This window comes from Mastigoproctus giganteus, chromosome 10 (genome assembly GCF_048544385.1).
Source record: "Mastigoproctus giganteus isolate SK-2022 chromosome 10, ASM4854438v1, whole genome shotgun sequence".
In the NCBI taxonomy this organism is placed as follows: Eukaryota; Metazoa; Arthropoda; class Arachnida; order Uropygi; family Thelyphonidae; genus Mastigoproctus; species Mastigoproctus giganteus.
Window position 1 is genome coordinate 196,061,572 of NC_143584.1, and position 72,089 is coordinate 196,133,660.

At 38.4% G+C, this 72,089-nt stretch overlaps 1 protein-coding gene across 1 annotated transcript; it reads right to left on the reverse strand.

The window, feature by feature from the left end:
• Window positions 1-7,886: 7,886 nt before the first annotated feature.
• On the reverse strand, window positions 7,887-16,219 carry LOC150079719 (uncharacterized). Its single transcript, XM_090383185.1, has 4 exons — window positions 16,118-16,219; window positions 9,409-9,919; window positions 8,490-9,324; window positions 7,887-8,454 (listed from the first exon to the last, which is right to left on the reverse strand). The coding sequence occupies exons 1-4, from the start codon at window positions 16,217-16,219 to the stop codon at window positions 7,887-7,889; spliced, it is 2,016 nt and encodes a 671-aa protein (XP_090239311.1).
• Between the last annotated feature and the right edge of the window lie 55,870 nt (window positions 16,220-72,089).

Sequence of the window (72,089 nt, forward strand, 5' to 3'; positions counted from 1 at the left end):
TTTGCTAGTGATTTCTCATAAACTGCCTTTGCCTGTCGAACCTTTTCTGTGGCTCTATTACACATCACCTTGTAGCTGTTATAGGCTTCAGTACTTTTTATTGCTCTGTAACCTTTCCATGCCACCTTTTTCTGCTCAAATAATGTGTCTACTTCACTATTCATCCAACTTGGAACCTTTCTCGTGGAGTATTTGTTTAATGGTATATACGCATTCAAGGCATCTATGATTAATGTTTTAAAAGCGTACCACAGTTCAATTGTATTCATTCTCTCTGCGATATCTACACAGTTAATAGAGGCCATGTAGTACCTTAAGGCATCGTAATTTCCTTTTCTGAAATTAAAATCCATTCTTTTGCCTTTTACTGCTGCTACCTCTCATCATCATCCACCGTATAACTCCGTGTTCACTTTCTGCTACTGGTTCCTGTATCTTCAGCCCAGTTGTCGTCTGATTCATGGGATGATGAGGTGTAGGATAATCTTTTCTGTAGTACTTTCCCTGACATGTTGACACAAATTTCAGTCATCTATTTGATTTAAAAATTTTGTTTCTCATGTCTAGTTTCCTTCCCATTTACTCCAATCAATTAGATGCAAATTGAAATCACCCATAATAAGACATTGACGCTTACTTGCCCATTCCATTTGCATGTAGAGGCTTTCGTCTTAATCTTCACAATCACCTGGTCTGTAGATTACTCCTACCCGCATTATACCTTTGTTTCCAACTCTCACACCATACAAATTCTATACTAGCACGTGAAACATCTGTATCCAGGAAAGCTATTGTCGCACTCAGGCTGCTTCTGATAAGAAGCATTATCCCACCACCCCTTCTATCTACCCTATCCTTCCTAAATACACTTTACAAGCCGTACTGAAAGTCATCATCCCCAATTTCTGGGTGGCACCACGTCTCCGTAAGCCCTATTATGTCCGCGTTACTGGTTTTAACCAGCAGTTCGAATTCGCTCATTTTATTGACGACACTTCTAACATTACTATATAAAAAATAATTAAGATTTACTGTTCTTGTATATTTAACGACCCTAACACAACCCTTGATGTTTTTTAGGCTCTCTTCCCTGGCATTAGCTGCCCGCTCACTTGAAACGATTCTGCCCCCAGAACATCTAGGTAATATGTCCAGTTGGGGTAACAGATAAGAACTCTTGAGGTACGTGCAAGAGATACTTTGACCAATATTATCAGATAAACGCGTGTCAGTATTACCCACATCCCCCCCTAACTAGCAGTTTCCCTCAACCTTTAAGGTATCCTCAATAATACTGGCAAAAACTTTTGCACCACCTTTGTTTAAGTGTATCCCGTCTCTACAAAATAAATTCCTTCTACCTACAAGTGTGGGCCATGCTGATAGAAATTTCCTCCCTGAAGCCTTGCAGAGTCCTAGCAGCAATAGACAACAATGAGATGGACCGATGAGATTCACGAGTTCATGGGTAGTAAATGGAAGCCTATTGCACAAAACAGAAGGAATTGGAAAGTTGCTGGAGCGGTCTTGATCCCACACTGGACTGAAAATTGTTGATGAAGATGGAAGCTTATTTAAAAGAACTTTATCCTAAACAAAATCAAAAGCCTTTGAAATGTCATGGGGAACTGCGTGCGCTTCGCCATACTTTTGATTGAATTTTTCAATAGATGGATAACACTGGACGAAGTTGCAAATATTCTAAGCTTCTTAATCATTCGAGGGACTAATTTACGGGATCACAATGGCCCGTTGATGGTCACTCTGACTTTACCGTTTCATCTGAAACAGACTAGACTGGAAATTCGTAGTGACCACAGTAAAAACATAATTACTGTAATCATGCGAATTTAGGGAATTGGATACTAAATTCGCATCGGCTCTCATTTTCAGTTACTTTTCCAATGAGCTGGGTAAGCATTCGAGTCCATTCCTGTTTATCAATGCTAGATTAATCAAAATCTCTACGCTATACTGAATATATGGTCAGTGATCCCATTACGATGACAATAAATTGATAAAACACAGAATCCCTACTAGAGCAACTAATGACGAAGCGTATTCCATGGGAGAAGTAAATGATTTTAGTAAATATCGATTCATGATTCGGTTTCTTATATTGTTCACAGCAGCTTGAAGTTTTCAAGACAACTTTCATCTACTTGATGCTCTGAGCGGTGTTTTATTTGGGACTAATAAAGAAAGTCTGTTTTAGAAGAAGACATATTTGTACTATTTAATTTATTCCATTATTTAACTAATCTGTTAAGAGACACTCCGCGCAGTGCCCAATTGAACCATATACTCTTGATTTCCTTTAACTTTATTATTAGCAACACCTATCGCAAGAATATGGGCATTGACCTAAAACTGATTCATATTTGTTATTTTATTTTTTAAGACATCCCCATGTACAAAAGGGATTATAATATATAGTACTTTGTACCGTGCGTGGGTTGAATTTTGCTACATGAAAGAAGACACGTGTGTATATTAGGCTTGAATTCTGCAAATTGCAAATTTCAGGAAATACGTAAGGGTGGGGCGGGGTTTGCGGAAAACGGAAGTTGACGGAATAAGTGAAAAATTAGAAAATTTGTTTCTGAAAGTTTGAAGCAGGACAGTAAAAGGCTGCTGGCTATTTGCTGCATTACTTCAGGCTATTTTGGAACAGAGAGGTAGAATTATAAAGTCAAAGCTCGAGAGAGGTTTGGGGGCCACCATTAGAGAGGTACTTATGCTGGTAGACATTAGAAATCAGGTTAATCTGTAATAGTAATACTAGTAATAGTAATCTTGTCTGGAAATACGAGGGTCGTCGAATATAAGCATATGACTAGAAGAATCCGTTTTGCGAGATATAAGAGAGGACGCAATTTTAGAAGGATTGAAATCAACTGAGTTAAATTCGTTCCACCATCTTCGTCCACTTTACGTCTTCCAAAGAGTCCAAACTTCGTAAAGATGGACGATTTCTTTTTCCTGAAAGTGTAGAGACGATATGAAGAGCAAACACTATGACTTCCAAAATGTGCAAAGTTCATAAGCGAGGCTCTACACAAAGGCATCAAATCTATAGTAAAACTTTACAAGAATTCCAGAAAAAATTAGGATTGGTTGAATTGCCTCAGTTCTAATCTTCTCTTGAACACTCGGGTGGTAAAAGTACTGAACACTGAAGATATTCTTCGACGGAATAAATTCCATTTTATTGCATGGATCAATGTTATTCAGCACCAATTCCAATTCAAGACGAAGATCACTATAGAGATGACATCTAAATATGATGTGGTCAACCGTTTCCTCTGAACCAGAGACATGCTGTAGTTGTAGAGAGACCAAGCTTATATAATTTACTATTTATACTACCACGTCCAGTTAATAAAAACATGAAATGCAAATTTGGAAAGAACCACAATAAATTCATTTTTACAAATTCCTTAATTATAGGAAAAAAACTCTCGAATTATACCTTCCAGATTAATTGCTGACCAGTCTCGCTGCCACTTTGTGACAAAGACCGAACGCAATCTTCTTTTTTCCACCGACATAGAATTATATAAGTCCAACTGAACATCATCGAGCTCTACAGGAATATTTTTCTTGAAATGATATTTGAAGTATTTCATATTGCACTGGTAGTTTACTTGGAACCTGGAGGGTCATGGCAGAAGTTGTTCTGCATGCTCTCAACCTAATTAAGAAGGCAATACGTTGAGTCTGCTAGAGATATTTAACTATTGCCACCTTGTTTGCCCGATAACCCCATGCTCCAACACTGTAAGTTACAATAACTAAAAAATAAGCAGTTAAAATATATCCTGGGCATATGGGTCTTAAGACCCTACTCCTGCCATGTAACATGACGAAACCTTTTTTTTTTTAAGAGTACGTTACACTTATCCTTAATATACTTCACGTGTGGCGTTAAGCTGAAACGATCGTCTAGTAAAACTCCAAGATATTTGACACGAGTGATATTCCAGCTTCCAGCACAGGGAGCCATGAATTTACTCCTGTGGAGAATCTCTCTTAACTGTCTGGAAACAATTTTGTTCTGCTCTTGACCATTATCGAACGGTCTGGAAAATAGGTGTTAAGAAGCTTAAACAGAGGTGTGGATATCTGGGCCTCCCAGAACCTCTGCAGGGCACTTTGCCACCAAAGGGTGCGACAAAAGCCCCTTAGAAGTCCACCAAAAGATACCCGATGTTTGTATCCTGTCTAAGCGCTAGGAGTTGTAAAATAGTATCCTCCATGATACGCCGTTTTGTAAATCCAAATTGGCATGTTGAAGATAGACCTCTGGTGTTATAAGTTGTTAAGAGTAAAGCGGCGATCACTTTCTCATGGGCTTTCCCAATCAAGGGAAGAAGGGCGATGGGACTATAGGACAGTGGGTCAACAGCCAACTTCTTAGGATTTTTGAACAAAATTTTCAAAATTGCTCTTTTCCATGCGTTCGGAAAAGGTACATTTCTAAAACAAAAATTGAATAATAACTCAATGGCTTCTCTGACAACTTTCCATGACCTCTTGAGAACTTCAACTTCAATACGATCAAAGTCAGGCGATTACGTTGAGCGCATAGATCTGATGGCAATATCTATTTCTTCACGAGAAAGGCCGACCGGGCTAGCCGTGTAGGTAAAGTGCCTGCCTGGCAACCCAAAGGTCGCGGGTTCGATTCCCGCCTCAGGCTTGTATAAATCTACTGCAAAAACCTTGGGAGGTGCATGATGACCACACAAGCCTATGCGCCAAAAACTTCAAAAAAAAAAAAAAAAAAAAAATCACCAGAAAAGGCGGTTCAGAAGAATGATCGCTATAACTGTGATTGTCATTTTTAATTCTTGTCTGTTCCAGGGTATCATACTTTCATTAACCTGCTGTAGGATCACAACAAGAATTCTGTTTATAGTTTGACGTCCAGGATAGCGTATTTCCTGGTTATGGGACAATTTCACCGAAGTGAAGACTTCTTAAGGTTAAATCTTATTGTTTGTTAATTTGTAAGGAAGTCCCCAGGGTTCTATTCCCCTGGGAACCAACCAAACTCTTGTGTCTATAAATTTCTTGATGATATCGACATCTGGCATCTTTAAGTTTATCACAGAGAAAAGCATCTTTCTCTTTAAAAAAAAAACTCTATAAGTGTCAAAAATGTTATTAAAGCATCTTGTGCAGTTGCCTTTTGAGAGGCAACGAATCCAGCATGAAGCAACAAATGTTGAAAATATTCATCATTCTCAACATCGTTCTCCCGGAATAGTGGATCATTGAGAGCATGGGCTTTGATTTTATTAACATCAATAATGAATGGTGAAGGCGAACACTGAGTTTTTTGCAACCAGATGTTGTCGATGAATGACATAGTGATTGGTAAAGACCATTGGTACAACTTTTTTTAAGTCCACAACACAACTACGGTAACGACCAGATATTGATGGAGCTCCATCCGTCGCAATTTTCTTGTCTTTAGAGAACTGCTCAACAAAACAACAGCCATCCCAAAAGCCAATCCAAAGATTTCGATTGGCTTTTGGGATGATCAGTGCAGTAGAAATGCAGAGTTTTCTTAATCCAAAATTACAGTATACATTTGGATTAGAGTAGATAAGTAGGATGCTGATGAATTAAAAATGGAAATGCAAGATATCCGTTTTGATATTAGGACACAGGCAGACAGTGCAGTTTTCTAGACATTACAGAAGAGTTACATCAAGGACATACGGGATCATGTCAATAACTCATTGGACAATTTGTTTAAGCACTAGGGAGGGTTATAATTCCATTATGATTGCGACGAAGAAATTCTGTTGTTTGAAATCGAATCAATTTGATTGTTTTTCCAAGAAAGTAAATTTGATTGAAAAAATATTTAAATAAATTATCCAAATGAAGAAATCACTAATATATATGTGTAAAGGAATTTTAATTTAAAAGAGAAATTCTCCAAAAATATGGTGAGGTTTTAGCCCGTTCACAGAAAACAGATACGAAAAAAATGATATATAAACATGGCTTATTTTGTCTTTAATCAGCACTTTTATTTCCCAAAGAAATTAATTGCCATACAGCTGTTACCCGCATAAGAATTTTAAACATACAATTTCAACTGGTAGAAAATTCAGAAGTGTTCGGTTTTTTTGAGGACTTCTTACCTGTTCCAACAGCTAAAATGTTTTTACTTTCTAACGCATAATGTGCTGTTTCTATGAGAATCGTTTCTGTTTAGGAGCTTCTTAGTAACGAATACCAGGTGGACGATTTCTCTTTTGTATGCACACTGCGATCATTTGATATATATTTTCTGAGCAATGTCCACTGGTCGTAACGATAAATGGCACTCTTCAGTATAAACTCAAAGATTTCTTATGAGAGGCCCATTTCTTAAAACATGTTCCATGAAGAACAGGACAGCAGAAAGAGTTATTTTCGTTACGGATCCAGACATTGGTTGTTGGTTCTATTTATCATGCAATTTTTTCGTGGTTTCAGAACTGCAAGATCTGAAAGTTAAGAATTGCCACAGAAATTGTGTGTTTGTTTTAATTAACGCTTCACATTTGATGAAAGTTTTTTTTTTTATCGATTAGTACAATGACTTGAACTTGGGAATCATTTTTTAAACTTCTTCAACCCGTGTGATAGCTACACAGCTATTGATTACTGTGTGCTCTTTCGAGCGATTTCTGATCTTTTCAAGGGAACTGATTTTTACAGATGGGAGAGCTGAAAAGGGCTTCGCCGTTGTGAAGCCTTAAATATTTATTGAGAGGATTTCTTCCCGAAAACTTCCGTTCACTGATAGTTCAACAGAAGAGTTTTTATGTAGTGCGAACTCAGATGGTTTTTTTTATTTTTCCTCTACCTGAAATCATCTTCTGATAGATTGGATAGCTAAAAGGGTTGGTTCAGAATGAACTTGGAAATGTCTTATCAAACTTTGTTTTCAACGAAACGTTTTACTACTTGTTAAATATTTCTCTTAAATATGTACCATCAGATTATTTTTTTATGTACCCATTAGTTGACAACTTTTCACGCAGATTTGATAATTGAAAGGCTTTTCTCCATTATGACCTCTCCGGTGGAATTTGAGGATTTTAATCAATGAGAATTTCTCACTTGTTGGAGAGCAGAAACGTTTTTCTTCAATAGGAATTCTTGGTCTTTTCAGTCCTCCTGTTCTGGATACCTTATTGTCATAGGTAGGAGAGCTCAAAGATTACATCACTACGAATTGACAGGTGTGTTTCTAGGTGTCCTCAACGTGAGAAATTTTCATATGTTGGATAGTTCAAAGGGTTTTCTAAAGTCTGGTCTCTGAAATAGATTCTAATGCGTTTTCTCTCTCAGAATTTCTTCTCACAGGTTTAACAGCAGAAAGGTTTAACTCTGATATAAATTCTGAATTTTGTTGTGAGGATTCCTCTCATTGAGCATTTTTGACAAGTTGGAGAGCTGAAAAGATTTTCTCCAGCATGAATACTGAGAGACTTTGGAATTCTGCTCTCCACGCAAACTTCTAACAGGCTTTAGAGCTGAAATATTTGTGTTTACTGTAAATACTGAGGATGCTGCGAGGTGTTTCACTGTGAAAACTTCTTCTCACAGGTTGGAAGGTTTATCTCCAATATGAACTGAGAAATGGGTTTGGACGTTTTCTCTCGTCGAGAACTTTTTCTCACAGGTTAGAGAACTGAAAGGTTTTTCTCCACAATGAATTCTGAGGTGTGCTCTCTCTGAGAAATTCTTCCCCCAGGTTGAACAGCTGAAAGATTTTTCTCCTGTATGACCTCTGAGATGGATTTGAAGCTTCTTTCTTGTTGAGAACTCCTTCTCACAGGTGGAACAGTTGAAAGATTTTTCTCCACTGTGAATTATGAGGTGTCTTGTGTGTGAGAAATTCTTCCCACAAGTTGGACAGCTGAAAGGTTTTCTCCACTATGAATTCTGAGGTGATCTGTGAGGTGTCTTGTCTGTGAAAAATTCTTTCCACAGATTGTACAGCTGAAAGGTTTTTCTCCATTATGAATTCTGAGGTGATTTGTGAGGTGTCCTGTCTGTGAGAAATTCTTCCCACAGGTTAGACAGCTGAAAGGTTTTTCTCCACTATATGAATTCTGAGGTGATTTTTGAGGTTTCGCCTCTGAGAAATTCTTCCCACAGGTTGGACAGCTGAAAGGTTTTTCTCCGCTATGAATTCTGATGTGGTTTGTAAGTGCTCCGCTCTGTGAGAACGTCTTATCACAGGTTGGACATCTGAAAGGTTTTTCCCCAGTATGAATTCTGAGGTGTCTTATGAGGTGACCTGTCTGTGAGAAATTCTTTCCACAGGTTGGACAGCTGAAAGGTTTTTCTCCATTATGAATTCTGAGGTGATTTGTGAGGTGTCCTGTCTGTGAGAAATTCTTCCCACAGGTTAGACAGCTGAAAGGTTTTTCTCCACTATATGAATTCTGAGGTGATTTTTGAGGTTTCGCCTCTCTGAGAAATTCTTCCCACAGGTTGGACAGCTGAAAGGTTTTTCTCCGCTATGAATTCTGATGTGGTTTGTAAGTGCTCCGCTCTGTGAGAACGTCTTATCACAGGTTGGACATCTGAAAGGTTTTTCCCCAGTATGAATTCTGAGGTGTCTTATGAGGTGACCTATCTGTGAGAAATTCTTTCCACAGGTTGGACAGCTGAAAGGTTTTTCTCCATTATGAATTCTGAGGTGATTTGTGAGGTGTCCTGTCTGTGAGAAATTCTTCCCACAGGTTAGACAGCTGAAAGGTTTTTCTCCACTATGAATTCTGAGGTGATTTTTGAGGTTTCCTCTCTCTGAGAAATTCTTCCCACAGGTTGGACAGCTGAAAGGTTTTTCTCCGCTATGAATTCTGATGTGGTTCGTAAGTGCTCCGCTCTGTGAGAACGTCTTATCGCAGGTTGTACACCTGAAAGGTTTTTCTCCACTATGAATTCTGAGGTGTCCTATGAGGTGTCCTGTCTGTGAGAAATTCTTTCCACAGGTTGGACAGCTGAAAGGTTTTTCTCCATTATGAATTCTGAGGTGATTTGTGAGGTGTCCTGTCTGTGAGAAATTCTTCCCACAGGTTAGACAGCTGAAAGGTTTTTCTTCGCTATGAATTCTGATGTGGTTTGTAAGTGCTCGGCTCTGTGAGAAGGTCTTATCACAGGTTGGACAGCTGAACGGTTTTTCTCTACTATGAATTCTGAGGTGACTTTTGAGGTATCCCCTCTCTGAGAAATTCTTCCCACAGGTTGAACAACTGAAAGGTTTTTCTCCCGTATGACATCTGAGATGGATTTGGAGGTTCTTTTTCGTTGATAACTCCTTCTCACAGGTTGGACAGCTGAAAAGTTTTTCTTCACTATGAATTCTGAGGTGTATTATGAGCTGTCTTTTCTGTGAGAAATTCTTCCCACAGCTTGGACAGCTGAAAGGTTTTTCTCCACTATGAATTCTGAGGTGATTTGTGAGGTTAACTCTCTCTGAGAAATTCTTCCCACAGGTTGGACAGGTGAAAGGTTTTTCTCCACTATGAATTCTGAGGTGATTTGTGAGGTTTCCTCTGTCTGAGAAATTCTTCCCACAGGTTGGACAGGTGAAAGGTTTTTCTCCGCTGTGAATTCTGAGGTGTTTTGTAAGTGTTCCACTCTGTGAGAACGTCTTGTCACAGGTTGGACAGCTGAAAGGTTTTTCTCCACTATGAATTCTGATGTGTTTTGTAAGTGTTCCACTCTGCGTGAACGTCTTCCCACAGGTTGGACAGCTGAAAGATCTTTCTCCACTATGAATTCTGAGGTGTCTTGTGAGGTTTCCTCTCTTTGAAAAATTCTTCCCACAGGTTGGACAGCTTAAAGGGTTTTCTCCACCCTGAATTCTGAGGTGATTTGTGAAGTTTCCTCTCTGAGAAATTCTTCCCACAGGTTGGACAGCTGAACGGTTTTTCTCCACTATGAATTCTGAGGTGTCTTGTGAGGATTCTTGTTTCTGAGAAATTCTTCCCACAGGTTGGACTGCTGAAAGGTTTTCTTCCAGAATGACTTCTGAGATGGATTTGGAGTCTCTCTCTCGATGAGAACTCATTGTCATCGGTTGCACAGCTCAAAGGTTTTTCTCCTCTATGAATTTTGAGATGTCCTCTATCTGCGAACCTCTTCCCAGAGGTTGGTTACATGAAAGGATTTTCCCCACTATGTATTATGAGAAGTTTGTAGGTGCTGTCTCCTTGAGAACTTGTCACCAGTTGGACAGCTGAATGGTTTTTCTCCCTTATGAACTCTGAGGTCTGCTGTAAGCTTTCCTTTCTGTGAGAACTTCCGGTCACAGGTGCAACAACTGAAAAGTTTGTGGTTAATATAATCTTTGAGATGGTTTGTAAGCATTGCTCTCTTTCTCCCTCTCTCTCTGAAGAATTCTCACAGCTTGGATGGCTGAAATCTTTTTCCTTATTGTGAACTCAGATGTCTTATGAAATATCCCTTTCATGAGAAACTCATATCACAAGTTAGCTCGAACATTCTGAATTAAGTAAACTGGGAGATTACATTTAAGACTTCGAATTGCTGAAAATTTTTTATCAGTGACTGAACAGCTGAAAGCATTCTCCCAATAATATTCTCTGATGTGTGTTTCAAGTTTTATTCTCCTTGACAACTTTTTCCGACAGGTTTTCGAAATTAATTCTCTCTTCTTCTCTTCAAGCGGCAAATGCGATTCTAGTTAAAGAATGAAAGGAACAAGAGATTTCTTTGATCTTCTTACCACATGTATCAGAGCAAGTGTATTTGAGTGTATTACGAATTAGCAATTGACCTGAATGACAAATGTCCATTTCGCAGAAAACAGAACTTTCAGCTGCTCCTTAAAAAGGCTTTATCACCTTTTTTTCTACTGATTTTCGTTTAAACCTGTTCGCCGATGAGAGTTCCCTTGACTCCTTTGTGTAAGTTCAGCCCAGAATAAATACACTGAATAGTTAAAAGCTTTCACTCTTTTATCAAAATATTTGAGGAAATTTTAGTTCTTGAAAAACTCTTTTCACTTTTCAATTTTTTACGATTTTGACGGAAGCTGTGTTTAGTTTAAATTAAAATTACATAGCAGGTAACGTTGTAAAAAGTTTTTGATATTGCTGTTCTAGATATGTTTTGTAGGTATGTTCCTTCAGTTAACTTCATATTTTAGTTCAATACCTTCTGAATATTTCATGAGGATTTCTTGTATGGAATAAAATATTCATAAGGTCTTTTACCGCCCACATTATTTTAGAAGTGATTTAATTATAACCAGTTTGACTCATAAAGTATTATTGTATTGCATAATATACATTTGAATTGTGCCATTTATCGAATTGTGTCCACAAAAAAATCTTCACAGAAAACTTATTAGAATAGGCAATGCTGAAACTAAGTTTCGAATCTCTCATTTAGAATTATATTGAGTTTTACCATTATCAGAAATCTTCTATGTGCGTTGAACAGTTTCTTATTGAATTCTTTGAATGTGTTTCTTCACTAGTAATTTTTGTTCTTTCCACTTGCAGCGTTAGCTTGGTTTGGTTCTTTTAGTATAATATATGCTTCCTACAATAAAAGAAAAAAAAAGGAAAATAAGTCATATGAATGCCATGTTCAATAAAGAGATACACACTCACTGCGAAAAACTTTGAAACCTTTATTCAGTATCTAGGAAGCACCTTATTCCCCAATAGCAGGCTGTAAACTTCGTGTCAACGATTTCATTGTGTTTCAAGGAGTTTAGCCTCCCCGACTTTGACTACTCATTCATTAGGATATTAGCCAGCTGTTGTATTGTGATTGGCAGAGACCTGCGAGGCCGAATTTCCCTATCCAGCATGTCCCACACATTCTCAATTTGAATCAGATCTACAGTATGAATGATCAGAGTAGTTCTTGAAAATATTTGGAATGTCTCTCGGACCATTCAGTTTCAATTTTTTTATGTTGGATAGTTGGACTGTTTTATGGAAAGCCTTTGTAGCAGGGATGTCAAACTCATTTGGGCCACGGGCCATTTCCCGTATTAAGTGTACCCCACGTGGGCTGCACACGATCTAGTCGCCTTGTCATTTCCAAGCCTAAAGACGCTTTTTAATTTCTCAGTTGTTGCTTGTTGCTGATTGATGCTCGTGGCTGAGAATGCACTAATAACTAATAGAAAGGAAATAAAAGTCTGAATAAACAACAGAACGAATAATGAAAAGCATGTTTATCCCAGATAATACAATATTTCAATGAGGGAAAATACATGAAATTAGATAATCTAGGCCTGTTTGCCAGATACTTGACTCAGTCTGCTGGCAAACGGAGTCAAGTTTGATTACTTGCAACCAGATTCACGAGGTTTGGAGTCAAAGATTGAGAAGACACATGCTTCATTACGGAAGAAAAATTGGATCTTTCATGAACAAGTTACTTGACGATATCCCAGCAAATGTGAGACGCAACATTTGGTTTCAAGATGACGGGGCGCCTGCCCATTATGGAAGGTGTGTTCGTGACCATTTGAACAGGCGTTTTGGGCGTCGATTGATTGGTCGTGGTGGATCCGTTGGTTGGCCCCCGCGCTCACCTGATTTATCGAGCCTTGATTTCTTTCTGTGTGGGGCCCTCAAATCTATCGTGTATGAATCGCCTGTGGAGACGGAAATGGATCTCGTGGCGAGACTCTTCTGCGCTACTGCTACTGTCAAAGAAACTCCAGGTGTGTTCGACAGTGTCCGCCAATCCATGTTGCGTCGGTGTCTCATGGTGGAACCTTCGAGCATCTGTTGTAACATCATGAAATGCATCCATTTCGTACACCATTGTTAATATTATGTCAAATGTTTGCCACTAATTACTACCTTGTGTTATTTCTGCTCTTGTGCCTCTGCTACTACTTCTCCGTGACGTTTACAGTTATGGGTTCCTATGCAATTCACATTCCTTTAGATGTCACCTACCTCCCCTAAACGTTTGTACCAATATTTTTGAGTCACTTCTAAATTATTATTAATTTATTAACCACAAGAAGTTGTGGATCACCGCAGACGGTAATGTGCCAGAAGGGTGTACAAAATTCAGACTAAAGTGCGAGGAACACGTGTAAAATATATATCAGTACATAAGTGCTCGACCCGGGAAAATTACAAGAATCGACTTACAAATGCAAGATAAGTAAAACAAAGTTTGAGATAAAATACAGAAAGTCAAAATGTGGAAGATGAATGCAGCATTCACAAATATCCAGGAGCAGGTGGCCTTCATAGAACCATGAGTTGGTAAGAGTTCATAAGGATGTCCTTTCTGTAGAGCTTTTCTTCAAAGAACTTATCTGGGTTGATGTCTAAAGTGGCGTACGTCTTCTGCCCCATCCTGCAAGTGCAGCTGGAAGATCAACCCAACATCACGGTGAGTCCAGGTCATCCTTTGCACCTTCCCACCAACAAAGGTTTGGATATCTTTTTTTAACTCACTTTCTGGTTATCAGTAGCTGAGATGATTTGGACATGTTCAAATTTAGCCCAAGAGTGGCTAGATAATTTTTGTTTCTCGTTATCCGAATAGAAGCATTTGGTTAATATCGTCAGTTTGGTCAGGACGTTCTGGATTCCCATAGAAATTCAGAACGTCAACATAAGAAACAAAGTTAGAATTGTGGAAGAGCAAAGGCTCCGAACTGCTGCGAAGAGGATAGCTGAAAGCACACTCTGCAATGAGATGCCTCTTGTGACGTTTTAGGTTATCTGGTTGTTGTTGTGGTGGGTAACAGACAGATGCCTAGGAATTAAAATTGACTTCAAAATATTAAGTAAGTTATCCACTAAATCGAACTAGCGGTTAAGTGAAGTGATTTTTTTTTTTTTTTTTTTTGATTTGGTAGTTATTGGCGCATCGGCTTCTGTGGCCATATTGCACCTCCCAAGGTTTTTGCAGTACTTTGATCCAAGCCCGAGGCGAGAATCGAACCCGCGACCTTTGGGTTGCCGGGTAGGTACTTTACCCACTCGGCTAGCCCGGTCGGCTAAGTGAAGTGAAAAGAACTGTAAGGTATATTATGCCATATGCCGATTTAAAGCCCAGAAATATGATGTCAATTCTTGGATTTGCTCTTGAGAATCTGCTGAATTCTGAAGAGGGTTTCAAGAAGATTGGTAGTTTTCGAGATCTTGTGCAAAACGGTAAACAGGTACTCTGGTCTCTGTCCAATGCAGTGCCGGGTGAATCACTTTTTCAAAAATTTGAGTCAGGAACAACTGATTGAGATTGATAGCAGGTCTTCTGGACATTTAGATTTCTTGACCTTTGGAATGGTAATAGTCTTGTAACGATAAGATCTCCAAATTGATGGAACTATTCCCGATTGCAGGATTCGTCTGAAGATAGGAAGGAGAAGGTCAACTATGTATGTGTTGCATACTTTAATTATACTTTTTCAGTATAAAATATATATAGAATTTAACCTCCAAAGATTTTTTTTTTCAGAAGTTACGCAAAAATTTCTTAGGTTTGAATTTTTACGCCGTACTTTTTTTATAATTTCCTTATATGTTGGTCATTTAGAGCAGTACAGGAAATGAACATTGAACTGTTGGTACAAAAACAACTATAATCTGTTACTCTCCAGCATTGGGCTTCAGAAATTTTTTGTAATATTTTTGTTTCCCTATTTAATTTTCTGTTAAGTTTTCAAATCTGTCTACTAAAACTTTGATTAGTATATTTAGAACATAGTTCAGTTACAAAAAAATTAAAGCAAAAACTTTCAATTAATTTTTAGAATATGGTACACCTTCCGAGAGATCGTTGGAGAAGCATGGCATGATGCAGGGAGGCACGGGCTTAGTTCCAACCAAACGTTACTGTGATAGGCTGCTAATTAAAAGCGGGAAAAAAACTTCTATTCCAATTGTGCAGAAAATGGGGAATAAACACACTAACGAACTGAAACGAGTAGCGTATACTGAAGAGGTCGGAACTTCCAATCACTGTCGGTGGAAGGGACAAAAGGTCCATCAATCACTGCCCTTCCAAAATTTCCCTGGGATAACGTATCATGTTCTAAAACCAATGGTTCAAACTTTATTTTCTGTTTGCTGGACGAAAACCCCGAGTTTCCGAGAGAAAAAAACAAGCTCTCACCTGAGATGTGTTAGTTAACTCAGTCAAGTTTGGGAAAAAGGCCCGTTAAAATTAATGACGTCATTCATGTGATTGAAATTGAGCTCTTTTCCATCCAGTTTAAGGAAGATGGCAAATCTAATAACTGTGCTACCTATGAGGGCAATTTTTGTGGTCAAGAAAGAATTCGTTCCTGATAGCATAAATTCGTTCAAGAGGCATAATGATTCTGCACCACTCAAACTGGATGATTCTGTAGAAGATTATGGGAATTTTTGAGCAATATCACATTTTGGGACTAAATGTAGAGATGACCCACTGAAAAACCATCTAAAAAATCATCAAAAAATGCAACATATGTTAAGTTCAAGAATCGAGAACGAAGTTATCGCTGTATTCAACAACAGCTATAACAATGCTACAACAATGACGAATGAGTAACGTGCCACAGTTTGCTTGTAATGTATTTAAAAATTCTGTCAGTTGAGAAAGGGACACGAGTTCCGAAAGCTTCTGGAAATATTTTATTTTATTTTATTTTACTGGGTATACTTTAAATAAATATCTGTTAAGCTATAACTTCGTTATTCGTAATCGCTGTATTCAACAATTGAATCCTACAAAAGATTAATATATTTATAAATTCAGCAGTTATTTTCTATTTTGGCCAATGAGACTAACGACATAACTGACATTGAACAATTTCCATTGTCTGTCCGCTACGTGAATAATGACAGGTAGAATAAGAGACGATTTTTCAGTTTGTTCCTCTTACTTATCTTACAAGCGGAGTTCTTTTGCAAATGGACGCTCTTGTTAATTTCGGAATATATTGCAAATTTATGGTAGGCCAAGGATATGATAGAACCTATCATATCCTTGGCCTACCATAAATTTGCCTTCAATTAGTTATAATTTTATGGTACATGACAATATACGACAGTGAAATCTGATTTAGCTGTGTATGTGCATCTCTCACTTTAAAGCTGGCCATTTCTGATGCCTGTGAAGTAGTTGGTATAAGGAATTCTTCGAGATCTCCTGGTAGCGTGTACAACTTTTTAACATACCGAAACGACATTCCATGCTCCTACTTTCAATCGAAAAATTAACACTTGCAGCATAGTTTACTTGAGCCCCAAAAGTTAACAATTAATTCTTAAAAATATATTTCTTCTGGAATGACAAAACAATTTCCTCGGCATCGGTGGAGCTATTATATGCAATTAGAAATACAGAATTTCCGGAGTATCTTTGAGTCATCTGAAACGTTTCGCAATAACACTTCCTCTAAGTAAAATGCATGAAATTGTAAGTTCAGGTCTAGGTGCTGCTCTGGAATTGATCGTGGATGCGTATAAAGTTCTGATAGATATTTGAGATAATGCAATGGCAGTGTTTGTCTATTTTTAACAACATCACTAAAATATACGAAGATTTCGGTATACATATGGGCATTCCTCGTAGAACCAGAAGGCAAATTGAACGATACATCGTTATGGCCAGCGCTTCAGAAGAATAGTATCGAAATCCAACATTGACACCAGTTCTTCATTCGTCAGTTGAGAAATTCAGGACCGCCTATCGAAGCATAGAACTATACAAAAAACCATCTTCCTAAATATGGGCATACTGTGCATTGTGATATTGGAAAAGGCAATAGAGAAAAATTTAAATTGTGGTGGTGATGGATTTGTAGCATTAAAAATGTACAAAAAAAAAGACCCACAAAGCGTTTCTACTACACTGATCGACAAAATTAACAGAATACATAGAAAACGTGGTGTAGTTCTTTCCCTTATTGTAGTTCCCAACCACAGAGTGAAAAAAGCCCATAAAAGTTCCTCTCGTCGTCGATGAGATTCAAAATCTGCGGGGCAGACTATGACAGCTGCCTGAGAGAGGATGATCAGTTCTCCTGAATCTAGTTTACTCCTAATGGACCTGAAAATTTGGAAGTACACCCTAATGACAGTTGTTCGACGAACTTCCGTTCTGGCTGAAGGTGTCTTGAGTTGGAGTTTCGCGACCGAATGGCAAAACTTCCTAACGTAAGATGGATCAGAATTTGATGAGGATCATCACACAGGGGACTCAGAATACTCTTATCATGGCAGAGTGGAGCTTAACTGTGGCAATTAGCAATGCTGTGGAATGAAAGGTTCCTGTTCCTGTGTACACTAATAACTTTAGGAACCTTCATTATTTGTATTTCGGCTTTACATGTGCTGAAAATAAAGATGCTGCTGATGCACAGTGCATCACATGTAATAAAATATTAGTAAACAGTTCTTTGGATCTCGCTAAACTTGTGTTTCGTAAGAGTTCCGTGAAAATGTGGTAAATGAAAAGTGTGACATGACTAAAAAGGTTTGAGAAACGCTGGTCAAAATAACCTATAAACTGGAAAACTGACGAGCACAATACAAGCACATGTTCACTACTAGCGCACATGTTGTCGTCGTGAACAAATTCGATGGAAAAGTTCGGTGAAACAAGCAGTTGCTCTCAATTTCAAACATTTTGATAGTGTTTGGCCTAAATTGTTCTATCTTATGGTTTGCCATTTGTGTTTTGTAATTGGTTATCCAGTTTTCTCTTTGACCGTTCACTGTGGGTGATGGTAGATGGCTGTCTTCTAACTTCTCCACTAATGTTGGTGTCCCCCAAGGTTCCGTTCTTATCCCAACTCTTTTCCTCTTGTATATTAATGATTTCCTTCCTCTGAACGGAAATCCTATCTATAATTTTGCCGATGATAGCACATTACATTCCACTTTCAAGTTTGAGAAACCTTGCTCTGCTCAATCAGCTTCAACTTCTCGAATATCCACTATCAAATCCTTAAATTTCGATCTCCAGGTAATTCGCCAGTGGGGCCTTGTAAAACTCAGTTCTCTCTTATACGAGAGGACTATCTCGTATCTTGCAAAAATGATTCTTCTGCTCCAATCCTTATCTTCGGTGACACTCCGATTTCTAAGCAAGATGATGTACCTCTATTGGGGATTTCCCTGACTTCTAATCTCTCTTGGCATAAGCCTATTATAAAGATTGTTTCCTCTGCATCTAAACTTTCGCTTTCGGCATTAGTTTTCTTCTAAACAGCTTTTCTCTCTGTACAAATCGAAAATTCGCCCTACCATGGAATATTGTTCCGACATCTGGGGCAGTGGCCCCAAAACCTCTCTCAGGCTTCTTGATTCCATTCAGAAGAGGGCAGTTAGGTTAATTAATGACTCCTCTCTAACAGTCTCACCACTCGCTGTTTCATAGACGCACTGTTTCTGCTGCATGCCTTTTCTACAGATACCTCCATGGGCATTGTTCGTCTCGTTTGGCTTCCATAATTCCCGCTCTCTCTTTCGATGCAATCCTTTTACTGTCCAGATTCAAACTTAAGCGAACCAACTTTTCTTCTTCCTCATTTATTCATTCAATTGGCGTTTTCTGGAAAAACCTGCCTTCATACGAATTTGCTGAAAATTACAATCTATAAAAGTTCCAAGTCTAATGTCAACAAATATCTTCTTTCATCTTTCATTCTTTCAACCTCCAACCGCTGCACAGTACTAAGTACTATAGGTTCTGAACCTCTCGTGCTTGGGGTTTTCATAAAAACAAAAAAGAACTGCATTATAAAAACAGAATAAAACAAACAAACAAAAAATTGCCCGTGTGTGTCAGGCACGTGCAGTAGATGATTTTATCTGAAACATCCTTGGCTTGAAATAGATTAGCGAAATCCAAGCCAAAAGCTTAATTACCCATTTGACTGTAGTCATTTTGAATGGCTACAATCAAATGGGAGCATCGAAAATCAAATAGCACCTGCAAGAAGTACGATTGCGATGTCACTTCGTAATTCCTGCAGTTATTACTGCACGAAATATGATTGGAACAATACAAGTACTTTATTAAAAATACACTAGTTCTATTGTTGCAAAGTTTGATTAGAATCCTTCTATTTATGTAATCATACAAGTATACTGCAAGAGTACATGGTACAATAAATCACCTTTTTGAGAAGCGGCAGTGACGTCACTTCCGCATCCCATTTTTCTTGACCAAAGCTTTACAGTCCTGTATATGGGGGAAAGCGGGGATATGTATTTCTCCACATAAATTTACAAATTGTTATTTAATTATAAATTGCGATGTTTTTTATTTTGAATTTTAATTGTGGGTTTTCATTTAAAATTTTATATAATCTATATACATTTAAACATATACAAGAAGCTTTTTTGTTGTTAATATGCATTTGCGTGTAAGGCACTCTACTTTTTCAAAAATATAAATTAAAAATTGTTGTTAGTTACGCTTTTTACAAATATCAGATACCATAATTCCTTAATAATTGTTTCTGATCTTTCCATCAATTTTTCAAGCAATATTTAGATTGGTCAGCAATTAAGTTACCGCGTTCCAAGCCATGCTGACAATTGGTTGAAAATTTACGAATACTATACCTGGTTTAGCTTAGAAAATCGAAATTTTAAGTGGTTAACAAAGCCAGAAAATAAGCTAGTCTTCATGTCCGAATTGATGTGTCACTTTGAAGCATTTTTGAATGAATATTTCGTTCAAAAATTTGATTATAAGAATTAAAATATGTTGAAAAGAAGCCCGAAAACATCTAAAATACAATTTTTGATTTAATACTTCAATTATCAGTGGACAATGAATTTGTGCATTATGGATAATACATAAATTGGTATATCGACATATAATGTCTAATAAAGTTTCGAGACTTTAGGACCTCCATAATTTTTTTTTTTCACTCTGTCATGTCCATGTTTCAATGAAATCGTCGACAAGCAGCCAGCTTAAAATTCATTAAAACCAAAATTTAAGCAAGTAGGTGGATTAACAGAACCAGCATTAACCAATTCCGAAAGGTTTGTTAAGGGCAACACGATTGCAACTCGTGACTTGGTCGAGGGGAGAGGTGAATCTCTTTATCCGTTAATGGATTAATTATGGATGTATTTGGTGATTTTTAAGTTTAGCTTAGTAATAGAAATCATACACTATGATTTCTATTACTAAGCTAATACAACAGCCACAGAGTAGTAACATATCTTACTTATTATCACATTGTATGAACAACAGCAGTTCTAATAATTGCCCAAAGTAGGAGCTGCCAGCAATGCTTATCCAGTTGAGTGATATCTGTACTTCCCCTGGGGATCAGCAAGCTTAATTTGTTGAGGTCAGCTGGTGCATTAACACAAGAAGCGATTGGCAGTGACCACACACTGTTATTGTATAAACTCCCATTAACTTACACGGTTCATTTATACTACCTGTAGCTGCTCTAGTGTAAAACGCAGGTGACCGCTTACTTGGAACCAGCAGAGACATGCAGCTGAAGCTTCTCACTGGGTATGAACACATAGAAAGCAGTGACCGGTGTAACTTCTTAATATGTGATGGGTTTTACTGGCACCACAGTATTACGGAAAGTTAATCCCTTTAGATCTCGGGCAAAGTGGTACCGTAAAATTGCTGATCAACTCCCCTGCAATTCAGTGGGTGTCCCGTAATTTTCAAGTGATAACAAAAGATAAATAATTATGGGGAAAAGAGAGGGAGCTGGTGGTTTGCTAATTACCATCTAAGTTCGGTTGGAGATGAATTCATCTAAAGTACTGGTTTTAGCAATTTGAAAAAAGAAAAAGCACCTGGGTTTTTCGTTTATTACAAAATTCAGTTTTCTTGATAAAAATCTAGATCTCTTAGGCTCTCATCAAAACAGTTCCATGATATAGGTTTGAATTTCACAATTAATTTGTTTGGTTTAATAGATCTGGTCCAACGGGTTATTTTTCACATTAAATTCATAAATAGCTTTGAAACGATCGTCTGAATTAAGATTTTTCATGATTTGGGTTTGGATTTTATAATTCATTTGTTTGGTTTAATAGATCTGATGGTTTTTTTCACATTAAATTCACAATAGCTTCGAAACGATCGTCTGGGTGCTGGTATCCTCTGAAAATTAAATAACAGTAGTCTTCTCTACTAGAGAAGCGTTATTTATTTGAAGTAATGCAATAGCAGCTATCTCGTTGTGAAGGCAACCACAATATGAGATACAATTAAAACGATGCCTTTTACACTACATACGTAGTTCAAATTTATGGGTTAACTATGGTGTATTTACACCGATATTATATAACAAATATTAATAAAAACAGTGTGATATAAATATCAACTCCGTTATGTACTTCTATGTAGCTCATATCATATATAAAGACTTCACTACATTAACTTTTTTTTTTTTTAACACAGTTTTGAAAGCAGGTTGTCTCAATAAATGTTTGTATCCGTTGCTTTTTCATTAGGAATGTGAATATCATAATGAATTAATCAAAATTATAGGCTGAATTGAATAGCCAATTAGAGAGAAGTGATTTAATTAATACACGGAGTAATAGCCAGCATCAAATATGGGTGGGCAATTTTTGTCCGAGGAATGAGTAGAGAAATTATAAAATTCAAATGTGATAGCTAACAGCAGATTATTTTTAGCTAACATTCAGTTTTAATTTTATAATTTCTCTACCCCTTTCTCGGACCAAAATTGCCCACCCATATTTCATGCTGGCTATTTAATTATTTTTGCTTTACAGCTCCCTTCTTTCTCAATTCCGCCTATACTTTTGCTTAATTCATTATTTCATTACGATATTCACATTCTTTCTCACTTCTTCAACATCTCCAATTTCTGCTATCCTTCTCCTTATTAGTTTTGGCGTTTTGTGTAATTTATACGCATCCAGCTTCACACTTCTCAACAGATTTATTAATTCTACCACACACACAAAATAGATTATGTATATAACGCACTGCGTACATGAATCAATAAATTGTTATAGAATTAAACATCGTAATGTTTTTTTGTTTTTTTTTATTATTATTATTATTTTGAATTGTAATTGTGAGTTTCTGTTGTAAATTTTTAACATTCTGTTCGAACATGGAAAATAAATGTTTCCGAAATGGGATGAACTATGGAATGATCAGAAAGCTCAGTTCTGAACTTTATATTTATTGTAAATATTTCTATATTTTATTATATTAATATTACAATAAATATCTATTTTAGTACTGTTTCATTAGTTAACGAAAGAAAAGTTTGTTCACTTGCAGAGACAATTTATTGGTAGATTCGATCTTTGGTTATCTGTGTACGTACTTTTTCACGAATGTACATAATTTTAATTTTAAGTTAATAAAGAACCTTATTAATATTAAATAAGATGAAAACAGTAATCTGAAAACTGCTGAAGAAAACGACTGCAACAGTACAACTAATGTTACTAAATGAGAAGAACGCGTGCTCTCTGTCTCCTTCCTAAACGAGTTTTGAAAACCTTTTTCGTTTCAAACATAATTTCGATGTCTTTCTGGGTAGAGATTCAGAAACGGGTACCCCTTTCAAAATGGCAGCGAGGAGAGGAGGGGGAAAGCAATGATTGCCGGGTTGTGACTCAGCTCACTCACTGCGTTCCCACTCCTCTCCTCGCCCGGTGGATTTGAAATGACACGCGGACGGCACTTGGCACAGCAACAAATATGGCGGCTGAAAACAAATGAAGAAAAAGCAATTTTTAAAAAACCAAGAAACAAAAATTTACACGAAATGCAATCACTGATTCTTCTCGCCCGTACATAACTGGACTATTTCGCGAGCATTAACAACGATAATTTTTGTTGCCAGTGAACACATAAATGCTTCTTTTTTTCGCTGATTACGATTGCGTAATCAGCCAATCACAGAGTTAAGTTACTTTATTTTTTAAAAAAAAAATAATTTTTATTATTTTTTTACTTTTTTTTCTGGGGGCTACCGCCCCCGGACCCCCGTCTATGTGGGGACTCCAGCCCCCACACCCCCGGAATTATTCAGCTGAGAACAATACCAATAAACAATACTTCATTTTTTTTAATTTTTCGGTTTAGTATTGAGTTTCGTAACCCAGAAATTTTACAAAACAGAAATGCACGTTTTTCTATTCTATTTTACGTGCATTAACAATGAGAAAGGCTGAAAAGGTAATTTTAGGGTAAATAGAATGAAGAAAAGCAACGCCAAATCAACATTTGAAAAAAAACATAAATGCACGTTTTTCTAGGCTACTTTACGAGCATTAAAAATGAGAAAGACTGAAAACACGAAAAATAAAACATAATTTGAGGGGAAATTTTACAAAAGAGAAATGCACGTTTTTCTATGCTATTTTACGAGCATTAACAATGAGAAAGGCTGAAAAATAAAAGGTACTTTTAGGGGTAATTTTACGAAGCAAACAAAAATGCACGTTTTTCTATGCTATTTCTATGAAAAACAATCAGATTGAACTGAGACAAAGAAAAACCACTCAACCCATAGGTCGGGTGTCCTCGTTCAATCCTCGGTTTGAACGAGGATTGAATACACTAAGCTCACAGCTTTTGAAAATTCCATAGTTAAATTGCTGCTGCCGGAATGTTTCCTTCGCCACATATACTCTTCGAGGTAGGAGTTGAACTAATCATTTACTTTGCTGTGACAAAGAAGGTTTCACGGCAGCAAGCAACAGGCACCCGCACAAATCAAGAACTGACCAAAATGTGATTACGCAATCGTAATCAGCCAATCACAGAGTTAAGTTACTCTTTTTTTTTTTTTTTAAAATTAATTTTTATTATTTTTTTTACTTTTTTTTCTGGGGGCTACCGCCCACAGACCCCCGAAGTGCGGCACAAGGTGCCTCGTGTTTCCAGTGCCGTTAGGTACGTGGCACGCAGTGCGTGTTCTCCCGTGCCGGCTGCATCCGTCTCTTAAGGAGATCACGTGACGATAGGCGGAGTCAACACCCGTCAATCACGGCTGTATCGCTAGCAGTCTGAAAGGGGTACCCGTTTCTGAATCTCTGCCTCTTTCTGTATTGAAAAGTATTGTGAAAGCACGCAGTGAGCTGAAAAGTACAGAGTCGTTGCAAGCGTGATACACGAAACAAATTTAAAAATGCACGCAAGTGTGTCTTGGCATAAAAAACATGACCGAAAGAATTGCAACGGAATTTTTGAAAAACGAAAAGATCTTCCTTCGTGTCTTCAATGTGTATTGCATCTACTAACTAGAAATCGAGGAAATTCACCTATTGGAAGCCACACTGGAAACGAGAAAACTGGAGTAAAACTGATAAAGAGTGCAATGTGGATTTGATTGAAAGAAAAAGAAAAAAAAAAAAAAAACATGCAATTGTTTTTAGGGACTATCGGTACAGTTTCATTCCATGTTGTGCCTACTAGGGATCGCCTCGTGCTGCTGTGAGTTGTCTTCATATAATTGTATGTTGTTTTGGTTTTTTTTTGCCGTTCAACCCCAATGGAGAAAGTGACAGCGAGAATGTTGTACGTTTTAGAAAGGAACGGATGCAAGGCTGCGATTGATTGGTGTATGAATGTTAAATTAATTGCATCAGAGTACAAGTTTCCAGTGTGATATGATGAGCTTCTTCGAGCGCAATGTTTGCACGAATGGATTTGTATGGGTCTGCAGAAAGAAAGGGCCCAATCCTCATCATATTAAAAGGTCTGTGCGCAAAGGGTCGTGGTTCTCAGAGAGTCATTTAACAATAATCCAGGTGCTCCTTCTCGCTTATTTTTGGGTCGGGAAGGTGCCCGTGGAATTTGTTATCAATGAGATGGGTGTGAGTTCCGCCACCGTGTGACTGGAGACATTTTTGTCGCGAGGTGTGTGTTGATGTACGTGTGAAAGAAAGTTGAATGATTGGTGGTGTGTGTGTGTGTGATTGTAGAAATACATGAAAGCATGTTTGGAAAGGGTGCACCATAAATTAAATCTTTACGGTTTTAGGTAAAGATTTAGTTTATCACCCGTCAATCACTACCGTGCCGTCGAGTGTAGAGAGGGTGCACCAGCTACTAAATCTTAAGCCAAAACTCTACACATAAATGCGCAATACATCCAACTTGAACAACATCCATCTTCGAACTGAGAATAGAAAAAGCTGATGAAATCCAATGAAATGTTAAAAGCGCCCAATATAGTTTGAACCGATCTGACGTTAGAAGCGCTATTAATTTTTGAGGAATCCTCCTCAACGATTCATGTTGAGGGAAATCGACCATAATCTGCCACGCTGGTCCAGTGTCGGTTAGCAGATTGACCGTATTTAGCACTCAGGTGGTTTGAGTAGACCCTCAAACAGCTTCTGCTACTGCACTCCCTCGCTTACCACACGGCCGTCCATAAAAATTTCTAAATACTGTATATAATATATATATAATAATGAATTTGAACACGAATAGAACGTGATAATATGGATTTTCAGTTCCTCGAAGGTTTGAAACTTCCAAAATGACACATCTGTCAGAGAAAATAATTATAAAAAAATACGGTTCGACTTCTTCATAACACTTCACATGAACACGTGTGAAATTCAATATTTTATTCCATTAAATTATAAATTTCTTACCGTTTATATCCATGGACAGCAATGTGACATCATTTTATCCGGCAAATCGCAAAACTATTCCAGAAAAATATTCACTGATTAATTTCCAGAAAGGCCATTACTCAGGCAGCAGAATTGATTAACACCACTTGTGAACTGCATGCTTTCTGGAGAAACTGAACCGCTTTGTCTACTGTGGCTCTCTCCCCAACTTCGTTCTTTTCTGGTATTGGTGGATGTCACGTGACTTTGTACAATTAAGAAAGCCCGAAGGCAAACTGCCCTACTTTGCAGACTGAGTGGTGAAGTCCAGCGGTAATATCAGAAAGTGGGAAAGGGAGAATTTGGAGTTTCGTCCGATTAAGAGATTTCTAGAAATTAGAGCATGTATTTTGTGTTGGTCAATTGGCAGGTGACATTTCAATATAAAGTGTCAGTCAATGGGCAGGTGATATTTCAATATAAAGTATCGGTCGGCCTTTGTGGCTCTGGAAAGAACGGGGAGGTTAATCCCCTTAAGGTAAACACCTCGAAAGGAAAGGGGGAACTGCCTATCGTTCTGAAATTGACGACAAAATTTCGGACCCACCTTCCCGGAATTTAGGAGGTATTCACTGATTTTCAGGTAAAACATTATCAAGAGCACGGCCGTATAAAGGGCGATTGCCCAAGGCCCGAATATTAAAATATCAGAAAGGATGTATTCTAGGGTTACGAATTAGTAATCAGATTATTATAATAAATAATCAGAATTATCGGTTGGCGCCCGGATTGGAGCTTTCCCTCAAGACTCCAGATAGTTTTGCATGGCAGTGATCAAGCGAGTTGGATTTATAGGGGGAGAGGGAGAGGGTAATGAAGTTGCTATTTAACGTCTCTTTTCAAATACAACTATCACAGGACTCGAAATTAACCTTTCATTGAAATGAATACAATAACCTGGCTAAGATTTAGTACTCGGTGCACCCTCTCTATACTCGCCGACACGGCAGTGATTGACGGGTGCTGACTCCGCCCAGTGTCACGTGTTCTCCTGAACATACGGAAACATCTGGCACGCGTGCCACGCCGTGCGTGTCACCCGTGTTATGAATTTCGCTGTTAGAAGTGTCACGTGGTGTTAATACTTGATTAGCATATTATTTAATTTTATCGATGCGTAATTATAAAGCAAAAAAAGAAAAGTTGTTTGATTTTGGAAAAGGCTGAATAATACGTATATTATTCGTCCTGAATAATACATCCCCACAGAAACGGGGGGGTCTGGGGGGCAGAGCCCCCAGAAAAAAAAAAAAAAAAAACCCTCAATTTGCGTATTCGATTGTTAGTGACTTACTCTTTGGTTTCCCATGGTTGAGATGGGTGTCTGTTGTATTGGGTGATTTTTTTTTTTCCTGCGAAATATTAGTTCGAAAATGTTGGGTTGTTTTGAAAATATAATTCAATTGATGAGGTGAGTGGTTTTCTGTCGTTTTAGCATTTCTGTTGGGCATCAGCAATTTTCAGTGTTGCCCATGGTGTTAATTTTTTTTCCAGTGTTGCACGTGGTGTTAATTTTTTTTTTTTAGATTTTAGATCAGTGATTATTAGAGTGCTTGTGATTAATTTTTTGATTTTATCATTTCTGTTGACGGGCATCAGCAATTTTCAGTGTTGCACGTGGTGTTAATTTTTGTTACAAATAATACTAATTACTTGTTTTTTACAATACTAATTACTTGTTTTTTCCGGCCAGAAAGGCAGGGGATTGGGATCCCCGTCTAGTAATGTACGGGCGAGAAGAATCAAGGGTTGCACGTGGTGCGAATTTTTTTTAAACAAACAAAAAAAAGAAAACTTGTTTGGTGTTGGAAAAGGCTGAATAATACGTATATCGGGGGTGTGGGGGCAGAAGCCCCCACAGAAACGGGGGTCTGGGGGCAGAGCCCCCAGAAAAAAAAAAATAATAATGATCCCCCTATTTGCGCTAAAAATAATTGCCCTAAAATTATAGCTTAGATTGTAAGCTATAGCTTGGAAAAACGTGCATTTTTGTTTGTTTTATTTTTAATAATTGTTCATTTGTCGTTCCTTTTCTTTCGCGAAAATTACCTTTCCCCCTTTTTTTTTTTTCTTTTCGGTTGTATCCGACTTATTCAAATGTCACGTGATATTTTGTGATCCACGAAAACCGTATTTTTGTAACTTGAACTTTTGAAATTATTGGATTTATCCTGTTTTCAGCGGCCGTATTTGTTGCTGTGCCACCCGCGTGTCACCTAGTACCGTTTGCCGAGGAGAATAGCGGGAACGCAGTGAGTGGGCGGAGTCACAATCCGTCAATCACTGCTTTCCCCCCTCTTCTCCTCGCCGCCATTTTGAAGGGTGCACCGAGTATTAAATCTTTACCCAATAACCTAATTAAAAGGGAATCAGGCAACCCTTGACTGCTGGTGAACGCTTTTAATTTTAGCAATAAAACCAGGTTGAACAGTGCGCCGTAAGATTTCCTCAGTAAGTCGGCATCAGAATATCAAGAATGAAATGAAAACTATAGTCACAATAGTAATAATGATAATAATAATTAATAAACAAATTAATAGAGAAATTGTAAATTTAACCACAAGAAAATCCAAAGCGAATATGAGCATTAGTAGTCGCAAATTCTGCAAAAAAAACAAACATTCAGCATCGGCCAAGAAAAAAAAAATTAAAAAAAAATTCACTTATCCATTTAAAGCAAACGTTTGTCCAGTTCTTCCATGAATTTATTTCAGCTGTCAAATTTCCCAACGACAATGGAAGTTTGTTCCAGGAATCACCACTCGCTAGCTAAGGGAAAATTTCAGCACATCTATTCTACAACTGACTTTCCTGAATTTGAATTTATGACTGTCAATTGCGTAATCAAAACAAGAAGAACAATCCCGTCAGCATCGAGCTTTGTGAAACTACTCAAGATCTCATACACATCAATAAGATCAACTGGCAGGTGCCTAGTCTTCAGACTCTGTAGTTTACAGAACAGAAGCCTTTCTTGCTAAGAGAATCCCTTTGTTCTCCTCACCAATCTCCTTGCTCTTCTCTGTTCTCGTTCCAGCAGCTTTACTTCTTTCCTAAAATGAAGCCTCCAGACCGGTATGCCGTACTCAAAGAGAGGCCTGACCATTGTCTTATACAAAGGGATGATTACCTACTTTTCCCTGCTAGCAAAATTCCTGTTTATCATTCAGAAGGTCTCATGGGTTGCTCTGGCAACCAGTGTGCACTGCACAGAAAACATCATAACTGACTGAACAATTACCTCCAATTCTTTTTCATTATCCACTAGTGCTGGTGGAGAACGAAACATCCTCTACAAAGTAGTTTACTGTCATTAACCCCCTGCCAACCTTTGTATCATCTGCACTCTTTGACGTTAAGCATGGTATACCTTCATCAGTATCATTACTAAATATAGGAAACAAGAATGGACCCAACGCCGAAACCTGCAGGTGTACGGTAATAACTTTAGTTCACGAAGAGCAGTGTCCATTGATTACCACTCTCTGCCTTCTCCCATTCAAACATTCCTTTTGTCCAGTGCAGCACCTTGCCCGTAATACCACACTATACCAATTTGAACAGCAGTCTTTAATGTGCAAAAGTATCAAACCCTTTCCTGAATTCCAAGTGTAACAGTAAACTCTCCCTAATTCGGGTTAATTGGGGAGTTATCATCCGATTAAGCGATAATCTGAATCAGTGAAGCAAAAGATGCCCTAAAAGACAAAGCAACTTGGAACACAAATAAATGATGAAAATTTAATAATATATAGGAAGTGCTGATGAAAATAAATAAAACAAATATCACTGTAAAGCCATTATTTAAAAATTGTAAAAAGACAATCCATCGATAGATTAATAAATGTCTTGTGTTTTTATACATTTGCCTCTAAAGCTGAGTCAAGGAAAAGGAAAGTGCACAAATGGGAAACGTTTTGAACTTTTGCCATCTGATTTTTTTCCCTATCATATTAACAAAGGAATAGACTCATTCTCAGTAAATAATTTTAATTTTTATATTTTTGTAATTAATTTTATGAAAATTACAATTTTAAGGGAAGAAGAGTTATTTTTAAGGAGAGATTTTTTTGCTTTTGTAAAAGTGTACGTTGTCCCAGAATACCCGTTTTCTATACTACCACAAACTCTTTTATTACTCAAAAAATATTGGTTTCTGTTACCATTTCATTACAATTTTCAAGCACTTGCACCTCGAATCAGATTCCACTATTGTTCTGAAGGAATCTAGCTTTAAACTTCACCATTCTTAAATCAGAATAATTGTAGGCTTCTGTATCGGGGCTGGTAGAGGATTGTAATGGCAAATTGGCCTTTATCTCAGTTATTGCCAGTTGGCTTTGTGAAAAATTAAATGGAAAGGGTAAATCGTGTAAAATCTACATCCAAACTGGTTCCTCAATCCGTTTGGATACAATTCTTGAACAATGTATAGCTACACAGTGGATAATTTGGAAAGAATCCATTCTAATCCGCTTAATAATGAAGCACTGCATAATGAAGGCAGTCCGCTAAGAGAGAAATTGAATTAATTACAGGTAACAAAACCTGCGAACGAAATGAGTGAACTTAGTCTGTGCCAAGAGATCATAATCTATACCTTCAGCCATTTCATTGGTGGATACAAGTCAGTTTGCATATGTAGAGTCATTAGAATCACGCTATACTCACTGTACATTGGTGCAGAAAAATGTAAATCCAGACTTTCTAGACCAAATCTCCATTTTTGCATTATTTCACAGCCCAGTCCTGTCGAATGAAGGAACACTCCAATCGAATCATTAGTAATCGAGTAATAGAGTTTAGTAATCGAGAGAAAGAGTTAGTAATCGAATTATTAGTAGTTACACAACTAATTAATATCGATTAAGGAAAGTAGAAATAATCATTTGATTATTTCGACTTCGATTTATCATCAGAATTGGGAGATTCATTCATATGATGTGAAGTTAAGCGAAAGAAATGGTTGGTTATGACCATTACTAATAGACACACGACTAACCCGTGGAATAGTTCAGTTTGCAATGGATTAGGCAAATAAAGATTCATTCCAATGCAATGGATCCATATTTGCCTAAAATGAAATTTTCTGCTGTTTGCTGCAGACTACTCTCTATTCTGACACACAATCCACTTTAAATTCCAACGATTTCGTTATTCAATACCAGCTTTGTGCCGCATTTATCCCTTTTAGAGCTGCATTCTCCTATAGACTTCCTCTAACCTGTATTCTTTGATTTTGTTGCTTTAGACAAACCAATGATTTCCTTTGTTTTCTCAATTATGACTCTTGCTTAACGTGCTCCAACTTTCAACGTGCTCACCTTTCTGAAAATCCTGAAAATCAACTGTTTTACCGACGATGGGATTCACTACGCACAAATGGATGGACATATGTTCATGTGTTTTTGAAAGGGGTGGGTCCACGAACGCTGTTCAACTCGGCCTCCTGTCTTTGTGAAACACAATACTATTGTCAGTGGGTCAAGTGCGCGATTTATAATTCTTTGTGTACAATGTGCGTTGTGTTGTTGCATTCTTCTGGCCACTTGGCTTCCCTAGAAGCAGCAATCACTTGGTAAGCTGCTTTAGTACTTCAACTGTTAAAATAAACAACGTTCAGATCCCTTATGTAGCCGAAAATAAACACTCGGGAATTAATATTGATCACAGGCTATCATTTTTACCCCATGTAAAAAAAATTGGAAGATAAGAAAAGGCGTTTTATGGCGAATGTAATAAGACTGACAAGGTCTGATTAGGGTGTAAAGCCAAAAATCCTGGCTTACATAAGGCTGTATTTCTGCCTATTGTGTTCTATGTGGCCGTAGTGTGGTTTTTGAGAGTTACCCATGTTAAAGTTAGAGCCAAGTTGCTGTCCTTTGCAAAGAGCGATGCTATTAGCCACACATTGTTGCTGTCGCACTACCGCGACGAAAGTTCTACAAGTACTGTCGGTGATGATTCCACTAGAATTATATACAGCATATAAAGGTATGCTCTATCATCTCAAGAAAGGAGTATCTATCAAAATTATGCACATTGAGAGTAATCGTATTATGGTTTAAATCATTAAAAGTTTAATGAGTTTGGCAGGCCAGATGACTGGAAAGTGAGACTGAAAAACTACACATAATTTAATTGGAAATGCTATGTTTGCATAAGGCAAAAAGAGGATGGCATGGGGCTATCCTTCAATGACTACCTCCTTCATTATAACTGGGTCATGAATCCCTACATTCAAAACATTTCAACTTTGGATTGGTGGACAGTCCATTCTGCTTCTGTGGAGAAAGAGAAGATTATCGACACGTGCTGTTTTATTGTCCAGCTTATCACGAAGAAAGGGTTGATTTATTTAGGTCCTTCCCGAGTGTCAATGAAAACAATGCTTTTGGTTTTGTTGAGACTCAAATTTTGGTGTCTCAACAAAAATTGGAAATTTTTGTTGAGACACAAAAAACTGCCTTAGATGACATAAATTATAGCAATGTTTCCGGTTGTTACTGGGGCCGAGTAGATGTATTTCACTTTAAAATCTCGTCATTTATCAAACCTTGGTTTTCCAATAAATGTGCTAAGGCTGTTCAAGAGAAGAATGTTGCATATCGTAAATGGCTTGTTTCTAATTCTTCAGTTTCATTTTCTGCCTACATCAAAGCTCGCAACAATTGTAAAGCAGTTATTAATCAGTCCAAACTAGAGTTTGAACAGGCTAAGATTAGAAAACTTGCTTCTTGCCCTAATGGTAGCCGAGCATTCTGGTCTCTTGCCAAAGCTATTGGCCGCAATTTTTGGCCATCTCTGCTCCCAACTCTGTCCAAACCAGATGGTTCTATTGTCACTTTAGTGAAGGATAAAGCTTATCTGCTGCATCCCATCTTTCTTCCAGCTCATGTATTAATGATCTTGGTAAAACACCTCCCACCATTCCCAACACGCTCCATTCAATGCCTCCTGTGGTCTTCCGTCAAAAGGATATCAGAAGGATTTGATGAATCTTGATGCTAAGAAAGCTCCAGTCCTGATGGTATTTCTCCACTTGTTCTCAAAACCTGTGCTCCTGAACTTACTCCTATTCTTTGCCGCCTTTTTTCACTTTCTTATTCCAAAGATGTTTTTCCTTCTGCTTGGAAATTTGTTCATATCCAGCCACTTCCTAAAAAGGGTGAGAAATCCCTCGCATCCAATTATCGTCCCATTGCAATTAGTTCTATTCTTTCTAAAGTAATGGAGAAATCAATTAACCGCCAACTCTTAAACTACCTAGAAACCTTCCGTCTGATCAACGATCGCCAATATGGATTCCGCCAATGTGGATCCACTGGTGATTTTCTGGCTTATGTTACCCATTTTTGGACTAATTCAATGGAAAGGTTCGGTGAAACACAAGTAGTTGCTCTTGACATTTCAAAGGCTTTTGATCGTGTTTGGCATAAAGGTCTTCTAAACAAGCTTCCATCTTATGGTATGCCAACTGTTTTTAGTAATTGGTTATCCAGTTTTCTCTCTGATCGCTCACTGAGGGTGATGGCAGATGGCTCTCTGTCTTCTAACTTCTCCACTAATTCCGGTGTCCCCCAAGGTTCAGTTCTTTCCCCCACTCTTTTCCTCTATTATATTAATGGCCTTCTTCCATTGACCGGAAATCCTATCCATAGTTTTGCCGATGATAGCACATTGCATTCCACTTTCCATTTTGAGAAACCTTGTCCTGCGCAATCAGATTCAACTTCTCGAAAATCTGCTACCAATTCCTTAAATGGCAATCTTCGGGTAATTCTCCAGTGGGGCAAAGACAACTTAGTTGATTTCAACCCTTCTAAAACTCAGTCTTGTCTTATATTTCGCAAAAAGGACTCTTCTGCTCCTATGCTTATCTTTAGTGACACTCCGATTTCTAGGCAAAATGATATATCTCTTTTGGGGATTACCCTGACTTCTGATCTCTCTTGGAACAAGCACATTACAAATATTTCTTCCTCTGCATCTAAAAAAATTGGTTTTCTCTTTCGCTCTCGGCGTTACTTTTCCTCCAAACAGCTGCTCACTCTGTATAAATCGCAAATCCGCCCTGCCATGGAATATTGTTCCCACATCTGGGGTGGTGACCCCAAAACCTCTCTCAGGCTTCTTGATTCCATTCAGAAGAGGGCAGTTAGGTTAATTAATGATTCATCTCTAACAGAGTCTCTGCACTCGCTTTCTCATAGACGTACTGTTTCTGCTGCATGCCTCGTCTACAGATAGTTCCATGGGCACTGTTCTTCTGAATTGGCTTCTATAATTCTCCCTCTCTCTTTCAAAACAGTCCAAACACCTGCCGCCACCAGACAACATCCATTTACTCTCCAACTTCAAACCCACAGAATCAACTTTTCATCTTCTTCATTTATTCATTCAACTGCCGTTTTCTGGAACAACCTTCCTTCATACGTATTTCCTGAAAATTACAATCTACAGACTCTACATTCAAGTCCAATGTCAACAAATATCTTCGTTCGTCTTCTCAACCTCCAACCCAACCACGGTACTTGGTGCTTTAGGTTCTGATACCTCTCGTGTTTGGGGTTCGCATAAAAAAAAAAAAAAAAAAAAATTCTTTTTACCAGCATCTACTTGCTGAACTGGTTGATTCTAAACCTTTGTAAGAATCAGTTAATATTTGCTGAATTATACGGTGGTTTTAATTTTCTCAATTTTAAAGTATATATTTACTTAATCCCGACAGCGGGCAAAGGTTGCAGCGAAGCATACAGAATATCTGATAGATAAAATAAATTTTCTGTTTATACTCCGGCACGACAAACAAGTCAGTGGAGTTTACAATAAATCTTCAATACAAATATTTACCGTATTTAGTAGTCACGGACTTGAACCTCTGTTCACTCAAGGAACGCGTGCGAAGCTTTCTCGCTCCTGACCACTTGGCTACGGCAGGCCTAGTATTTCTTGTTCTTACCATGTGACAACTTATATTTGCATACCACCCGTTTAATAACCTGTTGACGCCATTCGAAGAAATTTTTAGTTTTTTGCCCAGTATGTTCTTTGAACACTCAACGGAGGAGTCATAGAAAGAGACTGCACTGGCATCGGATTGGCCTAAGATGACACAGAGCCCAAAAGAACATCTCTAAAACTTGGGTATCACGGTTAGGTTAAAAAAAAATGCGTGTACATTTGGAGTAAAGCAGATAATGAAGAATACTCAAGAATTAGAAATGTAAGAGGAAGAAAGCCGTTTTGAAATTAGGATACGGACAGACAGATAGCATCAAGGATATATGGTACCCTTTCAGTAACTCATTGAACACTTTGTCTCAACGGTAAAGAGGGTTATAATTTCACTATATGATTGTAAATGAATATACATCTGTCGTTGAGATAGAACGAAGTTACTGAGTAAAATTCACACGCCACCATGAAATTCTGTTTTTCAATTTGATTTACAAAAAAAATTAGTAAAAAATTATCCAAATGAATAAAGTTCTAAAGTATGGAATGTTATTTTTTTAACAAAAGAAATTCTCCAGAAATGTGTTGTGATTTTTGCTGATTACGGTTTGTATTTATAGAAAGAAATAACAAAAAAACACATATAAAAATATATTGATTTGATTTACTTTTGTTTTGTTCAATGCCATTGCAAAGGAAAGTTTTTCCGAAGGAATTCACTGCCAGCGAGCTTTCACCTGCACAACCAAATTTGATCACAATATAAGAACTGCTAGAAACTCTAGAAAAGTTCGTTTTTTCAGAAATAATAGTTTTTAAGCTAAAAGGTTTTTCCTTGAACGAATGCTGTTCTCTTTTTATGAGAAACGTTTCTTCTTAGCATTGTAGACTGGCTGACGGTTTCTGTGTTTTACGCACCATGAGATGATTTCAGATTTATTTCTCAGCATCCTCCACTGACTGTAGCGATGAATGGTTTTCTCCATTACGAACTCAAATATGTCTTATGACAGGCCCATTTCTTGAAGCAAATTGTATGACAAATAGGAGAGTTGAAAGAATTTTCTTCTCTTTTAAGAATCCAGCCGTGGGTTTTAGTTCTACTTTTCTGCACTTCTTTTCGCAAGTTTCAAAACCGCAAGATCTCATACCTAAGAATTGCCACGGAAATTGTTTCTTCTAATGAATGCTTGTATTTCTCCAAGTAGGGTTTCTTCTACTTGGAGAGTAGAAGCAAGGCATCCCATGCTTAACGGCAAAGTGTGCAGATGATACTAAGGTTGGCAGGGTGTTAATAACAGTAAATTTCTTTTCACAGGATGGTTCGTTCTCCACCAGCACTAGTGGATAATGAAAAAGAATTGGGGGTAATTGTTCAGTGAGTTATGAAGTTTTCTGTGCAGTGCACACTGGTTGCCAGAGCAACCCATGAGACCTTCTGAATGATAAACAGGAACTTTGCTAGCAGGGAAAAGTAGGTAATCATCCCTTTGTATAAGACAATGGTCAGGCCTCTCTTTGAGTACGGCATACCGGTCTGGAGACTTCATTTTAGGAAAGAAGTAAAGCTGCTGGAAGGAGAACAGAGAAGAGCAAGGAGATTGGTGAGGAGAACAAAGGGATTCTCTTAGCAAGAAAGGCTTCTGTTCTGCAAACTACAGTCTGAAGACTAGGCACCTGCCAGTTGATCTTATTGAGGTGTATGAGGCCTTGAATGGTTTCAGAAAGCTCGATGCTGACGGGATTGTTCTTCTTGTTTTGATTACGCAATTGATAGTCATAAATTCAAATTGAGGAAAGTCAGTTGTAGAATAGATGTGCGGAAATTTTTTCTTAGCTAGCGAGTGGTGATTCCTGGAACAAACTTCCACTGTTGTGAAATTTGACAGCTGAAATAAATTCATGGAAGAACTGGACAAACGTTTGCTTTAAACGGATAAGTGAATTTTTATTTTTTATTTTTTTTTCTTGGCCAATGCTGAATGTTTGCTTTTTTTTGCAGAATTTGCGACTACTAATGCTCACATTCGCTTTGGATTTTCTTGTGGTTAAATTTACAATTTCTCTATTAATTTGTTTATTAATTATTATTATCATTATTACTATTGTGACTATAGTTTCATTTCATTCTTGATATTCTGCTGCCGACTTACTGAGGAAATCTTATGGCGCACTGTTCAACCTGGTTTTATTGCTAAAATTAAAAGCGTTCACCAGCAGTCAAGGGTTGTCTGATTCACTTTTAATTAAGTTATTGTATTCATTTCAATGAAAGGTTTATTTCGAATCCTGTGATAGTCTTATTTGAAAAGAGACGTTAAATAGCAACTTCATTACCCTCTCCCTCTCCCCCTATAAATCCAACTCGCTTGATCACTGCCATGCAAAACTATCTGGAGTCTTGAGGGAAAGCTCCAATCCGGGCGCCAACCGATAATTCTGATTATTTATTATAATAATCTGATTACTAATTCGTAACCCTAGAATACATCCTTTCTGATATTTTAATATTCGGGCCTTGGGCAATCTCCCTTTATACGGCCGTGCTCTTGATAATGTTTTACCTGAAAATCAGTGGATACCTGCTAAATTCCGGGAAGGTGGGTTCGCAATTTTGTCGTCAATTTCGGAACGATAGGCAGTTCCCCCTTTCCTTTCGAGGTGTTTACCCTAAGGGGATTAACCACTCTGTTCTTTCCAGAGCGACAAAGGCCGACCGACACTTCATATTGAAATGTCACCTGCCCATTGACTGACATTTTATTTTGAAATGTCACCTGCCGATTGACCAACACAAAATACATGCTGTAATTTCTAGAAATCTCTTAATGGGACGAAACTAAAATTCTTCCTTTCCCACTTTCTGATATTACCGCTGGGCATCACCACTCCGTCTGCAAAGTAGGGCATTTTGCCTTCGGGCTTTCTTAATTGTACAAAATCACGTGACATCCACCAATACCAGAAAAGAACGAAGTTGGGGAGAGAGCCACAGTAGACAAAGCGGTTCAGTTTCTCCAGAAAGAATGCAGTTCACAAGTGCTGTTAATCAATTCTTCTGCCTGAGTAATGGCGTTTCTGGAAATTAATCAGTGAACGTTTTTCTGGAATAGTTTTGCGATTTTCCGACTAAAATGATGTCCATGGATATAAACGGTAAGAAATTTATAATTTAATGGAATAAAATATTGAATTTCACACGTGTTCATGTGAAGTGTTATGAAGAAGTCGAACCTTATTTTTTTATAATTATTTTCTCTGACAGATGTGTCATTTTGGAAGTTTCAAACCTTCGAAGAACTGGAAATCCATATCATCATGTTCTATTTGTGTTCAAATTCAATATTATATGTATATTATATACAGTATTTAGAAATTTTTATGGACGGCCGAGTGGTAAGCGAGGGAGTGCAGTAGCAGAAGCTCTTTGAGGGTCTACTCAAACACCCTGAATGCTAAATACGGTCAATCTGCTAACCGACACTGGACCAGTGTGGCAGATTATGGTCGATTTCCCTCAACATGAGTCGTTGAGGAGGATTCCTCAAAAATTAGTAGCACTCCTAACGTCAGATCGGTTCAAACTATATCGGGCGCTTTTAACATTTCATTGGATTTCATCAGCTTTTTCTATTCTCAGTTCGAAGATGGATGTTGTTCAAGTTGGATGTATTGCGCATTTATGTGTAGAGTTTTGGCTTAAGATTTAGTAGCTGGTGCACCCTCTCTACACTCGACGGCACGGTAGTGATTGACGGGTGATAAACTAAATCTTTACCTAAAACCGTAAAGATTTAATTTATGGTGCACCCTTTCCAAACATGCTTTCATGTATTTCTACAATCACACACACACACACCACCAATCATTCAACTTTCTTTCACACGTACATCAACACACACCTCGCGACAAAAATGTCTCCAGTCACACGGTGGCGGAACTCACACCCATCTCATTGATAACAAATTCCACGGGCACCTTCCCGACCCAAAAATAAGCGAGAAGGAGCACCTGGATTATTGTTAAATGACTCTCTGAGAACCACGACCCTTTGCGCACAGACCTTTTAATATGATGAGGATTGGGCCCTTTCTTTCTGCAGACCCATACAAATCCATTCGTGCAAACATTGCGCTCGAAGAAGCTCATCATATCACACTGGAAACTTGTACTCTGATGCAATTAATTTAACATTCATACACCAATCAATCGCAGCCTTGCATCCGTTCCTTTCTAAAACGTACAACATTCTCGCTGTCACTTTCTCCATTGGGGTTGAACGGCAAAAAAAAACCAAAACAACATACAATTATATGAAGACAACTCACAGCAGCACGAGGCGATCCCCAGTAGGCACAACATGGAATGAAGCTGTAGTCCCTAAAAATAATTGCATGTTTTTTTTTTTCTTTTTCTTTCAATCAAATCCACATTGCACTCTTATCAGTTTTACTCCACTTTTCTCGTTTCCAGTGTGGCTTCCAATAGGTGAATTTCCTCGATTTCTAGTTAGTAGATGCAATACACATTGAAGACACGAAGGAAGATCTTTTCGTTTTTCAAAAACTCCGTTGCAATTCTTTCGGTCATTTGTTTTATGCCAAGACACACTTGCGTGCATTTTTAAATTTCTATCACGCTGGCAACGACTCTGTACTTTTCGTCTCGCTGCGTGCTTTCACAATCCTTTTCAATAAAGAAAGACATCGAAGTTATGTTTGAAACGAAAAAGGTTTTCAAAATTCGTTTAGGAAGAAGACAGAGAGCGCGCGTTCTTCTCATTTGGTAACATTAGTTGTACTGTTGCAGTCGATATTCTTCAGCAGTTTTCCGATTACTGTTTTCATCTTATTTAATTATAATAAGGTTCTTTATTAACTTAAAATTATGTACATTCGTGATCCGTACACAGATAACCCAGAATCGAATCTACCAATAAATTGTCTCTGCAAGTGAACAAACTTTTCTTTCGTTAACTTATGAAACAGTACTAAAATAGATATTTATTGTAATATTAATACAATAAAATATAGAAATATTTACAATAAATATAAAGATCAGAACTGAGCTTTCTGATCAATGCATAGTTCATCCCATCCGGAAACATTTATTTTCCATGTTCGAACAGAATGTTAAAAATTTACAACAGAAACTCACAATTACAATTCAAAATAATAATAATAATAAAAAAAAAACAAAAAAACATTACGATGTTTAATTCTATAACAATTTATTGATTCATGTACGCAGTGCGTTATATACATAATCTATTTTGTGTGTGTGGTAGAATTAATAAATCTGTTGAGAAGTGTGAAGCTGGATGCGTATAAATTACACAAAACGCCAAAACTAATAAGGAGAAGGATAGCAGAAATTGGAGATGTTGAAGAAGTGAGAAAGAATGTGAATATCGTAATGAAATAATGAATTAAGCAAAAGTATAGGCGGAATTGAGAAAGAAGGGAGCTGTAAAGCAAAAATAATTAAATAGCCAGCATGAAATATGGGTGGGCAATTTTGGGACGAGAAAGGGGTAGAGAAATTATAAAATTAAAACTGAATGTTAGCTAAAAATAATCTGCTGTTAGCTATCACATTTGAATTTTATAATTTCTCTACCCCTTTTGTCTTCGGACAAAAATTGCCCACCCATATTTGATGCTGGCTATTACTCCGTGTATTAATTAAATCACTTCTCTCTAATTGGCTATTCAATTCAGCCTATAATTTTGTTTAATTCATTATGATATTCACATTCCTAATGAAAAAGCAACGGATACAAACACTTATTGAGGCAACCTGCTTTCAAAACTGTTTAAAAAAAAAAAAAGTTAAAGTAGTGAAGTCTTGATATATGATATGAGCTACATAGAAATACATAACGGAGTTAATATTTATATCACACTGTTTCTATTAATATTTGTTATATAATATCGGTGTAAATACACCATAGTTAACCCATAAATTTGAACTACGTGTGTAGCTTAAAAGGCATCGTTTTAATTGTATCTCATATTGTGGTTGCCTTCACAACGAGATAGCTGCTATTGCAATACTTCAAATAAATAAAGCTTCTCTAGTAGAGAAGTATACTATTATTTATTTTTCAGAGGATACCACCACCCAGACGATCGTTTCGAAGCTATTGTGAATTTAATGTGAAAAAAACCATTGGTCTAGATCTATTAAACTAAACAAATGAATTATAAAATCCAAACCCAAATCATGAAAAATCTTAATTCAGACGATCGTTTCAAAGTTATTTATGAATTTAATATGAAAAATAACCCGTTGGACCAGATCTGTTAAACCAAACAAATGAATAGTAAAATTCAAACCTATATCATGGAATTGTTTTCATGAGAGCCTAAGAGATCTAGATTTTTATCAAGAAAACTGAATTTTGTAAAAAACGAAAAACCCAGGTGCTTTTTTTTTTCTTCAAATTACTAAAACCAGTACTTTAGATGAATTCATCTCCAACCAAACTTAGATGGTAATAGGCAAATCACCCGCTCCCTCTCTTTTCTCCAGAATTATTTATCTTTTGTTATCACTTGAAAATTACGGGACACCCACTGAATTGCAGGAGGGGTTGATCGGCAATTTTACGGTACCACTTTGCCCCAGATCTAAAGGGATTAACGTTCTGCTATACTGCGGTGCCAGTAAAACCCATCACATATTAAGAAGTTGCACCGGTCACTGCTTTCTATGTGTTCATACCCAGTGAGAAGCTTCAGCTGCATGTCTCTGCTGGTTCCGAGTAAGCGGTCACCTGCGTTTTACACTAGAGCAGCTACAGGTAGTATAAATGAACCGTGTAAGTTAATGGAAGTTTATACAATAACTGTGTGGTCACTGCCCATCACTTCTTGTGTTAATGCACCAGCTCACTCAACAAATTAAGCTTGCTGATCCCCAGGGGAAGTACAGATATCACTCAACTGGAAAAGCATTGGTAACACCTCCTACCTTGGGCAATTATTAGAACTGCTGTTGTTCATACAATGCGATACTAAGTAAGATATGTTACTACTCTGTGGCTGTTGTATTAGCTTAGTAATAGAAATCATAGTGTATGACTTCTATTACTAAGCTAAACCTAAAAATCACCAAATACATCCATAATTAATCCATTAACGGATAAAGAGATTCACCTCTCCCCTCGACCAAGTCACTAGTTGCAATCGTGTTGTCCTTAACAAACATATTGAAATTGGTTAATGCTGGTTCTGTTAATCCACCAACAGTACTTGCTTAAATTTTAGTTTTAATGAATTTTAAGCTGGCTGCTTGTCGACGATTTCATTGAAACATGGACATGACAGAGTGAAAAAAAAATTATGGAGGTCCTGAAGTCTCGAAAGTTTATTAGACATTATGTCGATATACCAATTTATGTATTATCAATAATGCACAAATTCATTGTCCACTGATAATTGAAGTATTAAATCAAAAATTATATTTTAGATGTTTTCGGGTTTCTTTTCAACATATTTTAATTCTTACAATCAAATTTTTGAACGAAATATTCATTCAAAAATGCTTCAAAGTGACATCAATTCGCACATGAAGACTAGCTTATTTTCTGGCTTTGTTAACCACTTAAAATTTCGATTTTCTTAGTCAAACCAGGTATAGTATTCGTAAATTTTCAACTCATTGTCAGCATGGCTTGGGACGCGGTAACTTGAATGCTGACCGATCGAAAGATTGGTTGAAAAATTGATGGAAAAAATCAGAAACAATTATTAAGGAATTATGATGTTTTTTTTATATTTGTAAAAAGCGTGACTAACAACAATTTTTAATTTATATTTTTGAAAAATTAGAGTGCCTTACACGCAATGAATATTAACGACAAAAAAGCTTCTTGTATATGTTTAAATATACATAGATTATATAAAATTTTAAATAAAAACCCACAATTACAATTCAAAATAAAAAACATTGCAATTTATAATTAAATAACAATTTGCAGATTTATGTGGAGAAATATATATATACATATCCCCGCTTTCCCCATATACAGTACAGGCCTGACATAGACCAGTGGTCAGGAGTGAGAGTGCATAACACGCGTTCCTTGAGTGCACCGGGGTTCAAGCCCGTGACTACTAAATACGATAAATATTTGTATTGACGATTTATTGTAAACTCTACTGACTTGGTTGTCGTGCCGGAGTATAAACAGAAAGTTTATTATTTAAAGGCCGCCGTAGCCTAGAGGTCAGGCGTGCGGGTGCATAAGTACACGTTCCTTGAGTGACCAGGGTTCAAGCCCGTGACTGCTGAATACGGTGCTGTTTCTTGTATTCTGTCTATTTTGTGAACTCCTCTGATCATTTGATCGTCCCGGAGTATAAACAGATAATTTATTTTTATTTTTTACTGTAAAGCTTTGGTCAAGAAAAATGGGATGCGGAAGTGACGTCACTGCTGCTTCTCAATATTGTACCTTGTACTCTTGCAGTATACTTGTATGATTACATAAATAGAAGGATTCTAATCAAACTTTGATACACTAGAACTAGTGTATTTTTAATAAAGTACTTGTATTGTTCTAATCATATTTCCTGCAGTAATAACTGCAGGAATTACGAAGTGACATGACAATCGTACTTCTTGAAGGTGCTATTTGATTTTCGATGCTCCCATTTGATTGTAGCCATTTTGAATGACTACAATCAAATGGGTAATTAAGCATTTGGCTTGGATTTCGCTAATCTCTTTCAAGCCAAGGAAGTTTGTTGACATTAGACTTCGAACTTTTATAGATTGTAATTTTCAGCAAATTCGTATGAAGGCAGGTTTTTACAGAAAACGGCAATTGAATGAATAAATGAGGAAGAAGAAAAGTTGGTTCGCTTGAGTTTGAATCTGGACAGTAAAAGGATTGCATCGAATGAGAGAGCGGGAATTATGGAAGCCAAACGAGAAGAACAATGGCCATGGAGGTATCTGTAGAAAAGGCATGCAGCAGAAACAGTGCGTCTATGAGACAGCGAGTGGAGAGACTGTTAGAGAGGAATCTGTGGGGGGGGGGCGTACTATATCTTCACTTAAACTATCTAGCGCTATTTATCCCTGGTTGGGGCGCCAATTGTGGGGGCGGGGGGTATTATTGTTTTTCTTGATTGCCCTAATTTTCTTTATATTTTAATTATTATAATTTATCCCCTTTTTTTATATGTATATCCCCATAGTCCAATCCTCCCACTTTAGCATCTGACTTGTTTGTTCTCAGAAGATTACCTGACTCGAAGGGGACCTTAATTATTTTAAGTATTTCTCCACAGGATTGGCTGAGTTTCGGAATGACAGACTCCAACACATGAATGTAAAATAAAACAATGTTTATTAACATATCATACAGAAACTAGTAATAGCATTTAGTCAAACTATATTTGTTTAGTGACTTGTTATTTCATTAACCTTTATATGTGTAAATATCTTGTTCAAACTCAATTGTTTCATCATCAGATATCCTATTCTAATACACATTATTATTCATTATGCTATGGTGTCTCTTCATGTTCTTTACAGGAACTTCAATAGGTCGTGTCATACACTTTACATAGATTCTTCTCACTCTTCTTCTGAACAGTCTGTACAATAAACCAAGAACTACCAGCCAATGAACTGGCTCACAAAAACCTTCAGAGTTCGTGTCACAATTTGTAAGAAAATTTCATTTATTCAATCAGACACCTTTTCTGCAATCAGGTCAACAGGAAATATTAATCAATTCAATTTAACATTACCCTTCAGAATAGTTAATCCTCTATACCTTTATATATCACTTATTGATTAGCCTCTACTCAAATCAGAAATACTCTCCACAAATCAACTCATAATAAATCAAAATTTCAACCTTTAATTCCATACATAATTTAAAAGCCTTTCCCACCCTTAAACAATTCTCAGTTATCTATTATACCCTCTCCTACCACCAAGCATTTATATGAGGAGCTTCACTTCAAATTATAGGCTACGTCCGTCTTAAATACATTACACCTTTATACATATATTCATTACTTAAATCTCCCTCCTTAACTATATATACCTATTTCTCCTAAAGTCCTCTCCTTAATAAATTAAGTACACCTATTTCGGTAAACTCTCTGGCACTTACGTGTTTGGCCTGGAACTTTCCTCCCTGCTCGGCTTCCTTTCATATCGGTCATTCAGGTACTGGAATGCGGGGGCGCTCATTTGGGGATCTCGGTGATTTATGGTGTCTCCCTACCGGGTACTGCACGGCTGGAATCAATCAGGGTCGTATATTCTTTACCGGTCAGCATTTCTTCTTCCGTGGATAGAGGGGTTTTCGAGTAGGTCAATGGTTCGACCACTCATTCGACTGGCTTTGCCTATATAATTCTCAGGGTGTGATTCTTCCTTCTTCCTCGCTACGGCTTCCATGTTTACAGGTGAACATTCCTACGGGCTGTCGGGATATGCAGAATTTCTATCACTGCTTCCATCTACCTCAGGGCTGCAGCTATCACCCAAATTAGACTACTCCTCTGCTTTGTATCGTTCTCCAACTCATTCAAATCATTCTCCAGACCGCTCCGAGAACTTCTTCCGACTCCTCCGAAAACTTCTACCGAATCCTCCGAAAACTTCTTCCGAATGCCACGAAAGCTTCTCCCTGAATGCCCGCAAACTTCTTTCGAATGCTCCCTCTCAAAATTCCCTCCACTTTCTTCCTGGCCAATAGGAGATCTGCACATCGTTTTTCCTGTGTTCTCATTTGTCTCCTCTCCTCTTCCGTGGGCGGGTCTTCTTTACTCTTTGTGTCCCAACTTCCGTGGCCTAGAATATACGAGAACAATCCAGAAGGAGAGGCGGAAGATCCGGTCAACTGAGAAGCGTCACAGCTCTTCCCGTGACCTCGCGCGCACACCTGGTGACGTCGCCCACCTCTACTAGCGTTTCACCGTGAAATTTTTAATAGGGCCAACTTAAACACTCTTGGCCCTTACTATGGTGCATCTGCCTCTGTCTTAATGGGGATTTGTCACGGTTATTTACTTTTACTGACTCGTCAAAGAATTTCCATACAAACAAGCTACAACTAAACAGGGAGTGACTGGAAGGTATTTTTGAATTCCAGTGCTTCTTAATCCATGTTGTTTGTACCAGAAAACCACTATTCGTACTCCAGTTAAAATTCTCATAATATTTAACAATTTTTATTAATTAATGTAAGGACGGGTCCTTACAAATCATTAATTAACCTAACCTAACTGCCCTCTCTGAATGGAATCTAGAAGCCTGAGAGAGGTTTTGGGGGCACTGCCCCAGATGTCGGAACAAAATTCCATGGTAGGGGGAATTTTCGATTTGTACAGAGTGTACAGCTGTTTAGAAGAAAACTAACGCCGAGAGCGAAAGTTTAGATGCAGAGGAAACAATCTTTATAATAGGCTTATGCCAAGAGAGATTAGAAGTCAGATTAATCTCCAATCTTGCTCAGAAATCGGAGTGTCATCGAAGATAAGCATTGGAGCAGAAGAATCCTTTTAGCGAGATTCGAGATAGTCCTCTCGTATAAGAGAGGATTGAGTTTTAGAAGGCCCACTGGAGAATTACTTGGAGAACGGAATTTAAGGATTTGGTAGTGGATATTCGAGAAGTTGAAGCTGATTGAGCAGAGCAAGGTTTCTCAAACTTGAAAGTGGAATGCAATGTGCTATCATCGGCAAAATTATAGATAGCATTTCCGGTCAGTGGAAGAAAATCATTAATATACAAGGGGAAAAGAGTTGGGATAAGAATGGAACCTCGGGGCACACCAGCATTAGTGGAGAAGTTAGAAGACAGACAGCCATCTACCATCACCCGCGGTGAGCGATCAAAGAGAAAACTGGATAACCAATTACAAAACACATTTGGCAAACCATAAGATAGAAGCTCATTTAGAAGATCTTTATGCCAAACACTATCAAAATATTTGAAATTGAGAGCAACTGCTTATTTCACCGAACGTTTCCATCGAATTTGTTCACGACGACGACAACATGTGTGCTAGTAGTGAACATGTGCTTGTATTGTGCTCGTCAGTTTTTCAGTTTATAGGATATTTTGACCAGCGTTTCTCAAACTTTTTTAGTCATGTCACACTTTTCATTTATCACATTTTCACGGAACTCTTACGAAACACAAGTTCAGCGAGATCCAAAGAACTGTTTACTAATATTTTATTACATGTGATGCACTGTGCATCAGCAGCATCTTTATTTTCAGCACATGTAAAGCCGATATACAAATAATGCAGATTCCTAAAGTTATTAGTGTACACAGGAACAGGAACCTTTCATTCCACAGCATTGCTAATTGCCACAGTTAAGCTCCACTCTGCCATGATAAGTGTATTCTGAGTCCCCCGTGTGATGATCCTCATCAAATTGTGATCCATCTTACGTTAGGAAGTCTTGCCATTCGGTCGCGAAACTCCAACTCAAGACACCTTCAGCCAGAACGGAAGTTCGTCGAACTGTCATTAGGGTGTACTTCCAAATTTTCAGGTCCATCAGGAGCAAACTAGATTCAGGAGAACTGATCATCCTCTCTCAGGCAGCTGACATAATCTGCCCCGCAGATTTTGAATCTCATCGATGACGAGAGGAACTTGTATGGGCTTTTTTCACTCTGTGGCTGAGAACTACAATGAGGGAAAGAACTACACCGCGTTTTCTATGTATTCTGTTAATTTTGTCGATCAGTGTAGTAGAAACGCTTTGTGGGACTTTTTTTTTTGTACATTTTTAATGCTACAAATCCATCACCACCACAATTTAAATTTTTCTCTATTGCCTTTTCCAATATCACAATGCACAGTATGCCCATATTTAGGAAGATGGTTTTTTGTATAGTTCTATGCTTCGATAGGCGGTCCTGAATTTCTCAACTGACGAATGAAGAACTGGTGTCAATGTTGGATTTCGATACTATTCTTCTGAAGCGCTGGCCATAACGATGTATCGTTCAATTTGCCTTCTGGTTCTACGAGGAATGCCCATATGTATACCGAAATCTTCGTATATTTTAGTGATGTTGTTAAAAATAGACAAACACTGCCATTGCATTATCTCAAATATCTATCAGAACTTTATACGCATCCACGATCAATTCCAGAGCAGCACCTAGACCTGAACTTACAATTTCATGCATTTTACTTAGAGGAAGTGTTATTGCGAAACGTTTCAGATGACTCAAAGATACTCCGGAAATTCTGTATTTCTAATTGCATATAATAGCTCCACCGATGCCGAGGAAATTGTTTTGTCATTCCAGAAGAAATATATTTTTAAGAATTAATTGTTAACTTTTGGGGCTCAAGTAAACTATGCTGCAAGTGTTAATTTTTCAATTGAAAGTAGGAGCATGGAATGTCGTTTCGGTATGTTAAAAAGTTGTACACGCTACCAGGAGATCTCGAAGAATTCCTTATACCAACTACTTCACAGGCATCAGAAATGGCCAGCTTTAAAGTGAGAGATGCACATACACAGCTAAATCAGATTTCACTGTCGTATATTGTCATGTACTATAAAATTATAACTAATTGAAGTGGTTCTATCATATCCTTGGCCTACCATAATTTGCAATATATTCCGAAATTAACAAGAGCGTCCATTTGCGAAAGAACTCCTCTTGTAAGATAAGTAAGAGGAACAAACTGAAAAATCGTCTCTTATTCTACTTATCATTATTCACGTAGCGGACAGACAATGGAAATTGTTCAATGTCAGTTATGTCATTAGTCTCATTGGCCAAAATAGAAAATAACTGCTGAATTTATAAATATATTAATCTTTTGTAGGATTCAATTGTTGAATACAGCGATTACGAATAACGAAGTTATAGCTGTTGTTGAATACAGCGATAACTTCGTTCTCGATCCTTGAACTTAACAGATGTTGCATTTTTTGATGATTTTTTAGATGGTTTTTCAGTGGGTCATCTCTACATTTAGTCCCAAAATGTGATATTGCTCAAAAACCACATTATACCACAAAAATTGCCCTCACAGGTAGCACAGTTATTAGATTTGACATCTTCCTTAAACTGGATGGAAAAGAGCTCAGTTTCAATCCCATGAATGACGTCATTAATTTTAACGGGCCTTTTTCCCAAACTTGACTGAGTTAACTAACAAATCTCAGGTGAGAGCTTGTTTTTTTATTGCGGAAACTCGGGGTTTTCTTCCAGCAAACAGAAAATAAAATTTGAACCATTGGTTTTAGAACATGATACGCTATCCCCGGGAAATTTTGGAAGGGCAGTGATTGATGGACCTTTTGTCCCTTCCACCGGCAGTGATTGGAAGTTCCGACCTCTTCAGTATACGCTACTCGTTTCAGTTCGTTAGTGTGTTTATTCCCCATTTTCTACACAATTGGAATAGAAGTTTTTTTTCCCGCTTTTAATTAGCAGCCTATCACAGTAACATTTGGGTGGAGCTAAGCCCGTGCGTCCCTGCATCATGCTATGCTTCTCCAACGATCTCTCGGAAGGTGTACCACATTCTAAAAGTTAATTGAAAGTTTTTGCTTTAATTTTTTTCTAACTGAACTATGTTCTAAATATACTAATCAAAGTTTTAGTAGAAAGATTTGAAAACTTAACAGAAAATTAAATAGGGAAACAAAAAAATTACAAAAAATTTCTGAAGCCCAATGCTGGAGAGTAACAGATTATAGTTGTTTTTGTACCAACAGTTCAATGTTCATTTCCTGTACTGCTCTAAATGACCAACATATAAGGAAATTATAAAAAAGTACGGCGTAAAAATTCAAACCTAAGAAATTTTTGCGTAACTTCTGAAAAAAAAATCTTTCGGTGTTAAATTCTATATATATTTTATACTGAAAAAGTATAATTAAAGTATGTAACACATGCATAGTTGACCTTCTCCTTCCTATCTTCAGACGAATCCTGCAATCGGGAATAGTTCCATCAATTTGGAGATCTTATCGTTACAAGACTATTCCAAAGGTCAAGAAATCTAAATGTCCAGAAGACCTGTTATCAATCTCCATCAGTTGTTCCTTACTCAAATTTTTGAAAAACTGATTCACCCGGCACTGCTTTGGACAGAAACCCGAGTACCTATTTACCGTTTTGCACAAGATCTCGACAACTACCAATCTTCTTGAAACCCTCTTCAGAATTCAGCAGATTCTCAAGAGCAAATCCAAGAATTGACATCATATTCCTGGGCTTTAAATCGGCATATGGCATAATATACCTTACAGCTCTTTTCACTTCACTTAACCGCTAGTCCGATTTAGTGGATAACTTACTTAATATTTTGAAGTCAATTTTAATTCCTGGGCATCTGTCTGTTACCCACAACAACAACCAGATAACCTAAAACGTCACAAGAGGCATATCATTGCAGAGTGTGCGTTCAGCTTTCCTTTTCGCAGCAGTTTGGAGCCTTTGCTCTTCCACAATTCTATCTCTGTTTCTTATGTTGACGTTCTGAATTTCTATGGGAATCCAGAATATCCTGACCACACTTAAGATATTAACCAAATGCTTCTATTCGGATAACGAGAAACAAATTTTATCTAGCCACTCTTGGGCTGAATTTGAACATTTCCAAATCAGCTCAGCTACTGATAACCAGAAAGCGAGTTAAAATTGATATCCAAATCTTTGTTGGTGGGGAGGTGCAAAGGATGACCTGGCCTCACCGGATGTTGGGCTGATCTTCCAGCTGCACTTTTGCAGGATGGGCAGAAGACGTACGCCACTTTAGACATCCACCCAGATAAGTTCTTTGAAGAAAAGCTCTACAGAAAGGAGATCTTTTAGAACTCTTACCAGCTCATGGTTCTATGATGGTCACCTGCTCCTGGATATTTCTGAATGCTGCATTCATCTTCCATCTTTTGACTTTCTGTATTTTAACACAAACTTTGTTTTATTTATCTTGCATTTGTAAGTCGATTCTGTAATTTTCCCGGGTCGAGCACTTATGTACTGATGTATATTTTAAACGTGTTCCTCGCACTTTAGTCTGAATTTTGTACACCCTTCTGGCACATTACCGTCTGCGGTGATCCACAACTTCTTGTGGTTAATAAATTTATACAAAAATAAATTGTAATAATTTAGAAGGCCAATCTTGATCTTACGTATACAGGGTGACTCAAAAATATTAGTACAAAAGTTTAGGGGAGGTAGGTAACATCTAAAGGAATGTGAATCGCATAGGAATCCATAACCGGAAACATCACGGGGAAAAAGTAGTAGCAGAGGCAAAAGAGCAGAAATGACACAAGACAGTAATTAGTGGCAAACATTTGACATAATATTATCAATGGTGTACGAGATGGATGCATTTCATGATGTTACAACAGATGCTCGAAGGTTCCACCATAAGACACCGACGCAGCATGGATTGGCGGACACGGTCGAACACACCTGGAGTTTCTTTGACAGTAGCAGCAGCGCAGAAGAGTCTCGCCACGAGATCCATTTCCGTCTCCACAGGCGATTCATTCACGAGAGATTTGAGGGCCACCCACAGAAAGAAATCAAGGCTCGATAAATCAGGTGAGTGTGGGGGCCAGGCAACGGGTCCACCACGACCAATCAATCGACGCCCAAAACGCCGATCAAATGGTCACGAACACACCTTCCATAATGGGCAGGCGCCCCGTCATCTTGAAACCAAATGTTGCGTCTCACATTTTCTGGGATATCATCAAGTAACTTGTTCATGAAAGATCCGATTTTTCTTCCATAATGAAGCATGTGTCTTCTCAATCTTTGACTCCAAACCTCGTGAATCTGGTTGCAAGCAATCAAACTTGACTCCGTTTGCAAGCAGACTGAGTCAAGTGTCTGGCAAAAAATTTCATGTATTTTCCCTCGTTGAAATATTGTATTATCTGGGATAAACTTGCTTTTCATTATTCGTTCTGTTGTTTATTCAGACTTTTATTTCCTTTCAATTAGTTATTAGTGCATTCTCAGCCACGAGCATCAATCAGCAACAAGCAACAACTGAGAAATTAAAAAGCGTCTTTAGGCTTGGAAATGTCAAGACGTGTAGATCGTGTGCAGCCCACGTGGGGTACACTTAATACGGGAATGGCCCGTGGCCCAAATGAGTTTGACATCCCTGATACAAAGGCTTTCCATAAAACAGTCCAACTATCCAACATAAAAAAAAATGAAACTAAATGGTCCGAAAGACATTCCAAATATTTTCAAGAACTACTCTGATCATTCATACTGCAGATCTGATTCAAATTGAGAATGTGTGGGACATGCTGGATAGGCAAATTCGGCCTCGCAGTTCTCTGCCAATCACAATACAACAGCTGACAAATATCCTAATGAAAGAGTAGTCAAAGTCGGGGAGGCTAAACTCCTTGAAACACAATGAAATCGCTGACACGAAGTTTACAGCCTGCTATTGGGGAAAAAGGTGCTTCCTAGATACTGAATAAAGGTTTCAAAGTTTTTCGCAGGAGTGTGTATCTCTTTATTGAACATGGCATTTATATGACTTATTTTCCTTCTTTTTTTTTTTCTTTTATTGTAGGAAGCATATATTATACTAAAAGAACCAAAACAAGCTAACGCTGCAAGTGGAAAGAACAAAAATGACTAGGGAAGAAAGACATTCAAAGAATTCAATAAGAAACTGTTCAAAGCAGATAGAAGATTTCTGATAATGGTAAAACTCAATATAATTCTAAATGAGAGATTCGAAACTTAGTTTCAGCATTGCCTATTCTAATAAGTTTTCTGTGAAGATTGTTTTGTGGACAGTCGTACAGCCAGCAGAACCATAAATGGCACAATTCAAGTATATATTATGCAATACAATAATGCTTTATGAGTCAAACTGATTATAATTAAATCACTTCTAAAATAATGTGGGCGGTAAAAGACCTTATGAATATTTTATTCCATAGAAGAAATCCTCATGCAATATTCAGAAGGTATTGAACTAAAATATGAAGTTAACTGAAGGAACATACCTACAAAACAGATCTAGAACAACAATATCAAAAATTTATTTACGACGTTACATGCTATGTAATTTTAATTTAAACTAAAAACAGCTTCGGTCAAAATCGTAAAAAATTAAATACAAAAATAAAGACTTTCCAGAACTAAAATTTCTTTAGATATTTTCATAAAACAGTGAAAGCTTTTAACTATTGAGTGTATTTATTCTGGTCTGAACTTACAGAGACTTACTGCACTTAGGAACTCTCATCGGCGAAGAGGTTTACACGAAAATCAGTAGGAAAAAAGGTGATAATAGTCTTTTTAAGAAGCAGCTAAAAGTTCTGTTATCTGTGAAATGGACATTTGTCATTCAGGTCAATTGCTAATTCGTAAACACTCAAATACACTTGCTCTGATACATGTGGTAAGAAGATCAAAGAAATCTTTTGTTCTTTTTGATTCTTTAATTTGAATCGCATTTGCCGCTTCATGAGAAGGAGAGAGAATTCATTTCCAAAACCTGTCGGAAAAAGTTGTCAAGGAGAATAAATCTTGAAACACACATCAGAGAATATTATCGGGAGAATGCTTTCAGCTGTTCAGTCACTGATAAAAAAAATTTCAGCAATTCTAAGTCTTAAAAGTAATCTCCCAGTTTACTTAATTCAGAATGTTTGAGCTGTCTAACTTGTGATATGAGTTTCTCATGAAAGGAATATTTCATAAGACATCTGAGTTCGCAATAAGGAAAAAGATTTCAGCCATCCAAGCTGTGAGAATTCTTCAGAGAGAGAGGGAGAAAGAGAGCAATGCTTACAAACCATCTCAAAGATTATATTAACCACAAATGTTTCAGTTGTTTCACCTGTGACCAGAAGTTCTCACAGAAAGGAAACCTTACAGCAGACCTCAGAGTTCATAAGGGACAAAAACCATTCAGCTGTCCAACTGGTGACAAGTTCTGAAGGAGACAGCACCTACAAACTTCACAGAATACATAGTGGGGAAAATCCTTTCAGGTGACCAACCTCTTTGAAGAGGTTCTCAGATAGAGGACACCTCAAAATTCATAGAGGAGAAAAACCGTTCAGCTGTGCAATCGCTGACAATGAGTTCTCAACGAGACAGAAGCTCCAAATCCATCTCAGAGTTCATACTGGAAAAAAACCTTTTGGCTAACCAACCTGTGGGAAGAATTTCTCCGAGAGAACAAACCTCACAAGGCACCTCAGAATTCATAGCGGAGAAAAACCTTTCAGCTGTCCAAACTGCGAGAAGCTCTCAACGAGAGAGAGGCTCCAAATCCATCTCAGAAGTCATTCTGGAAGAAAACCTTTCAGCAGTCCAACCTGTGGGAAGAATTTCTCAGAAAGAAGAAATCTCACAAGACACCTCAGAATTCATAGTGGAGAAAAACCGTTCAGCTGTCCAACCTGTGGGAAGAATGTCTCAGAGAGGAAACTTCACAAATCACCTCAGAATTCATGGTGGAGAAAACCCTTTAAGTTGTCCAACCTGTGGGAAGAATTTCTCAAAGAGAGGAAACCTCACAAGCCACCTCAGAATTCATAGTGGAGAAAGACCTTTCAGCTGTCCAACCTGTGGGAAGAGGTTCTCACAGAGGGGAACACTTACAAAACACATCAGAATTCAAAATGGAGAAAAACCTTTCAGCTGTCCAACCTGTGACAAGAGTTTCTCACACAGTGGAACACTTGCAAAACACCTCAGAATTCACAGCGGAGAAAAACCTTTCACCTGTCCAACTTGTGGGAAGAATTTCTCAGAGAGAGGAAACCTCACAAATCACCTCAGAATTCATAGTGGAGAAAAACCTTTCAGCTGTCCAACCTGTGAGAAGGAGTTCTCAACAAGAAGGAACCTCCAAATCCATCTCAGAGGTCATACGGGAGAAAAACCTTTCAGCTGTCCAACCTGTGGGAAGAATTTCTCAGAGAGGGATTACCTCAAAAGTCACCTCAGAATTCATAGTAGAGAAAAACCGTTCAGCTGTCCAACCTGTGATAAGACCTTCTCACAGAGCGGAGCACTTAAAAAACACCTCAGAATTCATAGTGGAGAAAAACCTTTCAGGTGTCCAACCTGTGATAAGACGTTCTCACGGCGAGGAACACTTACAAACCACATCAGAATTCATAGCGGAGAAAAACCTTTCAGCTGTCCAACCTGTGATAAGACCTTCTCACAGAGCGGAGCACTTAAAAAACACCTCAGAATTCATAGTGGAGAAAAACCTTTCAGGTGTCCAACTTGTGATAAGACGTTCTCACAGCGAGGAACACTTACAAACCACATCAGAATTCATAGCGGAGAAAAACCTTTCAGCTGTCCAACCTGTGGGAAGAATTTCTCAAAGAGAGAAAACCTCACAAGGCACCTCAGAATTCATAGTGGAGAAAGACCTTTCAGCTGTCCAACCTGTGCGAAGACGTTCTCACAGAGCGGAACACTTACAAAACACATCAGAATTCATAGTGGAGAAAAACCTTTCAGCTGTCCAACCTGTGACAAGACTTTTTCACAGAGTGGAGCACTTAAAAAACACCTCAGAATTCACAGCGGAGTAAAACCTTTCACCTGTCCAACCTGTGGGAAGAATTTCTCAGAGAGAGGATACCTCAAAAGTCACCTCAGAATTCATAGTGGAGAAAAACCGTTCAGCTGTCCTACCTGTGATAAGACCTTCTCACAGAGCGGAGCACTTAAAAAACACCTCAGAATTCATAGTGGAGAAAAACCTTTCAGGTGTCCAACCTGTGGGAAGAATTTTTCAGAGAGAAGAAACCTCAAAAATCACCTCAGAATTCATAGTGGAGAAAAACCTTTCAGGTGTCCAACCTGTGGGAAGAATTTTTCAGAGAGAAGAAACCTCAAAAATCACCTCAGAATTCATAGTGGATAAAAACCTTTCAGCTGTCTAACCTGTTGGAAGAATTTCTCACAGACAGGAAACTTCACATATCACCTCAGAAATCATAATGGAGAAAATCCTTTCAGCTGTCCAACCTGTGGAAAGAATTTCTCACAGACAGGACACATCATAATACACCTCAGAATTCATAGTGGAGAAAAACGTTTCAGCTGTCCAAGCTGTGAGAAAAAGTTCTCAACGAGAGAGAAGCTCCAAACCATCTCAGATGGCATACTGGAAGAAAACCTTTCAGCTGTCCAATCTGTGAGAAGACGTTCTCACAGAGCGGAACACTTACACAACACCTCAGAATTCATAGCGGAGAAAAACCTTTCAGCTGTCCAGTCTGTGGGAAGAATTTCTCAGAGAGAGGAAACCTCACAGATCACCTCAGAATTCATAGTGGAGAAAACCTTTCAGCTGTCCAACTTGTGGGAAGAATTTCTCACACACAAGACACCTCATAATTCACAGTGGAGAAAAATTTTCAACTGTCCCACCTGTGAGAAGGAGTTCTCAACGAGAAAGAAGCTTCAAATCCATCTCAGAGGTCTTTCAGAGGAGAAAAATCTTTCAGCTGTTCAACCTGGGGGAAGAATTTCCCAGAGAGAGCACACCTCATAAGACACCTCAGAATTCATTGTGGAGAAAAACCTTTCTGTTCTCTAACCTGTGAGAAAATGTTCTCGACGAGAGAAAACGTCCAAACCCATTTCAGAGTTCATATTGGAGATAAACCTTCCAACCTGTGAGAAGAAGTTTTCACAGAGAAACCCCTCACAGCATCCTCAGTATGTACAGTAAACAAAAATCTTTCAGCTCTAAAACCTGTTAGAAGTTTGCGTGGAGAGCAGAATTCCGAAGTTTCTCAGTATTCATGCTGGAGAAAATCTTTTCAGCTCTCCAACTTGTCAGAAATGCTCAATGAGAGGAATCCTCACAACAAAATTCAGAATTTATATCAGAGTTAAACTTTTCTGCTGTTAAACCTGTGAGAAGAAATTCTGGGAGAGAAAACGCATTAGAATCTATTTCAGAGACCAGACTTTAGAAAACTCTTTGAACTATCCAACATATGAAAATTTCTCACGTTGAGGACACCTAGAACACACCTGTCAATTCGTAGTGATGCAATCTTTGAGCTCTCCTACCTATGACAATAAGGTATCCAGAACAGGAGGCCTGAAAAGACTAAGAATTCCGATTGAAGAAAAACGTTTCTGCTCTCCAACAAGTGAGAAATTCTCATTGATTAAAATCCTCAAATTCCTCCTGAGGGGTCAGAATGGAGAAAAGCCTTTCAATTATCAAATCTGCGTGAAAAGTTGTCAACTAACGGGTACATAAAAAATTAATCTGATGGTACATATTTAAGAGAAATATTTAACAAGTAGTAACACGATTCGTTGGAAACAAAGTTTGATAAGACATTTCCAAGTTCATTCTGAACCAACCCTTTTAGCTATCCAATCTATCAGAAGATGATTTCAGGTAGAGGAAAAATAAAAAAAACCATCTGAGTTCGCACTACATAAAAACTCTTCTGTTGAACTATCGGTGAACGAAAGTTTTCGGGAAGAAATCCTCTCAATAAATATTTAAGGCTTCACAACGGCGAAGCCCTTTTCAGCTCTCCCATCTGTAAGAATCAGTTCCCTTGAAAAGATCAGCAATCGCTCGAAAGAGCACACAGTAACCAATAGCTGTGTAGCTATCACACGGGTTGAAGAAGTTTAAAAAATGATTCCCAAGTTCAAGTCATTGTACTAATCGATAAAAAAAAAACTTTCATCAAATGTGAAGCGTTAATTAAAACAAACACACAATTTCTGTGGCAATTCTTAACTTTCAGATCTTGCAGTTCTGAAACCACAAAAAGATTGCATAATAAATAGAACTAACAACCAATGTCTGGATCCGTAACGAAAATAACTCTTTCTGCTGTCCTGTTCTTCATGGAACGTATTTTAAGAAATGGGCCTCTCATAAGAAATCTTTGAGTTTATACTGAAGAGTGCCATTTATCGTTACGACCAGTGGACATTGCTGAGAAAATATATATCAAATGATCGCAGTGTGCATACAAGAGAGAAATCGTCCACCTGGTATTCGTTACTAAGAAGCTCCTAAACAGAAACGATTCTCATAGAAACAGCACATTATGCGCTAGAAAGTAAAAACCTTTTAGCTGTTGGAACAGGTAAGAAGTCCTCAAAAAAACCGAACACTTCTGAATTTTCTACCAGTTGAAATTGTATGTTTAAAATTCTTATGCGGGTAACAGCTGTATGGCAATTAATTTCTTTGGGAAATAAAAGTGCTGATTAAAGACAAAATAAGCCATGTTTATATATCATTTTTTTCGTATCTGTTTTCTGTGAACGAGCTAAAACCTCACCATATTTTTGGAGAATTTCTCTTTTAAATTAAAATTCCTTTACACATATATTTCAGTAATTCCATCGTTTTGATAATTTCCTTAAATATTTTTTCAATCAAATTTACTTTTTTGGAAAAAGAATCAAATTGATTCGATTTCAAACAACAGAATTTCTTGGTCGCAATCATAATGGAATTATAACCCTCCCTAGTGCTGAAATAAATTGTCCAATAAGTTATCGACAGGATCCCGTATGTCCTTGATGTAACTCTTCTGTAATGTCTAGAACTATCTATCTGCACTATCTGTACACTCTAACTGCACTATCTGCCTGTGTCATATCAAAACGGCTATCTTGCATTTCCATTTTTAATTCATCAGCATCCTACTTTATCTACTCTAATCCAAATGTATACTGTAATTTTGGATTAAGAAAACTCTGCATTTCTACTGCACTGATCATCCCAAAAGCCAATCGAAATCTTTGGATTGGCTTTTGGGATAGCCGTTGTTTTGTTGAGCAGTTCTCTAAAGACAAGAAAATTGCACTTGCGACGGATGGAGCTCCATCAATGACTGGTCGTTACCGTAGTTGTGCTGTAGACTTAAAAAAAGTTGTACCAGTGGTCTTTACCAATCACTATGTCATTCATCGACAACATCTGGTTGCAAAAAACTCAGTGTTCGCCTTCACAAGTCATTATTGATGTTAATAAAATCAAAGCCCATGCTCTCAATGATCCACTATTGCGGGAGAACGATGTTGAGAATGATGAATATTTTCAACATTTGTTGCTTTATGCTGGATTCGTTGCCTCTCAAAAGGCAACTCGATATCATCAAGAAATTTATAGACACAAGCTTACCTCTTGGGAGAGTTTGGTTGGTTCTCAGGGGAATTGAACCCTGGGGACTTCCTTACAATATAACAAACGATAAGATTTGTCCGGGAGAAATCTTCACGTCGGTGAAATTGTCCCATAACCAGGAAATATCCTATCCTGGACGTCAAACTATAAACAGAATTCTTGTTGTGATCCTACAGCAGGCTGATGAAAGTATGAAACCGTGGAACAGACAAGAATGAAAAATGACAATCGCAGCTATAGTGATCATTCTTCTGAACCGCCTTTTTCTCGTGATTTTTTTTTTTTTTTTTTTTTTTTTTTTTGGAAATTGTTGGCGCATAGGCTTCTGTGGCCATAATGCACCTCTCAAAGTTTTTGCAGTACATTTATCCAAGCCCGAGGCGGGAATCGAACCCGCGACCTTTGGGTTGCCAGGCAGGCCCTTTACCTACACGGCTAGCCCGGTCGGCTTTTCTCGTGAACAAATAGATATTGCTATCAGATCTATGTGCTCAACGCAATCGCCTCACTTTGATCGTATTAAAGTTGAAGTTCTCAAGAGATCATGGAAAGTTGTCGGAGAAGCCATTGAGTTGTTATTCAATTCTTGTTTTAGAAATATACCTTTTCCGAACGCATGGAAAAGAGCAATTTTGATAATTTTGTTCAAAAATGCTAAGAGGTTCGCTGTTGACCCATTATCCTATAGTCCCATCACCCTTCTTCCCTTGATTGGGAAAGCCCTTGAGAAAGTGATCGCTGCTTTACTCTTAACAACTTATAACACCAGAGGTCTATCTTCAACATACCAATTTGGATTTACAAAAGAGCGTATCATGGAGGATACTATTTTACAACTCCTAGCGCTTAGACAGGATACAAACATCGGGTATCTTTTGGTGGACTTCTAAGGGGCTTTTGTCGCCCCCTTTGGTGGCAAAGTGCCCTGCAGAGGTTCTGGGAGGCCCAGATATCCACACCTCTGTTTAAGCTTCTTAACACCTATTTTCCAGACCGTTCGATAATGGTCAAGAGCAGAACAAAATTGTTTCCAGACTGTTAAGAGAGATTCTCCACAGGAGTAAATTCATGGCCCCCTGTGCTGGAAGCTGGTATATCACTCGTGTCAAATATCTTGGAGTTTCACTAGACGATCGTTTCAGCTTAATGTCACACGTGAAGTATATTAAAGATAAGTGTAACGTACTCTTAAAAAAAAAGTTTCGTCAAGTTACATGGCAGGAGTAGGGTCTTAAGAGCCATATGCTCAGGATATATTTTAACTGCTTATTTTTTTTGGTTATTGTAACTTACAGTGTTGGAGCATGGGGCTATCGGGCAAACAAGGTGGCAATAGTTAAATATCTCTAGCGGGCTCAACGTATTGCCTTCTTAATTATGTTGAGAGCATGCAGAACAACTTCTGCCATGGCCCTCCAGGTTCTAGGCAAACTACCAGTGCAATATGAAGTACTTCAAATATAAAAACATGAAATTTGCATTTCATGTTTTTATTAACTGGACGTGGTAGTATATATAGTAAATTATATAAGCTTGGTCTCTCTACAACTACAGCATGTCTCTGGTTCAGAGGAAACGGTTGACCACATCATATTTAGATGTCATCTCTATAGTGATCTTCATCTTGAATTGGAATTGGTGCTGAATAACATTGATCCATGCAATAATATGGAATTTGTTCCGTCGAAGAATATCTTCAGTGTTCAGCGCTTTTGCCACCCGGGTGTTCAAGAGAAGTTTAGAACTGAGGCAATTCAACCAATCCTAATTTTTTTCTGGAATTCTTGTAGAGTTTTACTATAGTTTTGATGCCTTTGTGTGGAGCCTCGCTTATGAACATTGCACCTTTTGGAAGTCATAGTGTTTGCTCTTGATATCGTCTCTACACTTTCAGGAAAAGATATCGTCCATCTTTACGAAGTTTGGACTCTTTGAAAGACGTAAAGTGGATGAAGATGGTGGAACGAGTTTAACTCAGTTGATTTCAATCCTTCTAAAACTGCGTCCTCTCTTATATCTCGCAAAAAGGATTCTTCTAGTCATATGCTTATATTCGAAGACCCTCGTATTTCCAGACAAGTTTAGATATTTCTATAATGGAGTAACCTGATTTCTAATGTCTACCGGCACAAATACCTCACTAGTGGTGGCCTCCAAACCTCTCTCAGGCTTTGACTTTATAATTCTACCTCTCTGTTCCAAAATAGTCTGAAATAATGCAGCAAATAGCCAGCATCCTTTTACTGTTCTGCTTCAAACTTGCAGAACAATTTTCTAATTCTTCACTTAATGCGTCAACTTCCGTTTCCCGAAACCCCCACCCCACCCCTACGTATTTCCGGAAAATTTCAAACTGCAGAAATTCAAGCCTAATATACACACGTGTCTTCTTTCATGTAGCAAAATTCAACCCACGCACGGTACAAAGTACTATATGTTATAATCCCTTTTGTACATGGAGATTTCTTAAAAAATAAAATAACAAATATGAATCAGTTTTAGATCAATGCCCATATTCTTGCGATAGCTGTTGCTAATAATAAAGTTAAAGCAAATCAAAAGTGTATGGTTCAATTGGGCATTGCACGGCGTGTCTCTTAACAGATTAGTCAAATAATGGAATAAATTAAATAGTATAAATATGTCTTCTTCTAAAACAGACTTTCTTTATTAGTCCCAAATAAAACACCGCTCACAATATCAAGTAGATGAAAGTTGTCTTGAAACCTTCAAGCTGCTGTGAACAATATAAGAAACCGCACCACAAATCCATATTCACTAAAATAAGTTACTTCTCCCATGGAATACGCTTCGTGATTGGTTCCTCTAGAAGGGAATCTGTATTTTATCAATTTATTGTCATCATAATGGGATCACTGGACGTATATTTAGAATAGCGTAGAGATTTTGATTAATCTGGCATTGATAAACAGGAATGGACTCGAATGCTTACCCAACTCATTGGAAAAGTAACTGAAAATGGGAGTCGATCCGAATTTAGTATCCAATTGACTGAATTTGCATGATTACAGTAATTATGTTTTTACTGTGGTCACTACGAATTTCCAGTCCAGTCTGTTTTAGAAGAAACCCTAAGTTCAGTGTGACCATCAACGGGCCACTGTGCTCCCATAAATCAGTTCCTCGAATGATTAAGAAGTTTAGAAGATTTGCAACTTCGTTCAATGTTATCCATCTATTGAAAAATTCAATGAAAAGTTTGGTGAAACTCACGCAGTTGCCCTTGACATTTCAAATGCTTTTGATTTTGTTTTGGATAAAGGCCTTTTAATTAAGCCTCCATCTTCATCAGCAATTTTCAGTCCAGTGCAGAGTCCAGACGTCTCCAGCTACTTTCCAGTTCCTTTTGTTTTGTGCAATTGGCTTCCATTTACTACCCATGAAGCATGGCACACACTTGCAAGTAGAAGGAATTTATTTTGTAGAGACGGAATACACTTAAACAAAGGTGGTGCAAACGTTTTTGCCAATATTATTGAGGATACCTTAAAGGTTCAGTGAAACTGTTAGTTAGGAGGGATGTGGGTAATACTGACACGCGTTTATCTGAAAATATTGGTCAAAGTAACTCTTGCACATACTTCAAGAGTTCTTATCTGTAACCCCAACTGGACATATTATCTAGATGTTCTGGGGACAGAAACGTTTCTAGTGGACGGGTAACTAATGTCAGGGAAGCGAGCCTAACAAACTTCAAGGGATGTGTTAGGATTGTTAAATATACAAGAACAGTAAATCTTAATTATTTTTTATATAATAATGTTAGAAGTGTCAATATAATGAGCGAATTCTAACTGCATTTTAAAACAAGAAACGCGGTCATAATAGTGCTTACGGAGACGTGGTGCCACCCGGAAATTGGGGATGATGAGTTTCAGTACGGCTTGTATAATGTATTTAGGAAGGATAGAGTAGATAGAAGGGGTTTTGGGGTAATGCTTCTTATCAGAAGCAGCCGGAGTGTGACGATAGCTTTCGCGGATTCAGACGTTTCACATGCTCTGTATGGTGTGAGATAGTTGGAAACAGAGGTATAATGCGAGTAGGAGTAATCTGCAGACTAGGTGATTGTGAAGATTATTATTATTATTAAAATCAGTTTATTTGCCAAGAAAACTTGGGTCACCGTGGGATGGCTCTGTGCCAGAAGGGTATGAATATTTACAGACTAAGGTGCGAGGAACACAATGTACAAAAAAAGAGGAAATGCGTGCTCAACCCGAGACTTTTACAGGATTAAATATACAGTAATATATAAAATATATAATTGCATGAAGACAAAAAGCCTTTGTCGTTTACAAATAGGCAAGTTTAAAAAAAAAAAAAAAAAAAAACACAGTCAGTCATGTTCAGGAGCAGGTGAGTATCATAGATTCATTATCTGGTAGCAGTTCTTGAAGATTTCCTTTCTGTAGAGCTTGTCTTCACAGAACCTATCAGGGTGGATCCTAAATTTATTGAAGATCCGAAGACAATTGGCTGGAAACATGATCCTCAGGGAATGAATGCTTGATAGCGAAAGACGCAGAGGGAGACAGGAGGCCGGGTGCTCCCCTCTTGCCTTCCTCGGGCAAGAGATTAATGTGAACACCGAGCATTAATTCTCCTCGTCATAAGCCGTCCAAGCGTGAGGACATTTTTTCTCATGATGATATGTTTCCAGGGAATGGCGCCCAGATTTTCCTGTAGGATCGATCTGGAGATAGTTAGGGGGTAGCCTGCCACCCAGTTCATCCATCTAAGCAACCAGTACTCTAAACTGAGATACTTCTGAAAGTATGAGGCAGGTGAAGATGACCAGATTTCTGAAGCATAGAGAGGAACCAAGGTAGGGGAGAAGGGACAAGGTATTCTTCTATTGATTGCGGCCTCCAGGGTTACCCCTATATACAGCTGTAGCAACTGTAGGTTATTTATAGCTGGCAAGTGTGTGTAAATGTGTGTGTGTGTGTGTGTGTAAGTATATATGTGTGTTGTGATGATTGTTGTTTGCAGGCCCTGGAGTGTTAGCAGCCGGGAGACAGGGAGCAAGCTACCTGCGTCCCGATCCCCGTCCCTACCCACGTGGAGGCGCTCCAGGAACTATATAAATTACACTAAGCGGGATTCCAACAAGTGGAATCCCGATTATAATAAATAAGGAATGGGGAGGAGAAAGTAGGAGAAAAGAAAAGTAAAAAAAAGAAAACAGAGCAAAACACTCTCACGAAAGAGAAGAAATAGGAAAGAGGAAAACACTAGTTCGAAAATCTAACAAGCGAGAGAGCTTGAAGAGGTAAAATTTTGAAGTCCTATGGCTTGTAATTTTGAAGGACCATGCTCCACAGGTCCATGAATGTTCCACAGGTTTAACTTGTGGTAAGAGTTTCTCATGAAAGGGATATCGCTTAAAGCATGCCAGAATACATACTGGGGAAGCATTCGGAAGTCCAAGCTGTAAGAAATTCTCAAAGAGAGAAATGCATAAAACCATCTCAGAGAAGACTTTAAGTATATACAATTCAACCAGTGGTGAAACCCATGTTAAGTCTAGAGCAAAGTTTACAGCACCCATCTCCCCCCATACTTCTCCTTCAACCCATGCATGGTACTAAGTACTATAGGTTTCGATACCTTTCGTGTTTGGGGTTTTCATAAAAAAAAAAAATCAATATACATGAGTCGTTGAGATAGAAAGAAGTTACTGAGGAAAATTCGCATGCCACCATTAAGATTTTAGAGCTAAAAGGTTCCTCCTTGGAACGAATGCTGAAGGTTTTACGCACCGTGAGATGATTTCAGATATATTTCTCACCATCCTCCTCCATTGGCTGTAGTGATGAGTGATGCTCTCGATTAGGAACTCAAAGATGTTTTACGACACGCCCATTTCTTGAAGCAGTTGCATGACAAATAAGACAGCTGAAAGAATTTTCAACTGTCGTATTTGCAAAATCTCATACCTAAGAATTGCCAAAGAAATTGTGTTTCTTCCAATGAATGCTTGTATTTCTCAAAGATTTCTTCTCGATATGTATAGTAAAATGACCTTGATTGTTCTTTTCTTGAACATCTTAAATGTTTTCATAGTTGCAAGGTTATATTCTGCGAATGCTTTTACATTTGATTGCTGATTTTTCGAGGGAATTGGTTCTTATTTTGATTGGAGAGCAGAAAAATGATTCTCCCATTTCGATGCCTTAAATAAATTTTGAGACTTCTTGGCGAAAACATCCACTCACTGGTATGTCAACAGAAGTATTTCTCTAGAGTGAACTTAGATGGTTTTTAACTTTCCTGTTCTGAAAACTTCTCATAGAGTGAACAGCTAAAGAGTTTTATCACAGTATGCACTTTGAAATGTCTTATGAAATTTTTCTTTTCCAAAAACGTATTCCATCTCAAAGGTTTCTGCTCTGTATGTAGAATAAGTTCATTCTTCAGGCGACTTTTTTTTTTTGAGAACTTTCAACGCGGATTGGAAAATTGAAATGCTATTCTCCAGTATGACCAATCAGATGGTATTTGAGATTTCTCCCAGAATGGACAGCTGAATTATTCTCGCAGATTGGACAGCTGAACCGCTTTACTCCATTACAAAATTTGATATGGTTTATGAGATTTTGTGTCCATCAGAACTTTTCACGGGTTGGATAGCTGAAAGTTTTTTCTCCATTAAGAATTCTGAGGTGTCTTTTTAGGTTCCTTCTCTCTGAGAATTTTTTATCACACACCGGACAGCTGAACGGGTTTTCTCCAGTATGGATTTTGAGGTGTGTTATTAGATGTCCTCTCTGCGAGAACTTGTTCTCACAGGTTGGACAGCTGAAAGGTTTTCACTACTATGAATCCTGAGGTGTGCTGTTAGCTGTTCTCTCTCTGAGAACTTCTCGCACATCGGACAGCTGAAACGTTTTTCTCCACTATGAATTCTCAGTTGTGTTGTTAGCTGTCCTCTCTCCGAGAACGTGTTCTCACAGGTTGGACAGCTGACATGTTTTTCTCCACTATTAATTCTGAGCTGTGTCTCGTCACAGTTATTTGGTATGAGAATTTCTTATCACATGTTCGACAGCTTAAAGGTTTTTCTCTACCATGAATTCCAAGGTGTCTTTTCAGGGTCCCTCTCTCTGAGAACTTCCTCTCAGAGATTAAACAACTGAAATGTTTTTCTCTACCATGATTTCCGAGGTGTCTTTTTAGGGTCTCTCTTTCTGAGAACTTCGTCTCACAGATAGGACAGCTGAAAGGTTTTCTCCACAATGAATTCTGAGGTGTTTTTTGAGGGATCCTTGCTATGAGAACTTCCTCCCACAGGTTGGACAGATGAAAGGTTTTTCTTCTTAATGAATTCTGAGGTTTGTTTTGAGGCTTACTCGCAGTGAGAATGTCTTCTGACAGGTTCGACATCTGAAAGGTTTTTCTCCTCTATGAACTCTCATGGTTTTTGAGGCAATGGCTCCATGAGAAATTCTTCTCTCAGGTTGGACAGCTGAAAGGTTTTCTCCACTATGAATTTTGAAGTGTATTGTGAGATCTCCTTGCCGTGAGAACTTCTTCTCACACATTGAACAGCTGTAAGTTTTTTCTCCAGTATGTATTTTTAAGTGTTTTGTGAGATCTCCTTGCCGTGGGAACTTCTTTTCACACGTTGGACAGCTGAAAGGTTTTTATCCAGTATGAATTCTAAGGAGTGTTGTGAGGTGTTTTCTCTGAGAGAGAGTTTCTTCCCACAGGTTGGACAGCTGAAAGGTTTATATTAGTATGAACTCTCAGGTGGCTTGTTAGTTGTCCGCTCTTGGTGAACGTCTCACAGGTTGGACATCATTATCATATTTACACTCATTGGAGCGTTCCCTGAGCAAAGGCTCAACAATGCAATTTTAGCTACTTTCGACCTATTTAGCCTTCCTAACGGCAAGAGCTCGTCTGAGCTCGTCTTGCCGCCAGGAAGTTTACCATCCCTAGCCCCGTGGAGGCAGGTCGCTACTAACTTTATATACACAAAGTTGTAGCTCTATGGTCATAGAATTCTGATTGCTTTGATCTTACGCACAATCAAGAAAACTACTTCAATTTAGAAGTCTAAAGAATGTTATATACATCAATTTAGAAGTAACAATATTTTATACATAATATACAAACTAATTTGCAACTTCAAGCAGTCGCAACACAAAACTAACATCCGCAAGCATGCGGGAATACTGAACCCACTTTGGTTCAAGTAGTGCTCTGAGCATTACGAATAGTATTACAACTTTTAGAAATGTCAAGAAAACTTTATATACAATTTCAAATTCAAAAAGCCGCCGCAACTCATGGGGAGAGGATACCCCCTAATTGGCTAAGAAGCCTTTGCCTTGGTATGTCGTATAATCGACATTGAAAACAAGATGTTTACTGTCCTCGATCTCCCCGCAGCTACAGCGATCGCTGTCCGCGAGGCCGAGTTGAAGTAGTCGTTGTTTAAGTCCGTGTCCTGTAACAACCATAGCTTGAAAGACTCCAAGCTTAGGCCACCTTTAGATCTGTTCCAACCTAGAAATGTCAGGCAACATTTCGAACGTCACTCTACCCTTGGAGGCGCCATCCAGCGCTCTTGCCAGAGCTGAAGGACCTCTTGCGAAATACGCTTGCCTTCCGTTTTCAGGTCACGTCTGCTATAAATTCTATTCTCATCGGGGCAACAACTAACACCCATCAATTCCATGGGCAAGTTGTTCTTGGTTCGATATCTAAGGAGTCGCTCAAGACCACCAAATCGACTGGCACTGCACCAGCGATTATTTGGAGAGCCTCTGTGGAGACAGTGCGGCAAGCTCTTGTCAGGCAAAGCAGCGCAAATCGCTGAGCTGCCATCAAGTGACGCCTCACAACGCATCTGTCAATGGCCTGACCCCAGGCTCCACAGGCATATGTGATAATGGGAATAAAGAGACACTTGTACAGGACATCAAGGTTTCTACCTTTGATTCCCCAGTCAGTACGGGTGATTCTTCTCAGTTTCCCATAGAGCTTTTTAATTTTATCTCTCAGGAACTTCGCATGAGGGATAAAGCTCAGTCTTTGGTCAAGGTTGACTCCCAGATATTTGATCACTGGAGCAAAACGTAGAGAGAGCCCACCAAGGCTTACTGTGGGATGTCTATTGGGACTAAACTGTCCTTTAAGCATCATGCACTGCGACTTCGTCGGCGATATCATTAACTTGTGAACCGAAGCTCAAGTCTGTATCTTATCTAAAACCCAACTGGCCTTTTGTTCCAGCTCTATTCGGGCGTTACCACACAGCAGTACGGCAACATCATCTGCGTAAGCTACAATCTCAACTCCATCCCAGTCTTGGTTTAATAACTCATCCAAGACGAAGTTCCACATGAAGGGACCAATAATGGACCCCTGCGAAACCCCTCTGGAGACAGTGTGCCTAACTTTCTCAAAGCGGTTAAAAACCACCACACTTCGTTCATGAAAGTAGCTACGCAAGATGCAGTAAATGTCACTCGGACAGTCCACAAGCCTCAATCGGCATAAGATGCTTTCCCACCATAAGCGGTCAAAAGCTCCCTTGAAATCTAGGAAAATGCCTAAGACATATTTGCTCTCAGAACTATGAAATAGTGTAAGGAGCTTCATCACTGCATCCTCAGCAGAACGACCTCGTCTGAAGCCGAACTGCCGCTCAGACGCCTGGTGATTATCATTATACACTTTATTTAATCGATTCATGAGAGTAGTCGTTCAAAGGTTTTCCCCAAGAACAGATAACAAAGCAATGGGCCTGTAAGAGGACGGGTCAGTTCTCTCACGGTCGTCTCCCTTCAGGAGAACGATGAGTCTAGCTTCTTTCCAAGTTGTCGGAAAGGTACCTTCTTCGAGGCATTGGTTGTAAAGAGACAGCAATAATTCAGGACAGTGCCTGAAGAATTCTTTCAAGACTTCTGCAGAGATGTTATCAGTGCCAGGAGCCCGACGATTTCTCGTACTTTTAACTGCAAACCCCAATTCAGCTAGAGTGAGCATCTCACCAGCATTCCCAGAGCAGCCGCCCTGGTTAGCTGAACGCATTGCAGCCTGCTCCGCCGTTTCGTCTTCAACGTCATCGGCAGGGAACAGCGCACGGAGAACCGTAAGCATTGTGTCACTCCGGGTCTGAGTCTCGCTCTGGCCACCAGAAACCGAGTATTGAACTTGATCAAGTCTGATCTTATCCATGACTAACCGATACGGCAAACCCCAAGGGTTCGAGTTGCCTCGATCTGAGACAAAGTCCTGCCAAGCCTTCCGCTTGCAGTCGCGAATCACCTTGACATAGTTTCTTTTTGCCGTAGCAAAACGCTCTCGGTAATCGGCAAGGTTCTGGTAAGCTGACCTTCTGGCTCTCTGAAACTTCCTAACAGTCTGGTTAACCAGGCGTCTAAGTCTGTTTAATTCCCCACACCACCAGGGAACAGACATTGTTCTATTCCTTCCTCTCCTCATAGAAGCCGCACAAGCCTTCCGAAGAAGGTCAGTAATTAATGAAACTCTACGGGCTGCCAGGCCGCAACTCCAACGTTGTCTCCAGGCCAGGTCGGCAGTAACATCGGTTAAGACTGTCTTAAACCTCCTCCAGTTAGCAGTACTCACCACAAACCTATCAACATCACGGTTAACAGTTCTGCGCTCGAACGGACGAATCTTACATCGTAAGACCCGGTGATCGCTAGTCGACCAATCAGTCAACACGGACCACTCCGTTACTTCATTAACTAGATTGCCAGTGCAAAGCATGATATCAATGTTAGACTCACCTTGCAGTGTAGAAAAGGTACAAGGCTGATTAGGGACATTTAGAATCTCGAGCCCGTTACTGAGAAAACAATCTTCAAAGAGTGTTCCTCTATAGTCGGTGTTAACACTACTCCAGCTCACTGACTTAGCATTGGCATCTATTCCAATTAGTATCCTTTTTCCTGCTAAAACAGTACATAGCTCATCAATGTAACGCAGATAGGCATGTGGCTCTTCCCGAAACTGGGCGTATATATAACCAAGTAGACACTGCCGAACGAGCCAATGATTTCAGCATAAACACAGTGCGTGGAGCACAACTTCTGCAACTGGGTAACAACCAGCTCTTTGTTGCAGATGACTATCGCTGCCTGGGAGCCCTGATCAGTCTGAACAACCCTATAATCTAAGGGATAACCACGAACCTTATCGTTCGCAGTGTATGGCTCTTGCAGAAGGATACAGTCACATTTCTCACTTCTAGAGCGCTCAGCTAACTGCAAGGCCACTGGGTACGATCTCTGACCATTAATCTGAATAACACTGAACTCATCAGTAAAAGTTGTTATAGGTGTACTACCCATAAACAACCTTTTTCTTTATTTGTTCGAGGTAGCTCTTGAAGACTGGACAGTCTCTACTGCGAACAGAATGGTCAGAGGCGTTGCCACGTTTTTTACAGTTAATACAGGTCGGTTTTTCAGCCGCCTTAGAACACTCCTTGAGAATATGGCCTTCTCCAGCACAATGCACACACAGCTTTGAACTTACAGTTCCTTGCTAAGTGCCCAAAGGCAAGACACTTGAAACATTTAACCGTGAAGTGAATGTCGCGAACTTTATACGACGACCAGTGCAGGAACACACGTCCTTTCTCGATCATGATATTCCTCAGGTCTGTGGGAACCTCAATGATCCAGTTCGTGGTGTCCCTGTTGGCGACCTTCGCCTTGGACCGAATGATAATGCACTGCTGAAAATGATCTTGGCTAACACCATGCGAGCTGAAGTTTCGTTCATACAGCTCAGAAAGGAAATCTTCTTGCTTAACATCTGAATCTACATCGTAGATAATGAGACGATTGCCTGGTTTCTTCGGAACCTCGGTCTTTAAGCCTCTCGCTTTTATCGTCTCACAGTTCAGAATTTTCTGTGCGTCAGCTTGACTGGCAACTTCCAGCACAACTCCGGTATCTTTGATAGTTCTCATACGTCGAACGTTGACAGACTTGAGAACAGGCTTTACAGACTACAAAACCGCCTGTTTTACAGCCTCACTGGTCCTGAGAGAGTCTGAATCGGACTTGATCAAAACGGCATGCACATCCATCTTCTTGGGAGCACTACTCGTCGGGGTGCTTACGACACTCGCGTAAGATGTGGGTGCGACGTTGGCTGAGGACTGTCTCATCTTCAACATCGATTTCAGCATTTGATTCTCGGCGTAAACTTCTATCGCCTTGGTTTCTAACTGATCCCACATACCCAAAATGACGTACATAGCCGCTCTGTTCACCTTGTTCGAATCGTTGAACATGTAATCATGGAGTCTCTGACGTACTTCCTTCATATCTTTGAAGTTTTCCATCATATCATCCTCATCATCAGAGGAGTCTGGCCGATGCCTTTTAGCAGCAGCTCGCTGGTATGAATCGACAACCGTCGAATCATTAGAATCACTCTCCATGCAGACCTCCACTAGGTCACTGGGCAAACGATCGAGCACAACTTGTGTCGTTATCTGTTCGCAGCTTCCAGAACTACCGTCCGCAGAACTTGAAGCAGGTTCACCGACGAGGTTCGTCATCTCACTGTCTGAAGCCTTGAGGCTCATCTTAGCTCTTGGCTGTAGAGACATAATCAGTTCCTTAATTTTGCAACAGTACTTTTATGTATAGAAAGTTAAATATGGTAATCTGTCCAAGAACACAATGTTTTTATTCCCAACAGAGTCCCGCACTACACAATCACTTTCGATCGACAAAGTCCGTCGATCAGGGCCTGTTTAGCCGACCAGGACTCGCCTGGTCACCCACCCCGGACTACGTGGAAGTAAGGCCCACTAGATAGCAGTGTTCACTGCACATACATTTATTTATACACACAATTCTATATACATTCTCAAGATTTATATACATCCATTTATATATACATGATACAAGATTTATATACAATTTATATACATTCTCACATATATATCCATTCGCGACATGTATACAGATAAACTGTATTTGTAAGTTATTAGCGGCTTCCAGGGTTTCCCCTATATCCGCCGTTTGTTAGGCTTTTTGCCAAGTTGCCGGCTTAGAAAAGAACTTAAAAGAGCATCAAAATTTCACGTATATATTTAACACAAAACAAAAAAAAAAAAAAAATTTCTTTAAATTTTTTAAGTTTTTTGAATTTTGAGAAGAAAAAAAAAAAAAAAAAAAAATGCATCTGATAGATGAAATATGTAATTAGGTGTGCATTAGTGTTGTGTTTGCGTTGTGTATTAGCCGGCACCTGGCATTTAGCAGTAGGGGGCTGTG

Coding starts and splice junctions, on each gene's coding strand:
- LOC150079719 (XM_090383185.1), bottom strand. CDS start 16,219: ATGTCGTTTCGGTATGTTAAAAAGTTGTACACGCTACCAGGAGATCTC. Junction 9,920..16,117: donor CAGAAATGGCCAGCTTTAAA/GTGAGAGATGCA, acceptor AGAATTTCTCAG/AGAGGAAACTTCACAAATCA. Junction 9,325..9,408: donor GAATTTCTCACAGAAAAGAC/AGCTCATAATAC, acceptor CAACGAAAAAGA/ACCTCCAAATCCATCTCAGA.